Genomic DNA, 59,004 nt, shown 5'->3' with positions numbered 1-59,004 from the left:
AACACATGTGAGTGAGAACCGGCGCTTTAAATAGCCATCTAGTCTGGCGCTGGGTGATGACAGCTCCAGTCTTAAAGGTGTATGCGCACCTTTCCAAAAAGTAAATGGTGGGGCGCATACACTTGTGGAAAGTGTAATTTAGGGTACCAAAGGTACCGGAACATTACAGCGGCCAATGATCTTTCCAGGCGGGTGCGCATGCGCGGGAGCACGGTTGCGCGTGCACGTAGGCGTGCCGACGCGGCGTGCATGCGCCATGACGCACACCGCACCAGTCCTGCCTCTTCATAAGGGTCGCTCACACCGCCATCCGGCGCTGGATTATCGACAGCTTCCTGTACCTTTGCCCTGTGATTGTTTCCTGCTTCCTTGTTGGGACCCGGCTTGCCTTCTGACCTGTTGATCTTGCTCCTGTGTTTGACCTCTGGCTTGTCTGACCATCCCTACTCTTGCTGCTCCTTCTGCTTGATTACTAGTGTACCGACCCCGGCTTGCTCAACGGACCTGCTTCTGCTAAACCCCCTGGCCGCGGCACCCCGGCTTGCTTTAACCAGCAGCTTGCTGTTACTTCGGACTGACCACACATGTATGACCCCCGGCCTGGCCTTCACTACCGCACTGCTTGTTTCCATTGGAGTTACTAGAAGTGAACCCGGACTCCACACCTGCACTCCACAAGCATCCAGTGCTACTTGGGTCGCGTCACCTCCTGTCTCACTTCCAGGGGTGATTCGCACCGAGCTGCAAGGGAAGCCCTCTCAGCACTTCGGCCTCCACCTAGAGATCTGACACTTACCTCTCTAAAATCCCTTTACAGGCTTCAAATCTCTATTTAAATCTGCCACGACAACTAAAGGTGCCTTATCCCTGATTTACGTGTCTATTAGAGGACACATCTCTGAGGCTATGCCATCCACCTGCGCCCGTTTGGAGTGAGACCTGAAGAAGTCTCCCCCACCAGAAGACTGGGCATTGATCTGGCAAGCCATCTCAAAATGCTGCCACAATATACAAGCCCTTGAAAATCGTACAAAGTTCTTTCCCATGGATATTTCACACCAGCTCACATTGCTAAAATATGTCCGTAATTACAAGTCCTCTTGCTTTCGGGGGTTGTTGGGTAGACAAGAGACATGTAAATAGGGGTCTTGTCCAGTGTTGTGTCGCCTATGGATAAGAGCTTACAAAAGGATCCTATCACTTACGCATATCAACATCCAGAAAAACCCTTGGGAAGTGCTTCACAGACCATTAAAAGATATGCCGAGGCGGTCCAGCACTCTAATCTCCTGATGGAAAATAATTTTTATGGCTATGAACCAAACCATAGCTTATGCGTGGAAATACCCAGCCCTTAGTTTTTAGGAAGTTAAATCCAGAATACAAGGTATTTTTTTTATCAATAAAGAACGCAACGTGATATTGGAGAACAAATACAATAAATTCCTCTCTATATGAAAACTTTGGTTCAACAATCAACAGGTAGCTCACTACATGACTGCTCTAACTTTAATCAGAGAGCCCTCTGTTTTTCTGTTTAACCCCCTAGCTCTCGGGAATAGGCTGATGTCCCCAGTAGCAAAGTCCTCCTCCCTACCCTTCTTTCAGTTCCCCTCCCTGTTTCTTTCTTTTCTGTTTCTGAGGCCTCTTCCACTTTTTCTCCTCACTTGTAGACCACTTATTTTTTCCCTTTTTCTTAACTGAAACCCTCAACTATGACACATGATTGCCATCTGTCATATTGAATTAGCTTGTTGACTTTTAAGCAATGCACACAATTTTTGGCTGTAAACCATGAGGGTACAGTTACAGGTTCCCCTACATCCCATCTTCACTTTATTCTCTATATTGTTCTGGACATGTCTTCGCTGTGCACATTTTCTTGTTACGTGTTCACCTGTGTTCCTATAAAATTCATACAACTACTGCGTGGGTATATTCTATCCTAACTTTGTTTGTAGCACCTGTATGTAAAAAGGGGGGTACACCTGCGCCTATGGATACCTTATATTAAATAAAAAAATAAATGATAAATTTATAAATATGTGCACCATAAATAATTCTGTGAAGAAAATAAATAAATAATATAATATAATATAATATAAAGTGAAGCTGCAATAAACTCCTGCCCACCAAGAGGCGGGTAAAGTATGTGTAAAGAAAGAAAGAGGTATGAGTGGAACAACCTCCCACGTTTAGTGCGCTTGCAACCTTGTATAAAATAAATTATATACGTATATATAATATCACACCCTAAATTGTGCAAACAACCAAGTAGTTCAAATAATGTTATACAAACATATATTACATCCATTGTAAAAATAAGTCGCGCTATGATATGATCAATGGAGATGTAAAGTCCATACAGTCCAAACATAAAGTAAAGATGTAATCCGGAACCGGGAACCCCAAAGGGTATAAGCTTACCAGATTGAAGTAAGGTAAAGGCGGTTTCTTTGGATAAACTTGTCACCTTGATAGTAGATCCAGGTCCACGTGAACAGTTAGCTCAATGGTCACAGGATCATGGAAGTAAAGGTAAAAGCGCAATAGCGTAAAACCTTACAAACTAATTTGATTAAACACCCCAGTGTTCGTGAAAAATAAATTCAATTGTGTAAAAGAATAAACCTCCACCAATAAAATTGATCACTGATGACAGTGAATAAAAAAAACATGCAAAAATTAAAATAATGATCATTATTTTAATTTTTGCATGTTTTTTTTATTCACTGTCATCAGTGATCAATTTTATTGGTGGAGGTTTATTCTTTTACACAATTGAATTTATTTTTCACGAACACTGGGGTGTTTAATCAAATTAGTTTGTAAGGTTTTACGCTATTGCGCTTTTACCTTTACTTCCATGATCCTGTGACCATTGAGCTAACTGTTCACGTGGACCTGGATCTACTATCAAGGTGACAAGTTTATCCAAAGAAACCGCCTTTACCTTACCTCAATCTGGTAAGCTTATACCCTTTGGGGTTCCCGGTTCCGGATTACATCTTTACTTTATGTTTGGACTGTATGGACTTTACATCTCCATTGATCATATCATAGCGCGACTTATTTTTACAATATTCTACAGGGTGTGGTCACACTAGAAGTTGCTGCTGTTTCACTGTACTTTTCCTTTAGCGCGGTTAACATCTTTACATATATATTACATCCAGCCAGTAAAAATTCAAGAATAAGTGAGGTAGAATAAATAATAAAAAATAAATAAATATATAAATAGTGTGCACAATAAGTCAGTCTATATGAGATGTTAACCATGCAAGTTTTGTTACAAGAAAAAAATATTTTTCAAAATTGTGCCAAAGGGAGACATACTGGATCTTTGTATTAAATAGTAACTCCCCAAGAGGCCTGAATAAAGAAATTGAGATTAGCCCTATTCTGTATTAAGAAGGAGATGATCAACAACAATTAGAACCATTTAGATACAAAGTATCTTCTCCTCTGAGGCATCAGGTTTAGAAAATATCCAGTAACATATCGCCATCTACAGTCTGTTCTAGTGAACTGTGTTGATTTATTACCTCTATTACAGTTTTCATATGGTGATCAAGGTCATGTATTTATTACGTCTATCTATTGTGTGCCTTTTGCATGCCCTTAGAGTCTGAAGAAACCTAGAAAGTCCCATTGTCAGTTTTTTTACAATATAAATTTTCATATATTTATTATTATTATTATTATATATGTACCTTTTATTCCTTCAATTTGTGTGTTTTTTTTTTAGCATATGTTTGTGCTACATAAATTTACTTTAATCAATTAATCAATTAATAAACTACATAAGTGTATGAATTTAAGTCAGTTTTTGAGCTTTTATTAAATGAAGTTTCTTCCTGTAAGTTCATGTACCAATTCATGTTGCTGAATGAAGTTAGGAGTAACAACTTTCATATTAGGATGTCCCATCCCTGTGTGTTGTCAGGCTTGAGAAAGGGGATTCGCTCCCAAAATGCATCGCCTTGGTTACCATCCTCCTATGCAGTGGAGGACATGGGCAGTACGTGCTTTTGGCCAGGTTGTAGTATCTGGTAGCGAGGTCGTCCGTTGTAGAGTCAGGTGTGGGAGGAGGATCTGTCATCAACACTTTACCACTGGCTTTGGTGTGTTCCCCTTCCCAAGATGGCTGTGTACAAAGCACTCTGCTCCCCATGAAACATCTGAGAGCAATGGTATTTGCATGTACTTTTAATAATAAAGTGTTTTATAGCACCAGATCATTGCACGTCTTGTTCTCTTTTGTTTTTCAAGTCTCAAACATTACCTTGTGCTATTTGAGGATAGCTACATCTAGGATCTAGAGTTGCATCATTTGTTGCTAGGTTTTTCAGCTTGTTTAGCTTTTCCATTAGCTTTTTTTATTATTATTATTTTTGAGCTAGGATTAGGGGTTAGGGTTATTTATTATTTATTTATTTTTGATAGGGTAGGGTGTTAATACTACTACTACTAATAATAATATTAATAATGCTCGTCACTGGAACAATCAGGTTCAGGTGAGAAAAGGAAGGACTGAGGGGGGGGCAGCTGAAACACAGAAGGTTTATCACCTTAATGCATACAATGCATTAGGGTGAAAAACTATGAGACTTTACAACTCCTTTAATAGTAATACATGAATAAATACATTTAAAATAAGTACACAAATAAATAAAAATAATTACGAATAAATAACAAATAAATACCATGTAATAATAAATAAACATACAACCCCTGACCTTAACCCCTAACCCTTAAAAGAAAAAAAAAATAATAATAATAATAATAATAAATAACTTCTTTATTTTCTTTTGATTACTTCATACTATACCATGTACTGTATGTATTCAAACGTTATTTTTCAATAAACGTTTATTGTAAAAAAAAAAATAAAATAACTAAACACCCTAACACAAAATAAATAAATACATGAATAATAATATATAAATTATTATTATTTTGTTTTGTTCGGGTTTGGGTGTTTATTATTATTAATAATATTATTAATATAAACAAAAAGTATTTTATTTTATATATTTTTTAAGGTTAGAGGTTAATTATTTTTTATTTATGTATTACTACATATTAATAATTTATTTTATGTATTTATTATTTATTTATGATGATTTTTAGTTATTTTTGTATTTATTTCAGATTTATTATTATTATTCAGGATTTATTTAGCGCCAACAGTTTGCGCAGCGCTTTACAATGTGTAGGAAGACAATACAGTTACAATACAATTCAGTACAGGAGGAATTAGAGGGTCCTGCTTGTTAGAGCTTACAATCTAGATTTATTCATTCATATATTATTACTATTTTTTATTGTACATCTCTTCTCTTGAGGATAAAAAGGTGACACAAATAGCTAATTTCCATTAATTACTACGGAAACCCCCCCGCCCCCAAAAAAAACCAAAAAACGTGCAAATCTGCCCAATTCGAGCTGCAAAAAAAACTACAGATTTTTTTTGAGTTTCAGGTGTTTGACCTTAGGCGACTTGGAATGGACTTGTGAACCAACTACATAGAGAATATTACATATTTTTCTCCTCCAGCATTTTGGAGCTTCAAGGAGTGAATGGGGCCCTAAGCGCCACCAAACATTCTGTTTTGATATAGCGATTTCCAGCTAAGATAAGGTAAACAATAATAAGAGCACTTTGTAGCAGAGCACAACCCAATGCTGTGGTAAATCTCCAGCGATTCTAGCCATGAAATCACTGCTACTTTCTCTTGTTAATCTCGGCATCACCATTTTGTAGCAGCAATCAATCTCTGCGGAAACAATCCCCCATTAGGGTTGTCACCTAATCCTTTTAAACCAGGACACATATGACTTAGGCTGGCCATACATGTTCAACTTTTGTTGTACAATTTTCTGGTAGATCTACCACATACCACATAATGTGAGGTCAAAGCTAAACAACACATTCACTTGTATCTAATTAGGCAGGCCTTCATACTACATACTTGAAGGTAAATTTCAAGAAAATTGGACAGAAAATTGTAAGAAAATTGGATCATGTATGGCCAGCCTTACACAGGTTCTGAGGCAAATATAATGCACATAAGGCACTAAGTGAGTTTAATTACCACCTTAACCAGTTCTGGACCAGAAGGTTTTGCCCCCTTAATGACCAGCCCATTTTTTGCCATACGGCACAGTGTTACTTTAACTGACAATTGCGCGGTCGTTGTGACGCTGTACTCTAATAAAATTGATGTCCTTTTTTCCAAAAAATAGAGCTTTCTTTTGGTGGTATTTGATCACCTATGCTATTTTTTTTTTGTGCTATATACAAAAAAGAGTGACAATTCTGAAAAAACAAAAAAAAAAAACTTGAAAAATCAATTTTTTCATCCTCTAATGCCAATTTGTATTCTGTTACATAGTTAAAAAAAATCCCAATAAGCGTATTTTGATTGGTTTGCGCAAAACTTATCGTGTCTACAAACTAGAAGAAAGATTTATGTCATTTTTATTTATTTATTTATTTTTATACTAGTAATGGCGGCGATCTATGATTTTTAGCAGGACTGCGACATTGTGGTGGACAGATTGGACCCCTAACTGACATTTTTGACACTTTTGGGGGGGACCGGTGACATTACTACAGTAATCAGTGCTATAAATATGCACTGTTACTATAATAATGACACTGACAGGGAAGGGGTTAACACCAGGGGCGATCAAAGAGGTAAGTGTGAGCCTAGGGGAGTGTTTTCTAACTGTATGGGGGAGGGACTTGTGGAATCAATCCTTAATAGGAGGATCACGGGCGCTCTGTGTTCATTGCAGAGAGAACAATGGTGTGTTTACAACAGCAGACCGTCGTTCTCTCCCCACGGGGAGCGATTGCGGGTGCCCGGCGGCAATCACGTCCGCCGGCCCCATGGATCGGCTTCCCCGCTGCCTAATTAGGATGGGCACCCCCCCCCCCCCCCTGGAACGCTCCTGCGAACCGTCGTACAGGTACGGCGTTTCGCGCAGCCGAGCCAGCCTGCCGCAGTATATCTGCGGCTGGCAGTAGGCAAGCGGTTAATCAGCCACAGCACCTGTGTAATTCATGTATGTCCTGGTTTAAAGGGATGAGGTGGCAACTCTATCCCCCCCATATGTCATCAACCTAAGTTGGTGGGGTGGAGGGCTGTAGTCTCTCACCTTGTTCCACCATAAATATTGGTGTAGCGTAAAACATGATAAGAAAAAGATGGATTTTGCGTTTAAATTACAGAAAATAAACTTTAGCGTGAGGGTAGGTGATTTTATGTACTGTATGTAACATATTCTGATTAAACTTCAGTTTGTCGAAACTGAATCTGTTTTCAAGTTCTTGTATTTTCTGTGCTCACCCCCCCCCCCCCCCCGAACCACTTTTCAGGTCGTTCATCTGGTATGACGGCAATTTATTCATTCCTCCACACAAAGAATGTGAGAATTGTCTGGCTGTACCAACCAGCTGAGCGACATTCCGAGCAAAGTTGGCAGTTTTTGTTAGAGTAGAAACAGCAGTTCACAAACGTTTTGCATTCTCTGAATGTGGAAAGTCAGGGCAAGCGAAAAAAATATACAGCGAGAGATTACAAGACGCTACGTTACTGCGATAAAATGCCCACCCACAGAATACATACACTATACAACAGGGATCTTCAAACTACGGCCCTCAAGCTGTTGCAGAACTACCATTCCCATGAGGCATTGTAAAACTGACATTCACAGACATGACTAGGCATGATGGGAATTGTAGTTCTTGAACAACTGGAGGGCTATGGTTTGAAGACCCCTGATGTACAAAATACACCTGTTTTATCCAGAGCCTTCAGCCAGAACCTCTCAGTTCCAAAATATAGCAAAATCCAACCAACGTCTAAGTTTCAGTGCCACATAAGATTAAAGTTTCATACACATGGATGTAGATCAGGGATCCTCAAACTACGGCCCTCCAGCTGTTGCAGAACTACACATCCCATGAGGCATTGTAAAACGTTGACATTCACAGACATGACTAGGCATGATGAGAATTGTAGTTTCTGAACAACTGGAGGGCCATAGTTTGAAGATCCTTGATGTAGATGGTACATACAGCGTGCACAGCTTGCGTAGTTACTCTTCCGCAACCCGTAGGGCCAGGGCCGGCCCTACCATGGGTCCCGCCCGGTGGGACCATGGGACCCAGGCGGCACTTAGAGAGAGGCGGCCCCAGGCCACCTCTTCTCTTCTTCGGCTTTTGCGGAAAAAAAAATAATAAAAGGTCCGCGGCCGGCCTGACATGCACACTGCGCATGTGCCGCCGCCGCTCGGGAAAGCCCGTAAACGTTCAGCTATTTCCGGGAATAGCCGAACATGTACGGGCTTTCCCGAGCGGCGGCGGCACATGCACAGTGTGCATGTCAGGCCGGCCGCGGACGTGTTGGCGCCGGGCGGCGCCATTTTTAAATCCTAAGGCGCCTTAGAAAGAGGTAAGTGAGACTTCTCCACACAGCAACACTACCATACCTCCAGCCTACCCATCACTGCACCTACTGTTCTGTGTGCCTCTGACTTCCTGATCTCATGGTCTTTCTGACCTGCCAGTTGTAACCCCCTTTCACCATCACTGCAGCTACCTCCAGCTGTACCCCAGATGTTCCTCAATAATGTGCCTACTGCTAATTGTACCTACCTTTTAGCTTCATTGCATATACTGCCAACTGCACCTCCTGCCAGCTGTTCCCAGACTACTCATTACACTTGCTGCCAGCTGCCCCTGACATACACTTCTCTTACCCATCACTGGTTCCTGGCTCTTTACTCAAATGCAAGAAATTATTTCCTTATTGTTTTTTGCATGTCTTACTTTCTATATTTTCTAAACTTCTTTTTTTTTTTTTTTTTTTAGGAAAAATATTATTTTATAAACAATATTAAATGATGGAAAATGTAGCTATCTATATTACCTCTGCCTTGCGGCACTGGAATCTATGGTTCGATACTTGGTCAGGACACTGTCTGCATGGCGTTTGCATGTCCTTCCTGTGCTTGTGGGGGGGATTATTAATGGGCGCCGGGCGGGAAGTCCTAACAGAAGCCTGGTATTCGGCTTCTGTACTGTTGTGTTAGGCCTGTACGGCTGTGCCCTTCCTAGTCACCTCAGGGAGCCCCACGCACACCAATGCAGGTTGGGCATCAGGTCCAAAAGTAAAATTTTTCCACACCTAAAGGTCACCTAGATTTTTATTTTTTTTTACATTTTATAGGGCTAGTAGCAAAAGTGTATTTGTTCCAGAATTATCAAGGTTGGGGTAGTGAAAGTATCAGTGTGTGTGGTTGGGAAGGGTGGTGGAGGGGGAATTTGCAGGAACAGTTGTGAGAGCAGCCGGAAGGTAATGTTGCAGGGCATTGTGTCTCAAAGGGGGGCAAAAGTTGGGGGACATGGAGATATAGAGTGAGAGCAGGGGAAAGCATGCACAGTCTTGGTGAGAGAAGGAGAACAGAAATGGTGGCAAAGGGGTGGCCCAGCTGTGGTGGTAAGGTAAAGAAAAAAAAAAAAAAGAGCGGTGATATGTGCAGTGCAGCTTTGAGCAGCTTTGAGTGGAGCTGCAGGCTTGGTGGGCGCTAAGGGAAGAGGGGGGCCAACATGGTAGATGGTGAGGGAAGGGAGGTGCAGGCTTGGTGGGTGGTAAGTAAAGGGGGCTGCAGGCATGGTAGGTGGTGAGGGAAGGTGGGACTAGGAATGGTCTATAGTGTGGGATGAGGAGTCCAGGCATGGTGGGTGGTGATGGAAGAAAGCTGCAGCTGCCATTATGCGGGGTTGCAGGCATACTACAGAAGATGCAGTGCTGCGGGCATGGTACATGCCCACAGCACTGCATCTCCTGTAGTATGCCCGCAGCCCCGCATTCTCTTTTACCACGCCCGCAGCACTGCATTCTCTTGCACCATGCCCGCAGCCCCGCATTCTCCTGTACCATGCCCGCAGCCCCGCATTCTCCTGTACCATGCCCGCACCCCTGCATTCTCCTGTACCATGCCCGCAGCCCCGCATTCTCCTGTACCATGCCCGCAGCCCTGCATTCTCCTGTACCATGCCCACAGCCCTGCATTCTCCTGTAACATGCCCGCACCCTTGCATTCTCCTGTACCATGCTCACAGCCCTGCATTCTCCTGTACCATGCCCACAGCCCCACATTCTTCTGTACCATGCCTACAGCCCTGGATTCTTCTGTACCATGCCCGCAGCCCTGCATTCTCCTGTACCATGCCCGTAGCACTGCATTCTCCTGTACCATGCCTACAGCCCTGCATTCTCCTGTACCATGCCCACAGCACTGCATTCTCCTGTACCATGCCCGCAGCCCTGCAGGGCACTGTGGCACTATAGACAGTAGAAAGCCTGGTGCGCTCATCTGCCCAGTGTCTACTGCTCTGTCCTGCTCCTGCTGTCACTCCGTACACACTCACACCCCTCTGACTGCTTTCATAGTCACAATGTCTTGGGCCAGCCCTGCGTAGGGCATAGCCACCCATTGAGATGTATTAGAAGCTGGGGCTGTACGTTGTTTTGGGTAGAGGTTTGCGTAAAGCAGAAAGTGCAATTGGGAGTGTACATCCATGTACATGTAGTTACTTTAGGCAACCCTTGGCACACAACTGTGAATGGCCACATCATCTACTACATCTCAAAGGATAGCTGTTGGTCCCAGGAGAATAATTACGCAGGGTCTGCTGTATGGCCAAATGCATGAAGTCTAGAGCCTTGTTTATATGGGTGGCAAAGGGGCAGTAAAAACAGGCGTTTGAGCCATGCTTTTACCACCCCGACGGCCCTCCTACAAACATACAGCTGGAGGGGGCTGGACACATGCCATGGCCATGATTCTCTATTGAAAATCGAACATGGTTTGTTGAGTTTGATAGGCATTACCACCTTTAAAACTCATCCATTGAGGTTAATGGAACCATGAGCCATTCAAAACCCCCATCGGGCAAAAAAATCAGCAAAAAAACAAAAACAAATGCTGGAATGCAGGAGATGGCATTCTCATCCGATCCCATCCGATCCGATCCGCTGGGCGGATGGAAAATAGGGTTTCCATCCGTCCAGATTTGACGGATCGGATGTCAGCAGACATGTCTCCGCTGACATCCGATGCCCCATAGAGATGCATGGGGGGACCGTTCAGATCCGCCAAAAAAACGAACAGGCGGATCTGAACGGTCCGCCTGTGTGAAAGGGGCCTTAGGTGCAATTCATATCCAAATTTTTGCCTGAATTTGCATCTGAACCAGACCCAAAGACGCACAGGACCCTTCTGCAATCCAGACCGTGGCCACCTCAGACCTGTGTGACCGGCTCCATTGAGAGACGGTCACACTCGCCGCATCCAATTCACACATATATGAACCCAGCCTAAAGCTGGATACACACTATCCAACTTTTGTGGTTAGATTTCCTTCAGATTTACCTTTTCTATGTAGTGCAAGGGCCTGCCAGATTCCATACAAATTGAAAGTGTTTAGGTCTGACCTCATATTATATGGTTTTGGTAAGTCTAAAGGAAAAAGTCTTCAGAAAATCTTATAGTGTGTATGGCCCTTTAGAGCTGCAAATCTGCAAGACAGAGTAGGGACTGGCCAGACAGGGATCACTTTGATGCAACAGATCAGCTTGGAAAAACATTGCAATATTTGCTACAAGAAAGGGTTAATAGGCGGCAACTCCTACTTACTATATCATGTGTTGTCAATGAAGCTATTTAGGACCTGAACACTCATATCTCTATTTCTGCTGCATGGTGCAGGTTGGTAATTGTAAAGGGTGGGGATGCCTAAAGTTGCTATATTATTGGCTACAAGTTAATGCTTACTGTGCTGTAACCCCCCTCGTATTACACATACATATATATATATATATATATATATACACTGATCAGCCATACCTTTATGACCACTGATAAGAAAAGTGAGTAACGTTGATTACCTCATTACAGTTGCATCTGAAAGTCAGTGACATATATTAGGCAGCAAGTAAGCATGTTCTCCCTGAAGTTGATGTCTTGAAAATGGAAAAAAATGGGCATTGCAGTTTGTTGTGTATGGGGCTGCATAACTGCAGACTGTATCCACAACCAAAAGCCCCTACAATGGTAGGGTTGCCACCTCATCCATATTAATTACACACGTTCTGTGGCTGATTAGGGTGGTAGTTAAACTCGCTTAGTGTATTATCTGCATTTAGTTAGCCTCAGAACCTGTGTAATTAATGTGTTCGGTTTTAAAGGGAATAGGTGGCAACCCTATACAACGGGCAATTGAGCATTAGAACTAGACCAAAGGGCAAGGAAGAAGGTGGCCTGGTCTGATGAATCATGTTTTCGTTTTATTATGTGAATGGTGGGTGAATGGCACCAGGATGCAATTTGGGAAGAAAGCAAGCCGGCAGAGGCAGTATGGTGCTTGGGGCAATGTCCTGCTGGGAAACCTTGGGTCCTGCCATTCATGTGGATGGTACTTGACACGTACCACCTACCAAAAAATATTCCCTGACCAAGTATGCCCCTTCATGGAAACGGTATTTCCTGATACTAGTGGTCTTTTTCAGCAGGAAAATGTACCCTGCAACACTGCAATGATGGTTCAAGAATGGTTTAAGAAACACAATACATTTTGAGCTATGACTTGGCCTTTAAATTCTCCAGATACCAATCCAGTCGCGCATCTGTGGGATGTGCTAAAAAAAAAAACTGGCACCAGTCCAGGAAGGCCCACCTTGCAACTTACAGGACTGGTGCCAGATACCACAACATAACATCAGAGGTCTAGTAGTGGAGTTCGGGTTGCCACCTCATCCCTTTAAACCAGGACACATATTACACAGGTTCTGAGGCTGATATAAAATGCACATAAGGCACTAAGTGAGTTTAATTACCACCTTAATCAGCCACAGAACCGGTGTAATTAATGTGTCATGGTTTAAAGGGATGAGGTGGCAACCCTAAAACCTCGTACACACACGTCGAAAATCGGCAGGGAATTTTCATCCGACGACCGATCGGCCGATTTTCGGCTTGTTAGTATGATGTTTCCGACAACTGACTCCGACTTTTCGGCCGAAAAAAATCTGGTGTGCAGGCTATAAAATTTTTGTCCGCCGTCAAAACACGGCTGATTTTCGTGCAGTCAGTACAGATTCCGACAGGGAAAAATCTTATGAGCAAGTCTGGGCATGCTCAGAGAAGAAAGAACACAAAGAAAGCAAACCAACACATGACATCACTTCTGAAGTAGAATTTTGTCGGGCGAGAAAATTCGTGTGCAGTCTAGGCACATTCCAACCAACAAAACACCACTCTGGACAAAAAGACGGTCGATCGGTCGGCCGATAATCGTTGCGTGTGTACTAGGCTTAAGGTCCCTTTCACACAGACAGCCCATTCAGATCCGCCTGTTCGTTTTTTTGGTGGATCTGAACGGTCTTCCCATGCATTCCTATGGGGAATCGGATGTCAGCAGAGATATGTCCGCTGACATCCGACCCGATCCGTCAAATCTGGACGGATGGAAACCCTATTTTCCATCCGTCCAGTGGATCGGATGGGATCGTATGAGAATGGACCGACGGTCCGTTCCCATCCGATTTCCCCCATAGAGATGCATGGGGAACTGACAGCTGTGACACAGCTGTCATCCTCCTGCTCAGCGGGGGATCGGCGGATCGATCCCCCGCTGAGAAAAGCGGAGTCCGTTTGACAGACTACAAGTGTGAAAGAGCCCTAGGTGAAGTCCATGCCTCAATGGGTCAAGGCTGTTTTGGTGACAAAAGTGGAACCTACTCCATTAGAGGTGGGTGGTTATAATGTTATGGCTGGTCGGTGTACATTCAATGCAAATTTGCCCCAGAGCTTAGTAAATGTGAAGTTTCACTTTTTTTTTTTTAAAGAATACCCAATTACATGCAATTAAAACAAGAGGACAGCATTTTTTGTTTGTACATGATTAGATATTGGAAATCAGTGATTCACCTCATTCACCAAGCTCTGGGGAAAATTCCTTTGCAAAGTGAACAGCTGATTTGAACAGTGGCAGCTGGTGCGTTGGGGGCGCAGGGGCGCCGCCCCCCCATCCATGCGTCCGGCCCCCTAATCTGCATGCAGGGCGCCGGACGCATGGAGCTCAATGTTTTTTTTTTTTTTTTTTTAATCACCTGATTAGAGCCAGAGGCTCTAATGGGCTTCAGAAAATGGTGGGTGGACCCAGGGCGCAGAGCAGTGCGCCCCGAGCCCACCCATTGTGTGACACACGGATCCTCCTCCTGGCCAATCATAAAGCGGGTCCGAGACCCGCTCCCTGATTGGCCGAAAGGCAAAAAACATTCCATTGGCCGAGAGGAGGCGGCGGGAGGATTTGAGGAGACGCGGGGACTGAGGAGAAGCTGCCGCTGCAGGTAAGTGCACTGGTCTGTCTGCATTGAAGGGGGCACGCTGGTCTGTCTGCATTGAAGGGGGCACGGCACGCTGGTCTGTATGCATTGAAAGGGGCACGCTGGTCTGTCTGCATTTAAGGAGGCACGGCACGCTGGTCTGTCTGCATTGAAAGGGGGCACGCTGGTCTGTCTGGATTTAAGGAGGCACGGCACGCTGGTCTGTCTGCATTGAAAGGGGGCACGCTGGTCTGCCTGCATTGAAAGGGGGCACGCTGGTCTGCCTGCATTGAAAGGGGGCACGCTGGTCTGCCTGCATTGAAAGGGGGCACGCTGGTCTGCCTGCATTGAAAGGGGGCACGCTGGTCTGCCTGCATTGAAAGGGGGCACGCTGGTCTGCCTGCATTGAAAGGGGGCACGCTGGTCTGCCTGCATTGAAAGGGGGCACGCTGGTCTGCCTGCATTGAAAGGGGGCACGCTGGTCTGCCTGCATTGAAAGGGGGCACGCTGGTCTGCCTGCATTGAAAGGGGGCACGCTACGCTGGTCTGTATGCATTGAAAGGGGGCACGCTGGTCTGTCTGCATTGAAGGAGGCACGGCACGCTGGTCTGTCTGCATTGAAAGGGGGCACGCTGGTCTGTCTGCATTGAAAGGGGGCACGCTGGTCTGTCTGCATTGAAAGGGGCACGCTGGTCTGTCTGCATTGAAAGGGGCACGCTGGTCTGTCTGCATTGAAAGGGGGCACGCTGGTCTCTCTGCAATGAAGGGGACACGCTACGCTGGTCACTCTGCATTGAAGGGGGCACGCTACGCTGGTCTCTCTGCATTGAAGGGGGCACGCTACGCTGGTCTCTCTGCATTGAAGGGGGCACGCTACGCTGGTCTCTCTGCATTGAAGGGGGCACGCTACGCTGGTCTCTCTGCATTGAAGGGGGCACGCTACGCTGGTCTCTCTGCATTGAAGGGGGCACGCTACGCTGGTCTGTGTGCATTGAAAGGGGCACGCTATGCTGGTCTGTCTGCATTGAAAGGGGGCACGCTGGTCTGTATGCATTGAAAGGGGCACGGCACGCTGGTCTGTCTGCATTGAAAGGGGGCACGCTGGTCTGTCTGCATTGAAAGGGGGCACGCTGGTCTGTCTGCATTGAAAGGGGGCACGCTGGTCTGTCTGCATTGAAAGGGGGCACGCTGGTCTGTCTGCATTGAAAGGGGGCACGCTGGTCTGTCTGCATTGAAAGGGGGCACGCTGGTCTGTCTGCATTGAAAGGGGGCACGCTGGTCTGTCTGCATTGAAAGGGGGCACGCTGGTCTGTATGCATTGAAAGGGGCACGGCACGCTGGTCTGTATGCATTGAAAGGGGCACGGCACGCTGGTCTCTCTGCATTGAAAGGGGCACGGCACGCTGGTCTGTCTGCATTGAAAGGGGGCACGCTACGCTGGTCTGTCTGCATTGAAAGGGGCACGGCACGCTGGTCTGTCTGCATTGAAAGGGGGCACGGCACGCTGGTCTCTCTGCATTGAAAGGGGGCACGGCACGCTGGTCTGTCTGCATTGAAAGGGGGCACGCTGGTCTGTCTGCATTGAAAGGGGGCACGCTGGTCTGTCTGCATTGAAAGGGGGCACGCTGGTCTGTCTGCATTGAAAGGGGGCACGCTGGTCTGTCTGCATTGAAAGGGGGCACGCTGGTCTGTCTGCATTGAAGGAGGCACGGCACGCTGGTCTGTCTGCATTGAAAGGGGGCACGCTGGTCTGTCTGCATTGAAAGGGGGCACGCTGGTCTGTCTGCATTGAAAGGGGGCACGCTGGTCTGTCTGCATTGAAAGGGGGCACGCTACGCTGGTCTCTCTGCATTGAAGGGGGCATGCTATGCTGGTCTCTCTGCATTGAAGGGGGCACGCTATGCTGGTCTCTCTGCATTGAAGGGGGCACGCTACGCTGGTCTCTCTGCATTGAAGGGGGCACGCTACGCTGGTCTCTCTGCATTGAAGGGGGCACGCTACGCTGGTCTCTCTGCATTGAAGGGGGCACGCTACGCTGGTCTGTCTGCATTGAAGGGGGCACGCTACGCTGGTCTGTCTGCATTGAAAGGGGCACGGCACGCTGGTCTGTCTGCATTGAAAGGGGGCACGCTGGTCTGTCTGCATTGAAAGGGGGCACGCTGGTCTGTCTGCATTGAAAGGGGCACGCTACGCTGGTCTCTCTGCATTGAAAGGGGCACGCTACGCTGGTCTGTATGCATTGAAAGGGGCACGGCACGCTGGTCTCTCTGCATTGAAAGGGGCATGGCACACTGGTCTCTGCATTGAAAGGGGCACGGCACGCTGGTCTCTCTGCATTGAATGGGGGCTGTTTTTTACAGCGTTTTTTGCCGCAAAGCAATGCCTATTACATTTTTCTGTTTGCACCCCCCCAAACATTTTGAGCACCAGCCGCCACTGGATTTGAATGTAGTCTAGGATCTGGTAATGTCACTACTGTGTTGCCCACTGTTCTCCTTCCAGGCGGCTCTGACATGAGACAATAAAGTCCTGCCTCTTGCAAGATGGCTGCCTCCAGACAGATGCACAGCACAGAACAAGACATGGTAAGTCAATAACCGGGAAAAGATCAGCTACAGGGAGACCACAGGCAATACTGGTTAGTCCTTTGTCCTCTTTCCTTTTTGTTGTACAACCGCTTCAGAATTTAGTTCCTCTTAAAGTGATTGTAAAGGCTGAAGGTGTTTTACCTTCATGTATGAAGGTAAAAAACCTTCAGTGTGTAGCTCCCCCGGCATCTCCCCCAATACTTACCCAAGCCTGATTCAGCGATGTGCATGAGAGCGGCTGCTCTACCAGGTCTCCCCCTTCTGATTGGCTGAGACACAGCATTGGCTGGCCAGCTGTCAATCACAGCCAGTGTGGTATCAGTAAGCAATAACAAAGTAAAATCCATGAAATAATATATTTTGTTTAATAAATGTAATAATGAATACAGGTAACTAAACCTGGTGCTAAGGACAGCTGATTCCTGCAGTAGTTTCTGGCACCTGTGAGCGGCTAGCTGCGGCTGTCTGCATAGCCAGATCTTTCCACAAAGTGTGACCAGCAGGTAATCTCAGGCTGTGCGCACGGTCATCAATAGCTGTGGCCACCGGCTCCCTGTTATTGAAGTGTACAGGGCTCGGCAACCACAGCTAGCCGCTTACAGGTGCCTAAAACAACTGCGTGGATCGGCAGATTCCTGCCGCTGTCATTAGTAGCGGTGTGTGAATGTATCCTAACGCTGTTTAGGCATTCAAATAAGTGCTTTGTAAACTCCCAGTTGCTACCTGAAAGGTATACTGGGCTAGGGATTCTCTCCCCACCCCCGTCAGTAAGTAGTCAGTCACCCAGCACCCCTTCTCATTCACCACAAGAAATGCGTAAAAAAAAAAAAAAATGCGTAATATAAAAAAGGCAGTTTTTGACAAGTCCTTCATTTAAAAAATAAAAAACAATGTCCCCTTATGTAGATCCATCGTCCATCACGCCCCCTACCACTGGCGACCCGAAAAAAATAAATAAATAAAAACGTTCACTCCTGCCGTCTGCCAACTCCACTGTCTGACAGTTCTTAATTAAGAGGCGGGTTCACCTGCTGACATCACCGGAGTAGACCATTTTTTTTTCTTTTTACAGGTTTGGCGGGGCAATGGGTGTCGTGATTGACGATTGATCTACATTGGGGGACGTTGTTTTTTATTTTGGTTTTGTAAATAAAGGACTTGTCAAAGCCTATCATTTTTTATACTGCCCCTTATCCTTCACATAGAGGGGGCTGGGATCTGGGGGCCCCCTTGTTAAAGGGGTTTTCAGATTCTGAATAAGCCCCCCGCCTGCACAGCCCCACAACCACTGACCAGGGCTGTGGGGAAGAGGCCCTTACCCTATCAACTTATCTTACCCTATCAACATGAGGACCAGATGCTTTGGGAGGCCAGACCCATGTTGAGGGAATGTGGCCTAGTATGGTTGCAAGCTCAGATAAGGGTCTGGTCTGGATTTGTATTTTGGGGGACCCCACGCATTTTTTATTTCATTTTGGTGTGAGGTTCCCAAAGGGATTTGGGGGGGACCCCACGCTGTTTTTTTCCAAAATGTTTTTTTGTATTGCTGGCAATCCTGCTGACAGGTGATGACTCATTGGTTGGTACGGACAAGGCGGATGGCTTCCCAGCCCATGCCTTAACAACCAGCTATACACAGTTTGTTAAAGCGAAAAGGAAAACGCAAAATGCCTAGGGTTAGTGCTTCTAATTGAGACAAGTACACACTTTAGAGGGATATGCTTTGTTCATATTTCATGTCTGAGCTTTACACTTTAACCACTTGCCGACCGCCGCACGACTATTTACTGCGGTGGTCAGCCCCTCACAGGCAAAGTGATGTAGGGCTACGTCGCTAGCCTGTGAGGCTCTAGGGAGCAAACGCGCGCCGCCGGATGCACGCTCCCACTCGGTCACGGACCCCCCCCCCCGTGCGTGTGTGCCCGGCGGACCCGATTGCGATATGTAGCGTAAAACAAAATGGCCTAAAATGTTAATGTTTTGATCTATTTTTTTTTTTTTTGGGGGGGGGAATTTCATATAAAAAAAAAAGTGAAAAATATTGTTATTTTTGCTAAATTGACGCTCTTTTTTTTGTTTATAGCGCATGATCAAAAAATCGCACAGGTGATCAAATACCACCAAAAGAAAGCTCTGTTTGTGGGGGAAAAAAGGACGTCAAATTAGTTTAGGTACAGCGTCGCACGACCGCGCAATTGTCCGTTAAAGTCACGCAGTGCCGAATTGCAAAATAGGCCCTGGTCAGGAAGGGGGTAAAATCTTCCGGGGCTTAAGTGGTTAAACATATCAACACCGCCTCCTGGAACATGTATTACAGACATCCCAGGAGGCAGTGGGAAGCCATACAACATCATTATCACCTAGGCAAGGATTCAGAAAGAGAAAAGAAAATGATAAAAGACGTGTTTGCTATTGGAAAATGTTTTTCTGCAATTGTTGAAGAGGGGGGAGGCATATGAGAGGAAAATGTTTTAAGGAGTTAAGGTCCACTTAAGGTAAATAAAAAAAAAAAAAAAAAAAAAGCGCATTAAGGTAATTTTAGATGTGACAAGTGAAAAATCACACTTACTTGTACAAAACATAATTTTTTAAGGTTGGCCTCACTGCATTAATGCGTGGTTAAACATGCATGATAGAACACCATGTGATGTGCATTGTGTTGCAGAGCTATGCATTTACAATGGCACCCAACACGCAAATACAATGGCCTGAAACGCACCTGTGCTGCACCACACCACACCTCAAATCAATGTAATGTATGTTCAAACCTAATGGGTTGCCTTGCCACAAACCTGGAATGGTAATACTAGTGCAGTAATGCACCTCAACAGACCGCAACCCTCACAATGGGCCTGAAAACATAAAAAATGCAGTAAGTCACGTAGCTGGACCTGTGTTTTTATCTTTCATCAATACTCTTAAAATAACAGAAATCCTTAAAACGATAAAGGTTGTAGGGGAACCAAGTTATGCAAGAGAGGGTACAGTATTTCAGGTCAGGGTGTGTTTGTAGATGAGAATTTCCGGCATGGCCACATTCTTTTCCCCCGCTACACCTTGATTGGTCCATTCAGGAAAGGTGAAACTCATTATTTGGCTTTTCACTGTATAGGGACACTAGAAACAGGTGGAACTGCCTAGAGTCAACATGCAGCTTCTGGGGCTTTCCGTGTTTCTCCTGTTTATCTCTACCTCTTATGGCCGTAAGTTTGAATATTTCATTTTTTTTCTATAGCTGTGCTGTTTACTATAGTTAGATGAGTTGATTTACTAAAGCAGAGCATGTTCAATCCCTACATTATTTTATTCTTTTTTTTTTTTTTTTTTTTTTTTTTTTTGTGATTGACTTTTTATCTACTGAATGGGATAATTGGCTGACTCCAATCATCTGCGGGCAAAAATCTAGATTTGTTTTTTAAAAATGTACTTGCACATGGTTCGGTATTCTTTGCAATGTGAATTTTTACTTTGTTTAACCTCATCCACGAAGACCAGTAAAAATTCTTTGCAAAGTGAAAACTCACTTTAAAAATGAAAATGCTGTACTCCTTAATAAATCAGGGGTATTGAGGTTGCAGTACTAAAACTAGAGAGTGCAAAATCTGGTAGGATGTGTGTGGTTTTCAATCAGCAAACCTGGAAATTGATTGGTTTTTATGCGGAGCTGCACCAGATTTTGCACTCCCCAGCTTCAGTAATGCCCCATACACACGTGCAGATTATCTGCAGACTTACCAAAACCATATAATATGAGGTCAAACCTAAACACTTTCAATTTGTATGCAATCCGGCAGGCCCTTGCACTACATAGAAAAGGTAATTCTGCAGACAAAAGTCTGCAGATAATCTGCACGTGTGTATGGGGCATTAATCAACTCCATTGTGTTTAGTTTGTATTGCCATTCGTATATGTTATACTTCCTACTGAAAATAGTATGTTGATAGTGTAGCATCCTAAAAACAGCTATCATGTTACAGTATATGTATGTGTGTATGTATATGTGTATCTATCTATCTATCGAGAGTATATTTATCTTTATTTTTTTGTAGGCTAAAATAAGCAAAACTTAAAAACATTAGTGTTTTTTATGGGATTTAAGATGTATGGAGTAAAATACAAATAAATGCAATTTTTTGCAGAGTATCTGTAAAATCACAAAAAAAATATGAAGACTGTAACATGATAGTTGTTTTTTTTTTTTTTTTTAATGGGATTTAAGAGTATAGAGTAAAAAACAAATCAACAATGAGTATTTGTAGCTTTTTTTAAGGCCTCATGCACACGGAGCTTAAAAAAAAAATGCCACTTTAAAAAGTCATTGAGGTTTTCTTTTGTTTGTTTTTTTTTTTTTGGGGTGTGCATAAGGCCTCTTGCACACGATACTCCTGTTTGAGCATCTTGCAGCTTGAAAATGCTCAGTACAGCTTTTTGAGCTAAAATACAGCCCATTAATTGTAATGTGCCTATGCACACAGGCGCGTAAACAAGCGCTGTGCATTCTTCAGTAAGAACAAAATAGAAAAATCTGCATTTTTGGTCAGTAATTTAAGCCTCAATGCTCGCAAATACTCGCAAATACATACAAAAAAAAAGGTCTGGAAAAAAGTAGATGCTCAAACAGGAGTATTGTGTGCAAGAGGCCAAAATCAGCTTCCAGGTTTTATTTTTTAAAGGGTGTCTTTACTGAAATAAGGTTGAGAAACATTAAGGTAAGATTTGACATCTTACCTTAATGTTTCTCAACCTTATTTCAGTAAAGACACCCTTTAAAAAATATGGACAGTCTGGGGGCACCCCATTCTAAAATGCAAAAACTATTCTATTAGTTTTGTACAACACAGCTGCATCCACACGTAGGACACCCAACATTAGAGGGGATTTATTCTGCCAAAGCAAATACAGTTTTTCAAATTGGTACGGACTAGTATTCCGATGTTTCCCTTTTCCCTCAATTTTTCTTCCATCAACTCAGCTAAGGTGCCCTCAAGAAGGTTGTAATGGTGCACAATGAAAACCTGTGGCTTTGTGTAACTAAAAGGCAGCTTTATCTACACTCCATCTTATATACAACTTTGGCGCAATTTTTTGGCATTTTGTCAAGGCACCCCTTAATAGACCTCAAGGCACCCCAGGGTGAATAGGCACCCTGGTTGAAAAAGGCTGGCTTAACTGAACAAGCTCAAGTTAGAAGCTGATTGGCTAACATGCACAGATGCACCACATTTTGAGTGCTCCATTTTTAGTAAATCTGCTGCTATATATCCACGCACACATGGACGTTTACAGGCAGCTTTTAGCGCGTTATTTCCGCCACCATTTCCAACAGTTCTGGTGTCCAGCAGGGCTTATTTAGGCTGCCTCGTGTGCATGAGGCCTAAATGTATTTTTAAATTTTACATCTATGCTTCAGATTAATTTATGTCATCTAATCACTTTACCTATTGATATTCTGGTTGTGTATATAAAATACAATACCGTGCTTGTAATAATTAACTTTGTGTACTGAATGATATCCCTATTCGCCAAATATAATTCATATGCATCTACTAGCTAATGTCCCTGTAATCTGTTTTACTAAAAAAATTTCTACCTCCTTGGAATGTCCTCAGTGAGCTTCCAAACCTTTCCTTTTCCCCTCTACCGTAATTCTGTTTGTTTGGAATGAGCAATTCAAGTTGGGTGAGGTCATGTGCAGGGCTCCATGCGCATTACACACAGAAGTGAGCATAAGAGGGTGGCCACATTCCTACACACAGTGGGACCATTGAGAATGAAGGTAGCCACCCTCTGACAAGAAGTTCAATCACAGCGGCAAAAACAAAAGAATAGGAAATCTGGAGTTTGCTGAGAGCAATAGAAGGGACTTTTTGAATTCGAAATATATTCTTGAATAAAACATTTTTCAACCAGAATTTAGTGTCACTTTAACCACTTAAGCCCCGGAAGATTTTACCCCCTTCCTGACCAGGCCCTATTTTGCGATTCGGCACTGCGTAAATTTAACAAACAATTGCACGGTCGTGCGACGCTGTACCCAAATGAAATTGATGTCCTTTTTCCCCCACAAACAGAGCTTTCTTTTGGTGCTATTTGATCACCTGTGCAATTTTGACTTTTTGGGCTATAAACAAAAAAAGAGGCGTAAATTTTGAAAAAATAACAATATTTTTTACATTTTTATATGAAATTCCCCCAAAAAAATGTAAAAAATCTAAATTTTTTTAAACATTTTTGGCCAATTTGTTTTCTACTACATGTGTTTGGTAAAAAAAAATCGCAATAAGCGTAGTTTGAGTGGTTTGCGCAAAAGTTATTGCGTTTACTAACTAAGGGAAAGATTTCTGTCATTTTTGGTGTTCTTTTAACGAATCATGGCAGCAATCTGCGTTTTTTTTTTTTTTTTTTTTTGCGGGACTGCAACATTTCGGCGGACAGATCGGACCCTTGACTGACATTTTTGACACTTTTGGGGGTACCAGTGACATTACTACAGTAATCAGTGCTATACATATGCACTGTTAACTGTAAAAATGACACTGGCAGGGAAGGGGTTAACTTTATTAGAGATGCAGGGGTTAAGTGTGTCCCTAGGGGCGTGCTTCTAACTGTAAAGGGGTGTGGCTAGTGATGTAACCACAAAGACATACGATCCTACATAGTAGGATCGTATGATCTCTGCAGTTAGATCAGGGAGAATGACAGGCGGCTTTGTTTACATCAGCCGCCTGCCTTTCTCCCTCTCCACGGGGAGATCGCGAGTGACCGGCGGACATCGGGTCCACCGGTCACACGTGCGGACATGTTAGGGAACGAGCGGGGGCCCGCCCCCTAGAGGCTCACAGGCTAGCGACGTAGTACTACGTCACTTTGCCTGTACGGGGTTGACCGCCCCAGTAAATAGTCGTGCGGCGGTCGGCAAGCGGTTAACCACTTGCAGACCAGCCGCCGTAGTTTTTCAGCAGCAGGTCGACTCTATTACGCAAAACGGCGTACCTGTATGTCGTTTAATGTAATAGACAGTGGGGGCTGATTGGCTAGAGGGGGAGCCAATCAGCGGGTCCAGCAAACGCGATGTCCGCCGGCCACCCACGATCGCTCCCCATAGAGGCAGAACACCGGTCTACCTTTGTAAAAAAGGCAGACCGCCGTCCTGTCACAGATGGACACAGGAATCTTGTGTTCCTACTATTTAGGAACACAGGTCTCTGTGTTCATCTATTGAGTCCATCCCCCACACAGTTAGAAAGCACTCCCTAGGATCACATTTAACCCTTTGACGCCCCTGGTGTTAACCCCTTCTCTTCCAGTGTCATTATTACAGTAACAGTGCGTATTTTCAGCACTGATTACTGTAGGAATGTCATTGGTCCCCTCAAAAGTGTCAGGTGTCCAATCTGTCGTCCGCAATGCCGCAGTCCCACTAGAAATCGCTGATCACTGACATTACTAGTAAAAAATAAATAAATAAATAAAAATTACATAAATCTATCCCCTAGTTTGTAGACGCGTTTTTTAAGAAAAATATGTGTCCGAATACATATTGGCCTAAATTGATGAAATTTTATTTTTTATTGGATCTGTTTAAATATGTTTTTTTTTATTCAGAATTGTCGCTCTTTTTTTTGTTTATAATAATTGGTAAGCTGCAATATATTAAATTTTGTTTTTGGGTTTACTGCCACTTTAGGGCATCTCCTATGTTGGGTCTAAGGTATGGTGAACAGAGGTCCCCGGTTTCTGGGGACAGTCCTCTGACTGAGGACACTGTCCCCGGTTTTGTCCCTGGATTCAGGGACAGAATAACATAGACATGGCATCCCATGCTGGCTGAAAAACAGCATGGTGGCTCCGATGCCGACACCCCCTGCTGGACGATCTCACTGCTGCTCCTGCTGCTGTTCAGTGGAGGAGAGGCAGAGCCAAAAATTTACTTGTGGGAGGGTTGAGACCAGGAGGTGAGAAGATTTGGGGGAGGGGTCCGTTTGTATACAGGTGAGGGCAGGGGTCAGAGCTGATGCAGCTACATGGAACAATAAAGAGTTTAGCTCTTGTGGGGGAAGGGCTAAGAGGTGGTTAGTGATAATCTGTGAGAGAAGTGTGCAGAGGTAAGCCATAGATGTGGGGGCAGAAGTGTCCTCTGTGCATAGCAAACCTCTGAACCCTGCACTCTATGCCTAACACCCACCTGTGTATTATGCAGTCCTGTACCCAGCGCTCTGTGTATTAGGTAGTCCTGTGCCCAGCGCTCTGTGTATTAGGTAGTCCTGTGCCCAGCGCTCTGTGTATTGTGCAGTCCTGTGCCCAGCGCTCTGTGTATTGTGCAGTCCTGTGCCCAGCGCTCTGTGTATTGTGCAGTCCTGTGCCCAGCGCTCTGTGTATTATGCAGTCCTGTGCCCAGCGCTCTGTGTATTATGCAGTCCTGTGCCATTTGCCAACAAAATAAAAATGTCCCTGGATTTAATTTTAAAAATCTGGTCACCTTAGTCTAAGGACCGCTGTGTGAATGGTATATGAAAGAGTGTCAGCACCTGTGTACACTATAGCCCAGGAAATGTAAGGAGGATAATGGACGATAATGTGCTTTGCTGAGTCTAAGTAAATATATTTTTGGCATGCCAAGCACTGGTGAGGGCTCAGTGCTCCTTTATGGTACTTGTGTATAAGCTCTAACAACATATTCTTTCCAACTAATGCATGCCAAGGAAGTAAGTTAAACTGTCAATTGTCAGCTCTTTAGATGAAGGATCATAGCGTGCTGGAAGTACATTAAACCATTTTTATTTCTTTCTTGCAGAAGACAATGTCACTGCTCTAGCTTCTGGAATCATTGCAAATCCTTTGAGCACATCTGTAATTATAGCATTTCCTAGTGCATGTAAATATTCATTGCAGCCAGCAACTCTTAATGTCACCCAAGGCACCAGTTCTTTACGTAAGTATATTATGTAGTTCCTAAAGGAAACAGCCTGCTTATAGAAGCTGCGGTTACATAAGCTCCTGAAAGTACTAGCTTTTTGGCTGTCCTACTGGCCTACTGGCTTTATTATTTTGCTATTCATGGAACGGGAACAAGTATGCAGTTAGGTCATGAGTGAATGCTGAAATCCTGCTATACATATTGGCTACAGGTCAGTGACTCAAAGTGTTGGAATTAATGCCTCAGGATTGCAGTGGTCTCCAAACAGCGGTCCGGGGGCCGTATTTGGCCCTTTGCTTGCCTTTACCTGGCCCTTGGGGCATAATTAATGCCTCTAATACCAATAATGGGGCATTATTTTTCCAATGAAGGGGAACTATTTTCCTTTCACTGACACCAATAATCGGGTACTATTCCTTCCACTGACACTAATGGCTGGGCACTTCCTCCCGCTGACCCCAATGGTGGGGCACTATTCCTCCCATTGACCCCAATGGTGGGGCACTATTCCTCCCATTGACCCCAGGTCGGGCACTATTCCTCCCCACTGACCCCCATGGTGGGACACTATTCCTCCCCACTGACCCCCATGGTGGGACACTATTCCTCCCCACTGACCCCCATGGTGGGACACTATTCCTCCCCACTGACCCCCGTGGTGGGGCACTATTCCTCCCCACTGACCCCAGTGGTGGGGCACTATTCCTCCCCACTGACCCCAGTGGTGGGGCACTATTCCTCCCCACTGACCCCAGTGGTGGGGCACTATTCCTCCCCACTGACCCCAGTGGTGGGGCACTATTCCTCCCCACTGACCCCAGTGGTGGGGCACTATTCCTCCCCACTGACCCCAGTGGTGGGGCACTATTCCTCCCCACTGACCCCAGTGGTGGGGCACTATTCCTCCCCACTGACCCCAGTGGTGGGGCACTATTCCTCCCCACTGACCCCAGTGGTGGGGCACTATTCCTCCCCACTGACCCCAATGGTGGGGCACTATTCCTCCCCACTGACCCCAATGGTGGGGCATTTTCTACTTTCACTTGCCACAGTCTGACCTCCTTAAAGTCTGAAGGACAGTAACTGGCCTTTTGTTTAGAAAGTTTGGTGACCCCTGCAGTACAGGATTCCTAGAATTCCCAATCTGATGTTGTTGTTTTTTTTTTTTTTTATTATTTTTTTTTTTATATTTAATGAAAGAATGAGAAAAGGAACAGTTTTATTAGCCTCTGATATTTTTATCATATAACAATATTGCCATAATAAGCATGTGTACATTTATTGCCACTTACCTGGTAACTCCTGCATGGGCAGACTATGGCAATTAGTTCCTTGGACCAGCCCTATCATTTACCTAGAAATATCAGGCTGTTTATGACTGATCTACAAAATTTGGAATAATGTTTGCTGATTGACTATTTAACTATTACTGTTTTTATATATATATATATATATATATATATATATATATATATAAATTTTTATTAGGGCAGTAATCGCAATAAAAGTGTATCGCCCACTGTATGTTCCAACGTTTTCTTTCGATAGTTCTTTCATGTCATGAGCAGTTCATCTAATAGTGTCTGCCTTGTTTTAGGCATGCTGTTTTTAGATTTGACCTCCTATTTTAACCATACTAAATGAAAAATATTTCACACACATTTTTTGCAGTTCTTAACTTTACAACACCACAGTGCCGCCTGAAACGTGACCTTGTTGTGATTAGCGACCCACAGTCTGGAAACACGGCGACAGTCAACGTGGGTTACCAAGTTACAAACCTGAATGCAAACACCCAATACACGTGGGTTCCATTGCTTTTTTTAGATTTGTATATCTTATTTCTTTCTCTCTTGATATGTACAAACATGATCATCAAAAAAAAAACAAACTAGAAACTATATACAGAATAAAAATATAATGCATCTGTGTTATCTTTTAAAGTAGAACTATGGCCTCTCATTACAAAAACAAATATGTGCTGCACTGCTTAATTGTTGGGGTATCTGCACTTTCCATATTTCCCTGCAAAGACTCACAAAACCTGTTGATCCTGCCAGTGAAGTCAAGCTAATGCAGCTTCCTATGATGGAGGACAACAGTGCTGACCATAAAGTCAAAGCAGTGTTGTCCGCCATGTAGGCTGTGCTAATTGCACTACAGCAGAATCAGAAGGTGATGCAGAGGGCGGGGCTATTGGCATTGTCATTGCTGTTTAACCACTTGACCTCCGGAAGGTTTACACCCTTCATGACCAGAGCATTTTTTGCTATTCAGAACTGTGCTAATTTAACTGGCAATTGCTTGGTCATGCAACACTGTACCCAAATCAAATGTATATCATTTTTTTTTACATACAAATAGAGCTTTCTTTGAGACCCCGTTCACACTGGGGCGACGCTACTTGCCGGGGCGACCTCACAGGTCATGGTGCGCAGCTCGCACCGCGACCTCGGAGCGGCCGGCACGGACTTCATAACATTGAAGTCAATGCAGGTCGCTCCAGGTCGCCCCAAAGAAGCTCCGGACCCTTTTTCTAAGTCGGAGCGACTTGTGTCGCTCCTATTAGAACGGGTCCACAGCTTCTCTATGGCAGGCGACCAGGTCGCCTGACGGGTCGCCCCAGTGTGAACGGGGTCTTAGTGGTATTTTTTCACCACTGGGTATTTTTGTTTAATTTTTTGCTAAATAAACAAAAAAAAAATAAGTTTTTCTTCGTTGCTGTTATAACATTTTGCAAATAGTCTTTCTTCATAAATGTAGCCTGCTACATTGATTTGGTAAAAAATAACCCAACTCAGAGTATATTATTTAGTGTGTGTGACAGAGTCTACAAAATTTGGTTTATATATTTGAAAATTGATCAATCCTGATAAACTGACGGTTTATCTCATTTCTTGAGGTCCTAAAATGCTAGGACAGTACAAATACCCCCCAAATCACCCCTTTTTTGGAAAGTAGACAGTCTAAAATATATAGTAAGAGGTATGGCAAGTTTTTTGAATTTTTAATGGTTTGTCACAATTTTTTGGAAAATGAAGAAATGAAATAAAATGTACTTTTGTATACTGTCACCAGTGCAGTACAGTACAGTGTTATTATATGACTGGTGTGGCAGTGATCAGGGATACTCACTGTACAAAATAAAAATGTAAATTTTGTATTCAATTTATTTTACTTTTTGTTTTTTTTTTAACATGCATACTCTCATCAGAGGAGTTCAGTGTCACCATAGTGTGGGGGGTGATCAGGGATTTTTATTTTTTTACAATGTGATTGCTTGTTACAGTGATGATCACTGTAGCAGCAATCATTTAAACTGTCATTGAATGGCTTTCAATCATGACTCATTGTTTACTATTGTGATTGGCCACAGCTATCATATGATACAGGGTTCTGAGATTGGCCCAGATACCATGTGATCACTGGTGACCAATAACAGATAACACACAGCAGTAAACAAGGTCATGAATGAATTCGATTCATGACTGTTGTTCACTAGGTGTCATGTGATTGCATAGTGATCACGTGGCATCTGGGCCACTCAAAGCCCCCCGCTACTGAGCACCACGATCTCCGATCGCACCGCTGTAGTGGAGTACTAGTGAATGTGGAGATTTAAAGACTGGACCGAACTGTCAAACTGGGAGAGGCAGCTGTCCCAGTATATTCACCAGAGCCCTGCTGTCAGTGTAACACTCACCCAATCTGTATCCGATGCACTGATGCCATTCCTGGTACACAAAGAAAAGCACAAGTAACCCTAGGGACTGTACATTTGTATACATGTTGAACAAATACCATTCTTCTCACTTTGAGGGTGAAGTTTTGGGTGCCAGAAATGTTTTTTTTCGTGAACTGAAAGGGTATTCTATTGCATAGGAGAACAGAATATATTTGGATCCTAAGAAAAATAACACAGAAATATACAATTTTGCATGAATAAAACAGCTGCATTACATAAAGTTAAAATAAAAAATGCAATTTTTCATTTTTGCAGGGCATATTATGTGATCAACAATACAGCGTTTTCAGCAGTTACTTTTAGTACGCTTAATGGCTGTAAGTACACTAGAACAGATTAATGTCACCCTATTCTTACCTCCCCCTTCCTTTTTTCTGTCCGTCACTATTCACGGTACATATTTATAGATCATACATGTGAATATAAATGCTGTAACTATATAGTTTCTGTCCTTTTATTTCTGTTTTTGTGACTGCTTCCTTCCCTGTCCCTTAATTCTATAATTTTGTTGATGCATGCAACTATTTTTAAAGAAAAGCTTGATCTTGTTAATTAATCTGTTTCGATAAATGTCTTAGGTGTGTGTGTGTGTGTGTGTGTGTGTGTGTGTATGTATGTATGTATATATATATATATATATATATATATATATATATATATATATATATATATATATATATATATATATATATATATATATATATATATATATATATATATATATATATATAATGTGTATATATATATAATATATGTGTATGTATGTATGTACAGTGCCTTGCGAAAGTATTCTGCCCCCTTGAACTTTTCGACCTTTTGCCACATTTCAGGCTTCAAACAAAGATATATAAAACTGTATTTTTTTTGTGAAGAATCAACAAGTGGGACACAATCATGAAGTGGAACGAAATTTATTGGATATTTCAAACTTTTTTAACAAATAAAAAACTGAAAAATTGGGCGTGCAAAATTATTCAGCCCCCTCAAGTTAATACTTTGTAGCACCACCTTTGCTGCGATTACAGCTGTAAGTCACTTGGGGTATGTCTCTATCAGTTTTGCACATCGAGAGACTGAAATTTTTTGCCCATTCCTCCCTGCAAAACAGCTCGAGCTCAGTGAGGTTGGATGGAGAGCGTTTGTGAACAGCAGTTTTCAGTTCTTTCCACAGATTCTCGATTGGATTCAGGTCTGGACTTTGACTTGGCCATTCTAACACCTGGATATGTTTATTTGTGAACCATTCCATTGTAGATTTTGCTTTGTTTTGGATCATTGTCTTGTTGGAAGACAAATCTCCTTCCCAGTCTCAGGTCTTTTGCAGACTCCATCAGGTTTTCTTCCAGAATGGTCCTGTATTTGGCTCCATCCATCTTCCCATCAATTTTAACCATCTTCCCTGTCCCTGCTGAAGAAAAGCAGGCCCAAACCATGATGCTGCCACCACCATGTTTGACAGTGGGGATGGTGTGTTCAGGGTGATGAGCTGTGTTGCTTTTACGCCAAACATAACGTTTTGCATTGTTGCCAAAACGTTTGATTTTGGTTTCATCTGACCAGAGCACCTTCTTCCACATGTTTAGTGTGTCTCCCAGGTGGCTTGTGGCAAACTTTAAATGACACTTTTTATGGATATCTTTAAGAAATGGCTTTCTTCTTGCCACTCTTCCATAAAGGCCAGATTTGTGCAGTATACGACTGATTCTTGTCCTATGGACAGAGTCTCCCACCTCAGCTGTAGATCTCTGCAGTTCATCCAGAGTGATCATGGGCCTCTTGGCTGCATCTCTGATCAGTCTTCTCTTTGTATGAGCTGAAAGTTTAGAGGGACGGCCAGGTCTTTGTAGATTTGCAGTGGTCTGATACTCCCATTTCAATATTATCGCTTGCACAGTGCTCCTTGGGATGTTTAAAGCTTGGGAAATCTTTTTGTATCCAAATCCGGCTTTAAACTTCTCCACAACAGTATCTCGGACCTGCCTGGTGTGTTCCTTGTTCTTCATGATGCTCTCTGCGCTTTAAACAGACCTCTGAGACCATCACAGTGCAGGTGCATTTATACGGAGACTTGATTACACACAGGTGGATTCTATTTATCATCATTAGTCATTTAGGTCAACATTGGATGATTCAGAGATCCTCACTGAACTTCTGGAGAGAGTTTGCTGCACTGAAAGTAAAGGGGCTGAATAATTTTGCACGCCCAATTTTTCAGTATTTTATTTAACAAAGTTTGAAATATCCAATAAATTTCGTTTCACTTCATGATTGTGTCCCACTTGTTGTTGATTCTTCACAAAAAATTAGTTTTTTATATCTTTGTTTGAAGCCTGAAATGTGGCAAAAGGTTGCAAAGTTCAAGGGGGCTGAATACTTTCGCAAGGCACTGTATATGTGTGTGTATGTGTGTGTATGTATATATATATATATATATATATATATATATATATATATATATATATATATATATATATATATATATATATATATATATATATATATATATATATATATATATATATAAATATATTGTGAGGGATTAGCTCGGTGGTAGGCGTGGATGACCCCTTTGGGGGTGCGTTTTCACAGAGAGATAGCCGAGAAGTGGTTGCAAACAACACTTTGTTTTATTCATGCAATTTACTTCACACAATTGCAAGCCTCAAAACAGCACAATGGTACTAATCCCTTCATCCCCCAGGAACTGGCTTCATACTCTCACCACATGAGGCCGGGCATTATAGTGCACAAGGAGGAACCCAGGACCCACTGCACCAGCGTAGTCTGACAATGGGTCCAAAGATTTCATCCCGGTACCTAATGGCAGTCAGGGTGCCATTGTCTAGCCTGTTGAGGTCTGTGCGTCCTTCCATGGATATGCCTCCCCAGTAGCTACCTGGGCTTTTCCAGACCCTTTCAAAACTCATGTGCTCAGAGTGAACCTGCTCTCATCTGTTAAAAGCACAGGGCGTCAGTGGCGGACCTGCCGTTCTGGTGTTCAATGTCAAATGCCAATCAAGCTCCACAATGCTGGGTAGTGAGCACAGGGCCCACTAGAGGATGTCGGGCCCTCAGACCACCCTCATGAAGTCTGTTTCTGATGGTATGGTCAGACATTCACACCAGTGGCCTGCTGGAGGTAATTTTATAGGGCACTGGCGGTGCTCATCCTGCTCCTCCTTGCACAAAGAAGCAGATACCGGTCCTTCTGATGAGTTAAGAACATTATACAGCCCTGTCCAGCTCTCCTAGAGTAACTGCCTGTCTCCTGGAATCTCCTCCATGCTCTTGAGACTGTGCTGGGAGACACCGCAAACCTTCTGGCAATGGGACGTATTGATATGCCATCCTGGAGGAGTTAGACTGCCTGTGCAACCTCCTATAGGGTCCAGGTATCGCCTCGTGCTACCAGTAGTGACACTGACCCTTACCCGAATGCAAAACTAGCGAAAAACAGTCAGAAAAGATGAGTAGGGAAAAAAATGTCAGTGGCCCCCCCACCTGTAAAACCATTCCTGTTTTGGAGGTCATCTCATTGTCCATCTACTGCACCTGTTGTTAATTTCAATAACACCAAAGAAGCTGAGACTGATTAACAACCCCCTTTGCTACTTAACTGACCAGATCAATATCCCAGGAGTTTAATTGACTTGATGCTATACTCTGATTAAAAAGTGTTCCTTTTTTTGAGCAGTGTATGTATATACTGTATGTGTGTGTGTGTATTAGAGATGGACCGATTATCGGCAACACCGATATATCGGGGGTCGATATGCACTTTCCCCAATATATAGGAATTGGCCTTTTGATTTGCCGATATTTAGGGAAAGTGCTTGTACCGGGGTGGTGCCTGCAGCTGAGGCATCACCCTGGTACCGGTGTCCATAGCAGATGGTCGGCTGACTTGTAATGACAACCAATCCGGCTGAGAAGCCGCTCAGCTGTCATTACAAGGAGCGGGAGGGGACGCACCCCTCCCCTTCCGCGGCTCGCCCGGGCATCCTACCGCCGCCGCCAAAGAGAAGACCCGGGTCTCCAGAAGTGATGTCATGACATCACTTCCGGGTACTCGGCGCCAAATTAAAAAACTGAAATTCAAAACAGCCATGCCAATATTTTTGTCCTGGGATATCTGTGTTGGCTGATATCTGCCGATATTTTCAGACATGTAAAAAAAAATGTTTTTTTCTTTCTACAGGTACTCCTTGTGGAGGGATTTGGGGGTCTAAAATACTCCAAACCCCTCCTCAGCACCGAAAAGCATTTAAAACGCCAAGTTTGGCTGTTTTGAATGCTGTCAGTTTTTTTAATACGGCGTCGAGTCATAACATCACTTCCGGAGACTTGGGTCTTCTCTTGGGTGGGGGCGTCGGGCGGGGGGGGGGGATGTCCCCTCCTCCTTTTTGTAATGACAGCCGAGCGGCCAAATCGGTTGTCATTACAAGACAGTCGACCGTCGGTTATGGACACCGGTACCGGAGTGATGCCTCTAGCTGCAGGCATCACCCCGGTACAAGCACTTTCCCTAAATATCTGCAATATTGGCAAATCAAAAGGCCGATTCCTATATATTGGGGAAAGTGCATATCGGCCCCCGATATATCGGTGTTGCTGATAATCGGTCGATCTCTAGCACATATCACCAACAATTTATACAGCACTTTACATATTGTACATTCACATCAGTCCCTGCCCTCAAGGAGCTTACTGTCTAAGGTCCCTAACTCACGTTCAGACACACACAAACTAAGGCCAATTTAGATGGGACCCAATGAGTTCCTCCATGTCTATGGAGTGTGAGAGGAAACCCATGGAAGCACAGGGAAAACATGCAAACTCCATGCAGATATTTTCCTTCCAGGCAAGGCAGAAGAGCTAACCACTAAGCCACTGTGTTGTCCCCTATATCTTGTGCATTCTTACAAGTGATATTTCTGTACATTTGCCTATTTTGTGCTATATAAAATTCACTGTATTATCAGCGTACATGCTTAAAAAAAATAATTTCATGTGTATTTTCTCTTATTGCAGTGGCTAATACACCACCAGTTACTTTTGCACGCAGTGGAGGAATGGTTGTGATTACAGTTTTGTTATCTATTGCAATGTTCTTGCTCGTCATCGGTTTGATTGTAGTACTTGTACTGGGAGGAAGAGGCAAGAAATAAAAGCACAATGTCCATGTTAATGAACCTTTATTAACTGAAACAAGGATCCATCCGCTGCATCGCGACATAATATGAATGAGGGGTGTGACACATTTGTAATTTTTGTGAATGTATTCTTGCCCAAGTTTTATGTAAATAGTGTTTTTCTAATTTTTTTTTTTTTTCTTCATGTCAAAAACAAACTGTTTATAAATGTAAGAAGTAGGAAATGATGTGTTGGGTTCAGGGGGGAGGGTGGTTAGGGTGCAGTAAAACCACAGCTCAACTTCCAGTTTTTACTGCTCTCGGTCACAAGTGAAAACTAGAACTTGAAGCACATAAATGTTAAACAGTGTGATGATTATGTAATAAATATACTGGACATTTCAGTTGTAAGAATTTTTTATTAAAATTTGTCTTTATCTTCAATGTGCAAATTTCCTACAAAAAAAAATTAAAAAATCCTAGACTAGCAGACCAGATCCTGAAAAAATGAAAAAAACAGCAGCTATGGCTGGGCTGGGATTATGTGCAGGTAAAGTTGTTATCTTAGATGTTCCAAAAATATAAAAATAAGAGATAAAAAAATTTGCTGTGGATTTATGATCAGGTTTGACATGCATACATGTTACCATTGTAGCGCTACCCTCAGAGGAGCTGCTGAATTGTTTTGTGATTTCTCTGCACACCTTCTCTGAAGGTGACACACTTTGCTCACCCAGCACTTACTGACACACCTTGGAGTATTTCAAATAATTTAATAGGCAAGTGTAGCCTAAATGAAGAGAGGATTACCAAGTGTACTTATACAGACAATAACTAAGACATTACTGTGAGAGATATGGTAAAGGTGTTGTAACCCTAAAAAATAATTTAAAAAAAAGAGAGCTCCTGTTCCTTTATAGCAGATTAAACAGCAGAGTGCTTTTGCTGTCTAATCTGCCCCCCTCTAAACTGAATAAAACCTGGTTGATCCTGCCATGTGTAAGATCCGAACTTTGGCCCTAATGCCAGAGAAATGTATGCCACGCACCGCAGCAAGTATGGTGTGTGGTTTTCGGAGGCTGAAGGCAACGCCTGCTGGCTACATGACTGAGGGGTTACTTGCCTTGTGCGGCTGTTCGGCTCTTATTGGCACCTTCCTGACAGGGTTGCCATAACTTTTTTTTTTTTCCCTTATCGTCTTTCAGGACAGGCACTTCTGAGAGAACCTGGCTCCTCCCTTCTTAGGAAACACCACCCCAATTTATTGGTTTTAAGCCTTCCTCCAGCTGGCTGCCTCAGTTCTGGTGTTTCCTCCAGCGGGGAGACACTGTCCAAAGAGGAGCCTTAGCTGAAGCTAGAAGGGAGTCAGGTACTCTCAGAAAGCGGCCAAGAAAGACAGCATCGGGGGGGGGACCCGCTTACCTGTCTGCCGCAGAAAATTTCTTTTATCACCCCAGCCTTGCTCAGCAGAGCTTCCAGGCTGGGGGGCCCGCTCACCACGCTCGGGCAGAGCGTCCGCCATAGTGCATACCGCCCCCGCTTGCAGCCGGTGTGGAGCAGCCCGGGCCGGATGACGGGGGACGTCACTTCCGGTAGGAGCGGGCACTTCCGGCGGCAACCGCGACTTCCGGGTTGCGGCGGTGAGCGCGCCAGATATGAAAGGCTGGTGCGTCCAACAAGCTGGGGGACAGCTGCCAGGAAGAAAGAGACAGAGCCACTCCAAGAGTCATGTTGGAGGCACAGGCCTCAGGTACTGCTCCGGGAGATAACAGCACCAGCCACCATAAGGTAAGGAGGCCTGGGGTGGTTCTCCCTTACTTCTTTCCCCTAGGGCTCTTTTAAGGGGATTAGGGAGGCTGAGGGTCACACTGTGGGATCTTTTTGGTGATGGTCGTCCCTAGTAACACCCTCTGGTGGGGCAAGCTGTGCGGGCTGGGGAGCATTAGTAGGAGTGTATTTAAACTATGCTTTTATATTAAATTGCAGAAAGCCTCTGAGAACAAGGCAGCCCATATTTCCAAGAAGAGATGCCCTTCCTGCAAGGAGAATATGGGGGAAACTTGGACTAAACCCTTATGCAGAGAATGTCTCGAGAGTTTAGTAAAGGAACACACGGAAAGTCAGAACGCAGATTTAGCCACCTCTGTCAAGAAGCTTGCTAGCACTTTCCAATCCTTTAAGGATTTGTTTGCTAACATCCAGCTTCCACAGAGTTCCCCCCAGTCGGCACGGCAGGAAAATGCTCCAACACCGCAGTTACTACCCTCTACAAGTGGGGAGGCACCTGCGGGTTCTGAACATCAGGGGGAAGAATGCGATAGCACACCCCCCCCCCCCCAATTCCCAAGGGGAATCTGAGGCAGAGTGGTCGGATGGGGAATCCAACAGGACCTCTAGATACAAGCTGTCTCTAGAAGAGGTGGAGGGCCTGCTAGCGGCTATCCACACCACTCTAGGAATCCAGGAAGAGAAGAAAACCTTATCTTTACATGATCAGATGTACGCGGGTCTGGGCAAACCTAAGAAAAAGTTTTTCCCAGTACACGAAGTCCAAGTAGACACTATAAAAAGCGAGTGGCAGGACCCAGAAAGGAAACCCTTCTTTTCAGGGGCTCTGAAAAGAAGATTTCCTTTTTCTGAGGATGATTCGGCGGTCTGGAACAAATCACCTAAACTGGACGCAGCCTTTTCACGAGTCTCCAGGCATACGGACTTGGCTTTCGAGGATATGGGGTCACTCCCTGATCCCATGGACAAGCGAGCAGACTCCCTCCTGAAGAAAGCCTGGGACTCAGCTCTAGGAAACCTTAAACCTGCTATGGCAATTACGGTAGTAGCCAGAAACATGGAGTATTGGCTAACTCAGATAAAGGCATGATAAAAGAAAAGGAATTGGCAGCACTCCAGGTTGAGTCAAAATCCAGATTTATTGACTGGACATCCAAATATGACAATCGTGACAAGGTAGATGCGTTTCACACACTGACTGTGTGCTTAATCATTACTAGATTAGAGATTAGATATCTTTGTGGTAATAAAGCCCTCAGGCAGTTACAGGTTAATCTTAAACCTAAAACCCCTGAATCGTTCAATCAGATATAGGAAGTTCAGGATGGACTCTATCTATTCGATAAGGACCATCCTTCCCCCACAGTGTTATATGGCCTCGATAGATCTCAAGGATGCATACCTGCACAGTCCCATTGCAGAGAAAAGCCAAAAGTTCCTGAGGTTAGCCGTAAAAACAGGGGAGGACATTCAGCACTGGCAATTTCAGGCCCTCCCTTTTGGCCTTTCCTCGTCCCCCCGAATATTCACGAAGGTCATAGCAGAGACCTTGGCATTTATGCGACTACAAGGATTGTCGGTCATTGCGTACCTAGACGACCTGTTGTTGTTCGCCCACTCCCAAGAACAATTGTCCAGGGATCTCCGGGATGCAACACGGATTCTGGAAGACCTGGGTTGGTTACTGAATCTAGAAAAACCCTCCCTAGTACCAACACAAAGGATATTGTTCTTGGGGTACGAGAGACTCCAGGGTCCAAAAAATCTTCTTACCCCCAGACAAAAAGCAGAAGATAAACAAGGCGGTAGGACAGTTGCAAACAAACCAAGCGATCTCAGTCAGACAATCCATGTCTATACTGGGGTTACTAACAGCAGCTATCCCAGCAGTTCAGTGGGCAGGCCTGCATTTTCGTCCCTTGCAACTATTCATCCTGGAAGCTTGGGACCGCAGCCAGGATTCCCTGGATACTTTAATACAAATCCCAACCGCAGTAAAAAGATCCCTGTGGTGGTGGAGAAAAACCGAAAATCTATCGCAGGGCCTCTGTTGGGTTCAGATAGCCTCCACCATCATCACCACAGATGCAAGCGGCATAGGCTGGGGGGCCTATCTGGGCTCCAAGCTAACCCAGGGGACTTGGGGACTGGAGGAAGCAAAACAATCCTCCAATTGGAGGGAATTGAGGGCAGTAGAGCTAGCCCTCAGAGCCTTCCAGGAAGACTTGCAGGGTCACCGAATTCAGGTACGGTCAGACAATGCCACAGTGGTGGCATATTTAAACCGACAGGGGGGAACCAGAAGCAATCTCCTATGGGGTCTGGCAAAGAAGATCTTGCAATGGGCCGAGGTCCAAGTTCTCTCTCTTTCGGCAGTTCATCTCAAGGGAGAGTTAAATCAACTAGCCGACTTTCTCAGCAGAAAGACGGTAAGAGAAGGCGACTGGACGCTAAATCAGGAGGTGTTCAATGGAATTACCCAGAGATGGGGAATACCAAACATCGACCTGTTTGCCTCACGGCAGAACACGAAGACACCTCAATATTTTTCCCTGAGCAGATGGGACGGAGCTCTAGGGGTGGATGCTCTAGCTAAACCCTGGGTGTTCCCCAAATCCTATGCCTTCCCTCCACCGGTGCTAATACCAGCGGTCTTCAGGAGGAAAGTACGACGCTAATACTTATAGCACCACACTGGCCGAGGCGGCCGTGGTTCTCGACCCTAAAGCACCTAGCGGTAGAGCCCCCCTGGTTGTTACCAGTGAGAGAAGATCTCCTCTCCCAGGGACCAGTACTCTGTCCTCAGGCACAACATTGGAACCTTGCAGCTTGGCTACTGAAGAAGAACTGTTAAGGAGCAAGGGTTTCTCGGGCCAACTGGTGCAGACTCTGCTAGGAAGCAGGAAGAAAGAGACACAGAGCATCTACCTAAAAACTTGGAAGTTTTTTAGAAACTGGTGCAAAGCAAGCTCTTTAGACGCAGGAAGTACAGTGTCAGTACTCGAGTTCCTGCAAGAGGGGGCAAACAAGGGGTTAGCCATCAGCACCCTAAAAGGCCAAATTTCAGCCATTAGCGTATTCCTGGAAATGCCTTTAGCAAAGGATCCCTGGGTGATCCGTTTTTTCAAAGCCCTGAATAGGCAAAGACCAACAGGAAATCTCCCATTTCCAATGTGGGATTTGTCCTTAGTTTTACAGGCTCTCATTAAAGAGCCATTTGAGCCATTGGAGTCTTGTTCGGTGAGAAATTTAACCCTCAAGACAGTTTTTTTAGTGGCAATCACGACCGCCAGGCGGGTTAGTGAGCTAGAGGCCCATTCGGTTAAAGCACCTTTTTTACAAATTTTTGCAGATCGGGTTATTTTTAAGACCGATCCAGCGTTTCTACCCAAGGTAGTCTCGAGGTTCCACAGAGACCAGGAGATAGTTCTACCGACGTTTTGTTCAGATCCTGTGAGGGAACAGGAAATTAGTTTTCACAATTTAGATGTCAGAAGATGCGTTCTGCAATACCTAAACATCACGAAGGAGTTCAGGAAGTCAGACTCCTTTTTCGTTTTATTTAATAGTTCAAAGAAGGGTACTAAAGTGTTGTAGTATGGTAAGCAACGGGTTAAGTTGCTGTCTGCAAAATGTTACAATACTATGTATATGTCTGGGAGCTGGGTGTGGCTGAAGTTCAGTTCATGCGTGGTGTTCAGTGAATAAAGAAGCAACCTGTACAGCCTGGCCTGTGTTAATACACTACAATTTGGCGGCGAGGATGGCTAGCTTTCTGGATTTACCGGCTATCGGACCGTTTGATGTGTCTGGAGACCACACTAGTCTCTCACAGCGCTGGGACAAGTGGAAGAAGGGATTTCAGCTCTATGTTATAGCCACAGGAGTGACTGCACCTGCTCAGAAGAGAGCCATGCTGCTGCATCTAGCTGGATCACAAGTTCAGGACATTTTTGAAACCCTGGGAGCAACAGGGGAAGATTCGGACTATGAGACAGCCATGAATAGACTGAGTGAGTACTTTGAGCCAAAGAAAAATATTCCCTATGAAAGATTTAAGTTTAGACAGGCTGTGCAAGAACCGGGAGAAACCACAGACAGTTATGTGACTAGGCTGAAATATCTGGCAAAGTCTTGTGATTTTGGGACTGTAACTGAGGAGATAATCAGAGATCAGGTCATAGAGAAATGCACATCTGTGCACCTCAGGAGGAGATTATTGACAGAACCTAGTCTCACACTTACTAGTCTGCAGCAGATTGCAAGAGCCATTGAACTGTCTGAGCTCCAGGCTCTGCATATTGAAACCAATGACACTGCATCTGTCAATGCAGTCTCCAAACCTACCTATAATAATAGGAACTTCTGGAGTAGAAAAGAGAGTTTTCCGAAGAGGACTTTACATATAACCTGCAGTAAATGTGGCAGGGAGGGACACACATGTCAGGACTGCACTGTGGTACAGAATAAAATGTGCTATGCTTGTGGAAAGACAGGTCATTTTGCAGCTGTGTGTAGAAGTACAACCAGAGATAACAAACCCAAAGGACCATCAGCACAAGTAAATGTTATAGCTGAGGATAAAGAGAGTGCTTCTGACTGTGAATTTATATTCTCCCTGTGTTCTCTGCAAGCTGGGACATTAACCATTAAGATTGGAAATACAGATGTGTCAGTGCTGATTGACTCTGGAGCTACATGCAATGTTATGGACTTCGCTTCTTGGTACAGTCTTAAAGGCAGAGAAAATCACCTTAAATTGTGTAACACCACTAAACAGATTTATACTTATGGCTCCAGTACACCACTACAACTTAAAGGCAAATTCTATACCCCTGTGCAAACACATGAGACTGGTCCTCCATTGCAGACCGAATTCTATGTTGTAGATGGCACAGGGTCGCCTCTGCTTGGTCGTCAAACCGCTATGGCACTGGGGGTGTTAAAGTTTGGCCTTGATGTAGGCAGCGCAAGAGTGAATATGGTGTCTCCTGCTATTTCTGCATTGAAAGAGGAATTTAAAGATTGCTTCTCTGGGTTTGGAAAATTAAAGGATTTTCAGTTGGAGCTTCACATTGATCCACATGTAAAGCCTATTGCACAGCCAGTACGCAGACTTCCCTATAGCCTGAGATCACCTGTTGAGTAGTGATGTCACGAACCTAAAATTCGCCGTTCGCGAACGGCGAACGCGAACATCGGCAAATGTTCGCGAACCGGGAGAACCGCCATAGACTTCAATAGGCAGGCGAATTTTAAAACACACAGGGACTCTTTCTGGCCACAATAGTGATGGAAAAGTTGTTTCAAGGGGACTAACACCTGGACTGTGGCATGCCGGAGAGGGATCACGCAAAAAAAAGTTCTTAAAAATTATAATTTTTTGATAGAGAGCCAATTATTGGAAAAATTAAAAAAAAATAAAAATAAAAAATTTCTTTGGATTTAGCATCTGGGGGGTCTAAAAAGTGTACCTGTGAAGTTTCAGCTCTGTAGCATGTCCAGAACCCCTAAAAAACAGCATTTGTCTTATATTTTCAGGAATATGGCTTCTCTGCGGCTGGCTTTTTCTCTTGCAGGCATTTATCGGGCATTTTTTTAGGCAGGCATGTCATTTTTTGTATTTAGTGTCTGGGGGGTCTAAAAAGTGTACCTGTGAAGTTTCAGCTCTGTAGCATGTCCAGAACCCCTAAAAAACAGCATTTGTCTTATATTTTCAGGAATATGGCTTCTCTGCGGCTGGCTTTTTCTCTTGCAGGCATTTATCGGGCATTTTTTTTGGCAGGCATGTCATTTTTTGTATTTAGTGTCTGGGGGGTCTAAAAAGTGTACCTGTCAAGTTTCAGCTCTGTAGCATGTCCAGAACCCCTAAAAAACAGCATTTTTCTTATATTTTCAGGAATACGGCTTCTCTGCGGCTGGCTTTTTCTCTTGCAGGCATTTAGCGGGCATTTTTTTAGGCAGGCATGTCATTTTTTGTATTTAGTGTCTGGGGGGTCTAAAAAGTGTACCTGTGAAGTTTCAGCTCTGTAGCATGTCCAGAACCCCTAAAAAACAGCATTTGTCTTATATTTTCAGGAATATGGCTTCTCTGCGGCTGGCTTTTTCTCTTGCAGGCATTTATCGGGCATTTTTTTAGGCAGGCATGTCATTTTTTGTATTTAGTGTCTGGGGGGTCTAAAAAGTGTACCTGTCAAGTTTCAGCTCTGTAGCATGTCCAGAACCCCTAAAAAACAGCATTTTTCTTATATTTTCAGGAATACGGCTTCTCTGCGGCTGGCTTTTTTTCTTGCAGGCATTTAGCAGGCATTTTTTTAGGCAGGCATGTCATTTTTTGTATTCAGTGTCTGGGGGGTCTAAAAAGTGTACCTGTCAAGTTTCAGCTCTGTAGCATGTCCAGAACCCCTAAAAACAGCATTTTTCTTATATTTTCAGGAATACGGCTTCTCTGCGGCTGGCTTTTTCTCTTGCAGGCATTTATCGGGCATTTTTTTAGGCAGGCATGTCATTTTTTGTATTTAGTGTCTGGGGGGTCTAAAAAGTGTACTTGTCAAGTTTCAGCTCTGTAGCATGTCCAGAACCCCTAAAAAACAGCATTTTTCTTATATTTTCAGGAATACGGCTTCTCTGCGGCTGGCTTTTTTTCTTGCAGGCATTTAGCAGGCATTTTTTTAGGCAGGCATGTCATTTTTTGTATTCAGTGTCTGGGGGGTCTAAAAAGTGTACCTGTCAAGTTTCAGCTCTGTAGCATGTCCAGAACCCCTAAAAAACAGCATTTTTCTTATATTTTCAGGAATACGGCTTCTCTGCGGCTGGCTTTTTCTCTTGCAGGCATATATATCAGTGGTGGGTGGGCAGTGGCACAGTACACTCTCTGTGGACCTGACAGCAGTCACTGGCACCCAGGCAACTGCAATTTAAAAAATATATATATATTTTTTTACTTTGCAAGCTGCTGTGCCACTTTATATATCAGTGGTGGGTGGGCCGTGGCACAGTACACTCTCTGTGGACCTGACAGCAGTCACTGGCACCCAGGCAACTGCAATTTAAAAAATATATATATATTTTTTTACTTTGCAAGCTGCTGTGCCACTTTATATATCAGTGGTGGGTGGGCAGTGGCACAGTACACTCTCTGTGGACCTGACAGCAGTCACTGGCACCCAGGCAACTGCAATTTAAAAAAATATATATTTTTTTTTACTTTGCAAGCTGCTGTGCCACCTTATATATCAGTGGTGGGTGGGCAGTGGCACAGTACACTCTCTGTGGACCTGACAGCAGTCACTGGCACCCAGGCAACTGCAATTAAAAAATATATATATTTTTTTTTACTTTGCAAGCTGCTGTGCCACCTTATATATCAGTGGTGGGTGGGCACACAGTGGCACTGCAGTGGGCACAGTACACTCTGTGGACCTGACAGTAACTGGCAGCCCAGGCAACTGCAATAATAAAAAATATTTTTTTTTTTCAATTTATTGCAACAAGATGCTGTGCCACCGTATATATATCAGTGGTGGGCAGTGCACTGCAGTGGGTACAGTGCACTCTGTGGACCTGACACAGCACTCACTGCAATTATGACAGAGGAAAAAAAAAATATTTTTTAAAATGCAAGGTACTGTGCCTGTGCCACCCGAAATGTGTGTGGTGTGCACACAGTACAGTCTGTGGTGGGTCTGTGGCCTCTCACACACAGCGGGCAGGCAACTGCAGTGTACAATAGATATATATAGATATATATATAAGGAAAAAACTCTATTACCTTACCAGCCCTTAAAAGGGCTTTTGGGGACACTATATATATATATATATATATGTATATATATAAATAAAAAAAATCCTCAATTACCAGCCCTTAAAAGGGCTTTTGGGGACACTAGATAGATATAGATATATATATATATATATATATAAGAAGAAACAACTCAATTACCAGCCCTTAAAAGGGCTTTTGGGGACGCTAGGTATATATATATATATATATATATATATATATATATATATATATATAAAAAAAAAAAAAAACACAAATACCAGCCCTTAGAAGGGCTTTTTGGGGTGCTGATATTACAGCAGTAGTGGACCAAGAACACTGCAAGACCAGGAACACTGACTAACTGTCCCTAGCTTAACAGCAGCAGCAGCAGCAGCAGCTCTCTCCCTACTCTCACTACACACACTGCTTCAGAATGATCTAAGATGGATGCTGCCCTTGCTTATTTATAGGAGGTGGGAGGGTGTGGGAGGGAGGTATGCTGATTGGCTGGAAATGTGTCTGCTGACTGTAAAGTTCAGGGTCAAAGTTTGCCTCAATGATGTCTTATGGGGGGTGGACCGAACATCGCATATGTTCGCCGGCAGCGGCGAACGCGAACATGCTAAGTTCGCCGGGAACTGTTCGCCGGCGAACAGTTCTATACATCTCTACTGTTGAGCAAAAACTGGCAGAGCTGCTAGACCTTGACATTATCGAACCTGTGGATGGACCCACTCCGTGGGTATCGCCGTTAGTTGTGGTACCAACGGGCACAGATATTCGGATTTGTGTGGACATGAGATGTGCTAACCAAGCTGTGCAGAGAGAGAGACATCCAATTCCCACTATTGAAGATGTTCTACATGCAATGAATGGGGCAAGTGTCTTCAGTAAACTGTAAATGGGGTTATCATCAGATTGAACTGACCCCAGCATCTAGAGTCATCACTACATTTGCAAGCCATAAAGGTCTTTTTAGATACAAGAGGTTGATGTTTGGCGTATCGTCAGCACCGGAGGCCTATCAACATGTGATTCAGCAAGTGCTACATGGTTGTGAAGGCACACATAACATTTCTGATGATATAATTGGGTGGGGAACAAACACACAGGAGCACGATGAACGTCTCCGTGCAGTGCTAAATCGCTTGAAGGTGAAAGGATTAACATTAAATGAGAAGAAGTGCACATTTCAAATGAATAAAATGACTTTTATGGGCCATGTGCTGTCTGACAGGGGCATTGGTCCGGAGGACTGTAAAATTAGAGCTGTGTCTGATGCCAGAAATCCTGAAAACCCTGCAGAAGTACGCAGTTTTCTTGGGCTAGTGAATTACTGTGCTAAGTTTATTCCAGATATGGCGACTGTCAGTGAACCCTTGAGATTCTTGACTCGCAAAGCAGTCCCTTGGAAGTGGGGCCTTTTGGAACAAGGTGCATTTAATGAACTTAAGAGACGGCTGACTTGCGCCACAACTTTGGCTTATTTCAATCCTACTGCACACACCCAAGTTATTGTCGATGCTAGCCCTGTGGGGTTAGGCGCCATCTTGGTCCAGAGACAGTGCACAGGCGATTACAGACCTATTCAGTATGCAAGCAGATCCCTTACTGATGTAGAGCGGCGTTATTGTCAGACCGAGAAAGAAGCTTTGGCTGTTGTTTGGGGATGTGAAAGGCTTCACACATATCTCTATGGACTTGATTTTGAAATCATCACTGACCACAAGCCTCTGGAAGTGATATATTCGCCACGATCAAAACCATCCGCCAGAATTGAACGATGGGTTCTCAGATTGTTACCGTATCGATTTACAGTGCGGTACAGACCTGGACCGACTAATGCAGCAGATGCACTTTCCAGATTGCCTCAGTCTTCAGCACCTGTTCATAACCTAGCAGAAGAGTACATTCGTTTTGTGGCTACTAATGCCATGCCTCAGGCATTGACACCGCGGGAGGTTGAAGAATTGTCATCTGTGGATCCGGAAATTGCTCGGTTGAGAAAATGTGTAAGACAGGGGGTTTGAGTGGATTGTGACCCAAGCTATCACAGAATCAAACAAGAGCTGAGTATTGCAGGACAACTAGTTTTACGTGGCAATCGTATTGTGATGCCTAAAGACTTACGGAAACGTACATTACATTTAGCCCATGAGGGCCATCAAGGCATTGTTCGCACCAAACAAAGATTACGTGAGAAAGTCTGGTGGCCAGGAATTGACAAGGATGTGGAACGTTTGGTTTCTTCATGTCGAGCATGTCAGTTGGTGGGCAGCAAACCTAAACCAGAACCAGTAACTCACACTGTTCTACCTGAGGGACCATGGGAAGATTTAGCCATTGATCTGTGTGACATTCCATCTGGACACCATCTTTTAGTTGTTGTGGACTATTATTCAAGGTGGTAAGAGGTGGTAGTTCTCACTAAAGCTACATCATCAACTGTAATTGAGGGGTTGGAGAGCATCTTTGCGTCTCATGGGTTGCCTAAACGGATGGTGAGTGATAATGGTGCCCAATTTACTTCTCAGGAATTTCAGGATTACCTGAAATCAAATGCTATTGAACATCATCGTACAACTCCATACTGGCCACAGGCTAACAGGGAAGTGGAACGCCAGAATCGAACCTTGCTAAAAGCTTTGCGAATTGCTCATTTAGAGAGAAGAGACTGGAAAAAGGAACTGTGGTGTTTTCTTTTAGCTTATCGCACAACTCCGCATACTGTCACGGGAGTTAGTCCGGCGGAACTTCTTTGTGGTCGTCAATTCAGGACAAAATTGCCAGACATTGGGGGTCCTCCTACGAGTCAGAAACCTTTTCGGCACATTGATGAGGAAAGGAAGACCCGGGCTGAACAGTATGCAAACCACCGCCGCCATTGTCAACCCAGTGGCCTTCAACAGGGTGATAAGGTGTTGCTTCAAAATGATCGGTTTAACAAACTGGATCCGTCCTTTGAACCTGAGCCTTATGTTGTAAAGGAGAAAAGAGGTACTCAAGTGGTTTTAGAGGATTTAGATGGACACACAAAAGTGCGTAATTCCTCATTTGTGAAGAAATTTATTGAGCCAGAAGGTCAAGTATTGGAAGACGGCGAACAGGCAAAGAGTAGCGATGGTACTGCCAGTGATCCAGACTTCAATCCACAACCATCCACATCGGAATGGCTACGAGAAAAAGAGCAACTAATCCACCGGCCTACCTTAAGGACTATGTGTATAGTCAGGAGTTTATAGTTTAAATTTTAGTTGTTCATACATGCATTTTGTTAATCTTATTAATCCGTTGTGCATGTTATGTTTTATTCAAAGAGAGGAGGGAATGTAGTATGGTAAGCAACGGGTTAAGTTGCTGTCTGCAAAATGTTACAATACTATGTATATGTCTGGGAGCTGGGTGTGGCTGAAGTTCAGTTCATGCGTGGTGTTCAGTGAATAAAGAAGCAACCTGTACAGCCTGGCCTGTGTTAATACACTACAAGCGTCCAGATGCTCAATAGCCAGATGGCTTAGACTAATCATCAGTGATGCTTATAGGCTTTCCGGTAAGGAGGTCCCTATGGGTATTAAGGCGCACTCTACAAGAGCAATGGCAGCCTCTCAGGCGGAAAGAGCTGGTGCTACCCCGGAGCAGATCTGTCGGGCAGCAACTTCGTCCAGCTACACAACTTTTTCCAAACACTACAGACTGGACCTACTATCCGCTAAAGATCAGGCTTTTGGGCGAAAAGTCCTGCAATCGGTAGTCCCACCCTGAAAGTAAGTACTCTCTTATCCTCTCAGAAGTGCCTGTCCTGAAAGACGACAAGGGAAAATTAAAGTTACTTACTGGTAACGTCTTTTCCAGTAGTCTTTCAGGACAGCACTAATACCCACCCGAAGAAGGTCTGAATATAAGATGATCAGAGGTTGGAGGTTAGTATGATATATCTTTGTGTCTCCCCAGTGGCCGGAGGTACTCTTAAAGAACCGAGGCAGCCAGCTGGAGGAAGGCTTAAAACCAATAAATTGGGGCGGTGTTTCCTAAGAAGGGAGGAGCCTGGTTCTCTCGGAAGTGCCTGTCCTGAAAGACTACTGGAAAAGACGTTACCAGTAAGTAACTTTAATTTTTTTTACACTGGGAAAACATGGAAAATCTACTGACGGAACATATTTTTTACTGAGAACCTGAAATAATACAGAAACTCCTACAGAAAGCCGGAGGAGAGATAGGGATAGGAAGGGGGGAGAGGGAGGTGGTCGTGGGTGCCGGCGGACATGGATCATTCACAGCAGAAGCGGCCCGTAGGCAGCGCGTGTTCCCACTTGCAGATGGAAGTGCAGGATTATGTATATATATCCTAATCACAGCTGCCACCCTGTAAAGTTTATGTGAAACCTCACTTTTTAAAACAACCCATTCAGTTTAAAATAGAAATGAAAGGCAAAACATTTGTTTATAGATCTAAAAAAAAAAATTATAAACACCTATTTTTAAAGTGATCGCATACCCACTGTTTTTAGCTGCATAATGAACTCAGAGAGCTAGGGGAAGAGAAACAGTAGCACACTGAGCTTCCCAGTATATGGCTGTGCAGGGAAGGAGGGGGAAGGCTTTCAAGACAAGTCTGTACATTGGAGGAGAGCAGGCTGAGTTCCCAGCATACAGTATCTCACAAAAGTGAGTACACTCCTCGCATTTTTGTAAATATTTTATTATTTCTTTTCATGTGACAACACTGAAGAAATGACACTTTGCTACAATGTAAAGTAGTGAGTGTACAGCTTGTATAACAGTGTAAATTTGCTGTCCCCTCAAATAACACACAGCCATTAATTTCGAAACCGCTGGCAACAAAAGTGAGTACACCCCTAAGTGAAAATGTCCAAATTGGGCCCAATTAGTCATTTTCCCTCCCCAGTTTAATTTAACTTGTTAGTGTTACAAGGTCTCAGGTGTGAATGAGGAGCAGGTGTGTTACATTTGGTGTTATCGCTCTCACTCCCTCTTACTGGTCACTGGAAGCTCAACATGGCACCTCATGGCAAAGAACTCTCTGAGGATCTGAAAAAAAAAAGAATTGTTTTAATACATAAAGATGGCCTAGGCTATAAGCAGATTGCCAAGACCCTGAAACTGAGCTGTAGCACGGGGCCAAGACCATACAGCAGTTTAACAGGACAGGTTCCACTCAGAACAGGCCTTGCCATGGTCGACAAAAGAAGTTAAGTACACATGCTCAGTGTCATATCCAGAGGTTGTCTTTGGGAAGTAGATGTATTAGTGCTGCCAGTATTGCTGCAGAGGTTGAAAGGGTGGGGGATCAGCCTGTCAGTGCTCAGACCATACGCCGCACACTGCATCCAATTGGTCTGCATAGCTGTGGTCCCAGAAGGAAGCCTCTTCTAAAGATGATGCACAAGAAAACCCGAAAACAGTTTGCTGAAGACAAGCAGACTGGACATGGATTACTGGAACCATGTCCTGTTGTCTGATGAGACCAAGATAAACTTATTTGGTTCAGATGGTGCCAAGCATGTGTGGCGGCAACCAGGTGAGGAGTAGAAAGACAAGTGTGTCTTGCCTACAGTGAAGCATGGGGGTGGGAGTGTCATGGTCTGGGGCTGCATGAGTGCTGCCTGCACTGGGGAGCTACAGTTCATTGAGGGAACCATGAATGCCAACATGTACTGTGACATACTGAAGCAGAGCATGATCCCCTCCCTTCGGAGACTGGGCTGCAGGGCCGTATTCCAAGATGATAACGACGCCAAACACACCTCCAAGTAAACCACTGCCTTGCTAAAGAAGCCGAGGGTAAAGCTGGTGGACTGGCCAAGCATGTCTCCAGACCTAAACCCTATTGAGCATTTGTGGGGCATCCTCAAACAGAAGGTGGAGGAGCGTAAGATCTCTAACATCCACCAGCTCTGGTATGTCTTCATGGAGGAGTGGAAGAGGACTCCAGTGGCAACCTGTGAAGCTCTGGTGAACTCCATGCCCAAGAGGGTTAAGGCAGTGCTGGAAAATAATAGTGGCCATACAAAATATTGACACTTTGGGCCCAATATGGACATTTTCACTTAGGGGTGTACTCACTTTTGTTGCCAGCAGTTTAGATATTAATGGCTGTGTGTTGTTATTTTGGGGGGGATAGCAAATTTACACTGTTCTACAAGCTGTACACTCACTACTTTCCATTGTAGCAAAGTGTCATTTCTTCAGTGTTGTCACATGAAAAGCTATAGTAAAGCATTTACAAAAATGTAAGGGGTGTACTCACTTCTGTAGCTAGAGATCTGACCACAGTGTGTTCTCGTGCCTAGAGGGGTCAGTTTTTAATAGGGAAGCAAAGGGACTGGTAGGAACATCAGGGATTTCACACAAATGAAAGCAATACAGAGAGACCAGGAATTTTTCTCATACAAGTACATGGTACAGCAGGCACATCAGGAATATGAAATGCTGGGTTTACATATTCTTTAACTTGTCTCCACACTGTAGAAGAATAATACAGCAGAAACAAAGGAAGAAGTTCCGCAGCATTTATCAGCTACAGTCCAGGTTACACTATCATGTTTCAATTAATGTTACCAAACAATTTAATATCTTTTGAAAGCATATGTCAAATATTTTTTTCTAGTGTTGAATAGAGTTGCAAGGGAGTACAACTTTGACAGGGGTTCTAGCCTTTCCCTACTTAAAGAATACCTAAGGCAAAACCTTTTTTTTTTAAAGTTTTGATTAGAGTAGAGATGGATTAGAACACCTGTCAGGGTTTATTGTTGCCTGTGCAGCAATAAATTCATCCTATCAATTTGTCCTGTTTATCATTATCTTTGAAAATGAAAGTAGAAGTCTCAAATTTTAGGTTGTTCCCTATAAAGTAATAGTGGGGAATTCTTTCCAATGGGGACACTAGTTCTGGTGACATGGGAGCTCCCAAGAAATTTCCTTTATTTGAAAGGATTTCCACTCACTTCCTGTTTGCCTATGGGACAGGAAGTGAAGTCAAATCTCTGCAATGGGTCACAGATGACATAAAAAAATCTGACAGGGGTTATAACCATCATTTGCTCTATCCAATGTAGCAAGTGAGGAGGAAACTGCGACCAGCGTAGTTATGGCTGATATACTGTTTCTTTAAGTTTGCTGCTTATTTTGAGGTTCTCCTGAAGAGTGGCGTGTTGGATTGTGGGATATATAGTCCAGAGGAGGATGAAGATTGTGCAAAGTGGGCCGGATGGAACTATACTCCCAGAGAGCTGTGGGTTCTGCGCGGGATTATGGGAGAGTCTATCAATAAGGGGCGGAGTCGGATATTCGCTCTCTTGCCTCAGGGACCGCGTGTGAGGTGGACAGAACCGGAGACCTGCTGCGGGGAGCAGAGCGAGCAAGGCCGTGGCCTAGTGCGGAGACACCTGGGAGAGGTGGCGGATCTTTGTGGAGGGAGGAGTGACTGGTCTGATGTGGAGGACTGTCGGAGAGAGGAGTCAGAGGATCGGGTGAGAGATACCTAATTGTATTGAGCACAGCAGCTCACGGACACAGAGAACGGGCCTGTGATGCAGTACAATTTACAAAGGGAACTATAACATAGCGGGGCGGTTGCCATAAGACACTGCTGATTTTGCCTAGTGCGTGGTGAACCGGAAGGCTGCAACTGTATACGCACAGTGAATTATACTGATATTATTTAGTCAGATCCTGGATACAAGTACCCATTTTTCCCTTTGGATTACATATATCATTCATGGAATGATTTGAGCTCCTGCTGCCGGCGAAGATTAGCAAGGCCTTGCTCAGGAAGAGACTCACCATTTAATTCAGAGACAAAGGGGGCCCCCTATAGGCGAGTGCACTCTTCAAGGTTATATCTAAGATTGTTGAATATGAGGGGAATATCATAACAAAGCAATAAATAAATATAATACATCAGGCAGTGGGCTTGTACGGAGATAATAATAACATAGAAGCATAGTAATATAGCAGTAATTATTGTACATCAGTACATTGGAGCCCACTGCCTACAAAAAGGTACAAAAATGGGGGAACGGTAAAAGAAGGGGGGAAAATGGGACTTTAAATGAAGTGTGAGGACATGCAGTTGGTAATAATTGTTTAGAGAACATTGATAAAAAATAAAACAGGTTTATTATTACATATAAACTTGTGTAACATTGCATCAATTGCATAGTACATGCATATTGTATTGGCAGATCATGGTACAGTACAGAGCATAATATCGAAAACACATGATGTAATAGACTTGTACATAGGTTCCTTGGTAGCTATGGGTACATATTGTAGAATCCAAATCGTAGTAGAGTAGATGCATCGATAAAAAGCTCGACGCGTTTCGTGGACATGACCACTTTATCAAGAACAGGTGCATCATAGAATATATATAAATATACAGCAGTAGAATCAGTATGCAAGACTAAGAGAACATCATGTAGCTTGGGTCAAGAGGGCAACATGTCCACACCGGGAGCTGAGGGAGTCCAACCAGCAGCCACATGGGGTACATCAAGAGGACATTCATAGAGAGGAAGTGTATCCAAGATATTAACAAGGGGGCGGTTTCAAAATAGCAGTCACCAAAGTAATCTGTAAGGGTGAGTACAAAAATATGAATAAATATTCAAAAAATGTTGACATTAATAGTAGTGTGACTTAAAGAATGATAGGTAAAGAAGGTTTCTTACAAAAAGGTAGGATACCAAAACAGTGATGTAAGTGGCCTATGCCAAAGAGGTATGGTGATAAGTATGGGGAAAAAGTGAACATAGAGAAGATAGGTATGGAGTACCATAGGAACCAATAGGCATTGACATAGAAAGAGTACCACTGCCAAGAGACCCAATAATGAGAGTGAGACCAGAAAAGCTAGTGAACAAAAAGGGGGGGGGAGTGTCCAAATCAAGTACCCGAGTCAGTCATGGTTGAGCTCCCAGCGTCACGTCCACGCTTGCAGTGGGAAGGAAGTCGTCGCCTCCCGGACAAAGCATCATCCCGGAAGGCGGCGAACAATCCTCCCCATATAGGGGCGCGAGATGGAATCACGTGCCGAGCGTAGTGGCGTCAACAGACGTCACGCGTGCGGCAGTGATGGCGTGACGCCGATGCGCCGTGATAGGACCGCCCACATCGCCCGCGTCCAAACAGGGCGAAGGGGGAGGAGGGGGGCCGCCAGAGCGCATCGCAGCTCCCGGCATGGAACAATGGAGGATTGTTCGCCGCCTTCCGGGATGATGCTTTGTCCGGGAGGCGACGACTTCCTTCCCACTGCAAGCGTGGACGTGACGCTGGGAGCTCAACCATGACTGACTCGGGTACTTGATTTGGACACTCCCCCCCCCTTTTTGTTCACTAGCTTTTCTGGTCTCACTCTCATTATTGGGTCTCTTGGCAGTGGTACTCTTTCTATGTCAATGCCTATTGGTTCCTATGGTACTCCATACCTATCTTCTCTATGTTCACTTTTTCCCCATACTTATCACCATACCTCTTTGGCATAGGCCACTTACATCACTGTTTTGGTATCCTACCTTTTTGTAAGAAACCTTCTTTACCTATCATTCTTTAAGTCACACTACTATTAATGTCAACATTTTTTGAATATTTATTCATATTTTTGTACTCACCCTTACAGATTACTTTGGTGACTGCTATTTTGAAACCGCCCCCTTGTTAATATCTTGGATACACTTCCTCTCTATGAATGTCCTCTTGATGTACCCCATGTGGCTGCTGGTTGGACTCCCTCAGCTCCCGGTGTGGACATGTTGCCCTCTTGACCCAAGCTACATGATGTTCTCTTAGTCTTGCATACTGATTCTACTGCTGTATATTTATATATATTCTATGATGCACCTGTTCTTGATAAAGTGGTCATGTCCACGAAACGCGTCGAGCTTTTTATCGATGCATCTACTCTACTACGATTTGGATTCTACAATATGTACCCATAGCTACCAAGGAACCTATGTACAAGTCTATTACATCATGTGTTTTCGATATTATGCTCTGTACTGTACCATGATCTGCCAATACAATATGCATGTACTATGCAATTGATGCAATGTTACACAAGTTTATATGTAATAATAAACCTGTTTTATTTTTTATCAATGTTCTCTAAACAATTATTACCAACTGCATGTCCTCACACTTCATTTAAAGTCCCATTTTCCCCCCTTCTTTTACCGTTCCCCCATTTTTGTACCTTTTTGTAGGCAGTGGGCTCCAATGTACTGATGTACAATAATTACTGCTATATTACTATGCTTCTATGTTATTATTATCTCCGTACAAGCCCACTGCCTGATGTATTATATTTATTTATTGCTTTGTTATGATATTCCCCTCATATTCAACATGAATAGGGATGGAGGCATCTTGCCCCTATTAGGTAGAGCCTCATTTAAAGTCCCACCTTCTGAACCTCGGTTCAATTCTTTGTTTAATGATTTAGGGATGGAAGTGTGTGGCTGCAGTTTGGTTGTAATGTCAGGCGGTTTGCCTGCATTGTATTCCCTATTGGCTTTACAGCTGGTCCTATCAATATGTGTACAGTGACATGTTCTGTTTTGCTATAATTTGGTCCTATCAGATAGGCATTGTTCCATGCCGGGAGCTGCGATGCGCTCTGGCGGCCCCCCTCCTCCCCCTTCGCCCTGTTTGGACGCGGGCGATGTGGGCGGTCCTATCACGGCGCATCGGCGTCACGCCATCACTGCCGCACGCGTGACGTCTGTTGACGCCACTACGCTCGGCACGTGATTCCATCTCGCGCCCCTATATGGGGAGGATTGTTCGCCGCCTTCCGGGATGATGCTTTGTCCGGGAGGCGACGACTTCCTTCCCACTGCAAGCGTGGACGTGACGCTGGGAGCTCAACCATGACTGACTCGGGTACTTGATTTGGACACTCCCCCCCCCTTTTTGTTCACTAGCTTTTCTGGTCTCACTCTCATTATTGGGTCTCTTGGCAGTGGTACTCTTTCTATGTCAATGCCTATTGGTTCCTATGGTACTCCATACCTATCTTCTCTATGTTCACTTTTTCCCCATACTTATCACCATACCTCTTTGGCATAGGCCACTTACATCACTGTTTTGGTATCCTACCTTTTTGTAAGAAACCTTCTTTACCTATCATTCTTTAAGTCACACTACTATTAATGTCAACATTTTTTGAATATTTATTCATATTTTTGTACTCACCCTTACAGATTACTTTGGTGACTGCTATTTTGAAACCGCCCCCTTGTTAATATCTTGGATACACTTCCTCTCTATGAATGTCCTCTTGATGTACCCCATGTGGCTGCTGGTTGGACTCCCTCAGCTCCCGGTGTGGACATGTTGCCCTCTTGACCCAAGCTACATGATGTTCTCTTAGTCTTGCATACTGATTCTACTGCTGTATATTTATATATATTCTATGATGCACCTGTTCTTGATAAAGTGGTCATGTCCACGAAACGCGTCGAGCTTTTTATCGATGCATCTACTCTACTACGATTTGGATTCTACAATATGTACCCATAGCTACCAAGGAACCTATGTACAAGTCTATTACATCATGTGTTTTCGATATTATGCTCTGTACTGTACCATGATCTGCCAATACAATATGCATGTACTATGCAATTGATGCAATGTTACACAAGTTTATATGTAATAATAAACCTGTTTTATTTTTTATCAATGTTCTCTAAACAATTATTACCAACTGCATGTCCTCACACTTCATTTAAAGTCCCATTTTCCCCCCTTCTTTTACCGTTCCCCCATTTTTGTACCTTTTTGTAGGCAGTGGGCTCCAATGTACTGATGTACAATAATTACTGCTATATTACTATGCTTCTATGTTATTATTATCTCCGTACAAGCCCACTGCCTGATGTATTATATTTATTTATTGCTTTGTTATGATATTCCCCTCATATTCAACATGAATAGGGATGGAGGCATCTTGCCCCTATTAGGTAGAGCCTCATTTAAAGTCCCACCTTCTGAACCTCGGTTCAATTCTTTGTTTATATCTAAGATTGATATATATATGTTCAGTTGTGTTATATTCATGCAGCTGAGTAAAGCCTAGTACACACGCAACGATTATCGGCTGACCGACCGTCCGTCTTTTGTCCAGAGTGGTGTTTTGTTGGTTGGAATGTGCCTAGACTGCACACAAATTTTCTCGGCCAACAAAATTCTACTTCAGAAGTGATGTCATGTGTTGGTTTGCTTTCTTTGTGTTCATTCTTCACTGAGCATGCCCAGACTTGCTCATTAGATTTTTCTCTGTCGAAATTTGTACTGACTGCACGAAAATCAGCCGTGTTTTGACGGCAGACAAAAATTTTATAGCCTGCACACCAGATTTTTTTCGGCCGAAAAGTCGGAGTCGGTTGTCGGAAGCATCATACTAACAAGCCAAAAATCGTCAGATCGGTCGTCGGACGAAAATTCCCTGCCGATTTTCGACGCGTGTGTACGAGGCTTTAGACAGATCCGAATGTCTTATTTATAGTTAATACAGTGCTAGATGTCTGATTTGTCACTCTCGCACATTCATAAGCAGAATTACATTATTATTGCAGTCATATTCATATGCTTCTTCAGTTAGATATTGTTATATCTATTTATCCCTGACATTATTGAAATATAGGATTCTGAGTCTTGAATTGCTCAGTGCTTTCGGGACTTTAAGATTCAGAATCGCACTCTGGTTCTTTACCTTCATATTTCCTGTTGTGTTGAAACTACATTTGTTCCTTTTCTCTTAAAGCGGAGTTCCGGGCACAAAAACGATTTTTTTTTTTGTGCCCCTCCGCTAGGTAGAGCTCACCTGAAAGGGAATTGGATAGTTATTTTCATTTTTTTTGTTTACTCACCTTTTTATTGAAGATCGTAAATACTCACCTCTGACTGCTTCCTCCCTCGGAGCCGCGGCTCACCCCGTCACTTCCTGCCTCGCGATGATTCCTGGGAGCTAAACGTCATAGCTCCCAGGAATCAATGCGACGGCACCGGCCCCGCTCGTCATTTCCGGGCGACGCCCAGAAGCTGTTTAGGAATGCGGCACCGCACCGGAAGTGACGAGAGGGGCCGGTGCAGTGCATTCTGGGACAAGAAGACAGAGAAGAGGACCGCGCCGGCTTCAGCTGCCCACAACAGAGATGGAAACGCTGTGGAAGAAATTTTATAAGTAAGTATTTCTTCTAAAAGGTAAGTGCGAACCGGGACAGATCAGAGGCTAGCCATTGTGGAATGTGCTAGCCCTGACTGTCCCGGGGGTATGTTCAGTAAAAAATCATTTCTGTGCCCGGAACTCCGCTTTAAAGTCAGTAAAACTGATATACCTATATTCAAGTGTCATTGTTGTTTTTCTGAACTACCATTTCAGAACCTATAGTGTCAAGCAGGTTGGAGGTGCGTCAGGGTAAAGGAAGTGTGGAGGAAACGAACATACTCAGCAGCCCCTGTGGGGGTTGTGCTACACCAGGGGTGGGGAACCTTTTTTCTGCCAAGGGCCATTTGGGTATTTATAAAATCATTCGGCGGCCGTACAAAATTATCAACTTAAAAATTAGCCTGTTATATTTGGTCAAACATTTAATTAACTCGCCTCTAATGTGATGGCTGCAACTGCTTCTCTTTGGTGAGGTGTGTGATGTTAGCTGGTATTGATGATGTTGCTACTCGCAACTGGTTTTCCAGGTTTGCGTCGGTTAGTCTGGAGAGCAGTCGACTCTTTGTGGTGGTAAGTTTTGAAAAGAACTGCTGGCGGGTACTGCTGGTGGGTATAGTTGGCTGGTACTGCTGGTGGGTACAGCTGGCTGGTACTGCTGTGAGTACTGCTGGCTCTGGCTGGTACTGCTGGCTCTGGCTGGTACAGCTGTATGTGCTGCTGGCGGGAAATGCTGGCTAGCAGTGGCGTCGCGCTGGAGGAAGAGGCGATGTTTCCTGTATTGGTCACAGGCGGAGTGCATTTGATATGCACCGTTATGACTCACTCAGACTGTCAGAACGGAGCCGAAACTATACAGGAAGCATCGGCTCCATTCTGACAGATCAGCTGCATGGGGGGCCAGACCAAATGACTTCGAGGGCTGCATACGTCCCCCGGACTGTAGGTTCCCCACCCCTGTGCTACACCGATATGAAAAAAATATTTGACTATAGTTTTACTTTAAGAAAATATTTTTATTTCTGTTTTTGTGACAGCTGAAAATTACACCCACCTCCTGTATGGTAAAATATCATGAGGACAGAAAGTTAGGGGAAATCCCAGATAAAGCCCCAAATAAACTGTCAAAACTTACTGTAAGTAAAAAAAATATACCAAGACATACAGTACATGCCATGATCATAAAACATGTTTCATTATGTGGGCTGGGATGGTGGGACTTGGTCCTACAATCAGGAATATCAATTTCCTATTATCAAGTTGAAACCAAATTCAGAGGGGTGCACAGAAATGTAATTTATGACTAACAGAAGCAGCCTGGGTAGAACTTTTACTTTAAAAAGTGCATTAGAGCTGCTTTATGTAAATTCCAATAATAAGCTCATAGATACGATTTTCCATGTATTGAAGTTGGGAGTCTGTCATGTTGGTCATCATCCTACCAAACCTACAGCAGACTAACCTTTCTCCGTTCTAA

At 44.0% G+C, this 59,004-nt stretch overlaps 1 protein-coding gene across 1 annotated transcript; it reads left to right on the top strand.

Moving 5' to 3' along the window:
• Nucleotides 1-20,040: 20,040 nt before the first annotated feature.
• Nucleotides 20,041-34,989, top strand: UPK2 (uroplakin 2). The gene is made up of 5 exons (XM_082273512.1): nt 20,041-20,196; nt 25,789-25,926; nt 27,583-27,715; nt 29,912-29,973; nt 34,688-34,989. Exons 1-5 carry the CDS (start codon nt 20,142-20,144, stop codon nt 34,822-34,824), a joined length of 525 nt encoding a protein of 174 aa, XP_082129638.1. The 5' UTR covers nt 20,041-20,141; the 3' UTR covers nt 34,825-34,989.
• Nucleotides 34,990-59,004: the final 24,015 nt, after the last annotated feature.

This window comes from Pelophylax lessonae (assembly GCF_965119305.1).
Source record: "Pelophylax lessonae genome assembly, chromosome: 12".
Taxonomy (NCBI): Eukaryota; Metazoa; Chordata; class Amphibia; order Anura; family Ranidae; genus Pelophylax; species Pelophylax lessonae.
Note: the sequence above shows the minus strand (reverse complement) of the source record. Positions and strands in the feature narration are given on the sequence as shown.

Bases quoted from the DNA above. Each gene is read 5' to 3' on its own strand.
- UPK2 (XM_082273512.1), top strand. From the start codon at position 20,142: ATGCAGCTTCTGGGGCTTTCCGTGTTTCTCCTGTTTATCTCTACCTCT. The intron at 20,197-25,788 runs GTAAGTTTGAAT...TCTTTCTTGCAG, and splicing joins TATCTCTACCTCTTATGGCC to AAGACAATGTCACTGCTCTA. The intron at 29,974-34,687 runs GTAAGTACACTA...CTCTTATTGCAG, and splicing joins TTTTAGTACGCTTAATGGCT to TGGCTAATACACCACCAGTT.